The following is a 72,089-nucleotide window of genomic DNA, read 5'->3' as shown; positions in this document are numbered from 1 at the left end:
GGGGAAGTATTATTAAGGGGACTAGAGGCAGCAACTATACAACTCTTGCCAGTGTCTGATGTGATGGGGCGAAGGCAAGTGGTGGTATCCTTAGATGCTGAGATCCTTCCAAATTGTGGATATACCTATATCCATGAAGATGGACTATCGGAAGGTCAAATATTGGCTAAAGCTCATCATCATTATAGAATGGTACGCGATACGATACCTTTACAATCGAAAAGTGGTGAACAAGATGGTAGTGAGGCCAATCTTGAGCCGTTAGCGAAAAACATGAAAATGGCATCACAGCAACCTAAGTTCCCTTAAATGCGAGTGATGTCATGGAATGTTCAGGGGTTAGGGGGCCCCTTATATAGACGATACAAGTATCGTCTCCGTCAAGAAATTAACAAATGCATAGTGGGTGGATCCCTCGACTTTCTTTTAATACAAGAACATCATTTAAATACTTTTAGAATTTCTCGGTATGGTTCTATTTTATCTGGAAATTGGGACATGTTTTGGTCCCTCGCGATAGGCAACACGGAAGTCCGTGGTGGGGTTTGTATGGCTATTTCTCAGAGGTGGATTTCATCCATTATACAAAAACAAGTGATCATTCCTGGAAGGGCTCAATATGTTATTATGCAAGAGGGGGAGATTATATGGGGACTCTTGAATATATATGCTCCTAATACTGCTTCTGCTAGGCAACAATTTTGGAAAGAATTATTAGAGAATCTGCCTCCCCTTGATCATTGGTGTATCGCCGGTGACTTCAATATGCTTGAGGACCCCATTGATAGAATGGGAGGTAGCTCAACTACGATACATGGCCATGAATTAGCAATGTGGGAACAATTGGTGTTCTCCTTACAAATTTTAGATGCTTGGCATGCTCCTTCGATGGTTCATACAAATACCTCTCTTTTATTTTCAAGATCAGATAGACGTGTAAATGGTACTAACTTAGCTCGATTGGATAGATTCTATGTATCTGGCAAATTTATTTCAGCAACTGGTACAATACATATAATGCCAGGGACTACCTTCTCTGATCATGCTCCAGTGATTCTTTCAATATCAACCCAAAACCTTAAAGAATTCTCCAATATGAAGATTCCTGAAAATTTGCTGTTAGACAATAGCTTTTCCTTACAAGTGGCTCAATTATGGTCACAAAAGGATGTTGTACAGGAATCAATGGCGGGGCGGGTAGCTAATGGCTTACGATGTATTTCAGAATTTTTTAGGGGTAAATCTAAGGAGAGGTTCTCTATGATCCAAGAAAAGGAGAAACGGTCTCGTACTTCTCTTGTTTCTCTACAACGATTACAAGAACGTTATCCACACTGTACTTGGATTGCTGAGAAAATTGGGTCAGCAAAACAAGAACTTGCTATACTATTAGAAAAGCGTGCAGAATTTCAATACCATAATAGGGCATCTAGTTGGACCCAAATGGGTGATAAATGTACAGCTGAATTTTTTCATGCAATGAGACCCAATCATAATGCGGTTTCAATCAAACAACTACAAGATGAGAATGGGACCATCTCATCTGACCCTAAAGTGATGAGAGAAATAGCCACACGATACTATTCCAACCTACTATCAGCTATTTCATTCTCCGATGAGGATTTAATAAGTCGGTCTTGTGTATGGAATAAAATGAGTTCAAGAATAACACAGGATATGAATGCCAGTCTTCAAGACGTTCTTACTCATGAGGAATTGAGTGAAGCACTCCAAGCTTTGCCTAAGAATAGTTGTCCAGGTATGGATGGATTAACCCCATCATTTTTCATTAAATATTGGGACTTGTTTAAATCAGATTTATGTACAGCATTCCAACAAATTCTTCGAGAGGGCATTATGCCTTCACATTTTACAGAAGGAATAATTTACCTTATCCCTAAATCAGAAGGTCCTTCATTGGACATCAAGAAATGGCGCCCAATTACATTACTGAATACGGTGTATAAAATCCTAGCTAAAGCGCTTAGTATAAGACTTGGTACTATAATGCCTATAGTTATACATCCGTCGCAAACAGGATTTATTCAGGAAAGGAGCATATTGGATAATGTGTATACATTTTGGGAATCTGTTGCCTTGGCAGCCAAATCTAATCAAGAGTTGGCCATTGTTATGCTTGATTTTGAGAAAGCGTATGACCGTGTTGACTGGGAATTTTTACAAGGTGTACTGGCTCGTTTTGGTTTCTCGAAAGAATGGATAAAAGGTATTTCTTCATTATATAATTCGGCACAAAGCAGAGTCTTACTGGTTGGGAATTATGGACCTTTGTTTACTATTTCTCGATCAGTTCGACAGGGTTGTCCTTTAGCTCCTTTCTTGTTTCTGTTTTTTGCTGAGGCAATGATTTCCTTTTTGAATGCTGGTGATATTGGTATACGCGGAATACGCATCCCATTCTCACATATAGAAGTAAGGGACGCTGAATTTGCAGATGACACTGCCCTATATTTAAAAGGTGATTTGGAAAATCTGCAGAAAACAGAATTGGCCATATCCACATTTTGTAAGGCTTCGGGGGCACTGGTTAATTGGAACAAGTCCTTTGCATTTTGGGTGGGGGATGTAGAGCCTCCTCTATGGAGTCCACACCCGCAATTTCGATGGATACCATCAGGTTGTCCAATTCGATACTTAGGGTGTACGATAGGTATTGATCTTTCAATGGAAAATCAAGTGGCACCCCTCCTATTGTCACTGCGGAAAAAGTTGTTGTTATGGAGTTCAGCCAAGCTATCTTTTGCTGGTCGGATTGTAGTGGCTAATCAGGTTTTATTGGCTTCAACATGGTATGTTTTGTCATGTTGGATATTCTCCAAGTCATGTATTCTGAAAATACGTAGATTGGTTCGTAACTTCTTGTGGTCCGGTAAAACAGAAGGCAATGCTCGGTCCAAAGTGAAATGGGATGTTATTACCTTACCTCGCTCTAAAGGAGGATTAGGTATTATTGATCCAGTGGACCAATCCAGAGCATTGTTAAGTAAGTTGCTCGTTAGAGGATTTATGCCGGGGCAAGAGATATGGAAAGTATTATTGCTTGACCGTTGCTCAGATTGCTTTCCTCGCTTAGGTGCTCCCTGGTCGAAGGATGTGAATTGGATATTTAGGGAAAATTTCCGAGTACCTTCAGCCACTAGATGGGAAGACAAATTTATTAGGACATTATTTGCAGCATGGAAACAAGTACTACCTGGTTTGCTTCGCAATAAACCGAACCCCAAACATTATCTTGAGTATCTCAGACAAAAGATAGTTTGGAACCCGTTGTTTACAACATCAGATGGTTTTGTGTTGGGTTCTAGACAATGGTTATCGTGGGGAAAAATGACAGAAGGTCCCGCGAAAACAGTTCAGACTTGGAAAGAATTTTTATCGCGATCGTTGGAAGAACAAAAAGAAATCTTACGTAATATGCATGGCGGACATATAATGTACCAACAAATTCAAGAAGCTATGAGTAGACAACCCATACCACCCAATAACACTAACCATAGATGGATTGGGGTTTTTTCAAGATTGGAAGTACTCTTGGCTGTTAAGGGTTATTCAAATGATAAGACATACCGGTTGTTTGAGGTGGATGAAACAAATCAATTGTCTCAGTCCGGGGAAATGGTGATAGATTACCCCTATGCCATTGAGCACAAGATAAGGATAATTGGATATGCCGATCGTAAATGGTATATTGATCCAATGATAGAGGAAATAAGGACACATTGGAAGTTGTGGGTGTTAGCTAAAAGACCGGTATTCAGATTAGATTGGGACCCAATTGACTATCATTGGACAGATCCTTACACGGGTAACAAGTTCAATTTCTTCCAATATTCTGTACAGTTGGGAAGACATGTACTTTCAGATACACGTGATGTGGTACCAGCTGCATCTCAATATTGGAATCAACAAGGTATTACTCCCCAATTCCTTGCAAAATTCTGGGCTATCTTATGGGCAAGAAAACAGCAACACAAAATATTACATGTACAGTGGTTAGTTGTACACAAGGCGTTGCCGGTTGGCACATGGTTGCATAGGATGGGAGTGTCTTCATGTTGTACTCGATGTCATTTACAAACGGAAACTCAAAAACATTGTTTATGGGAATGCATTGATTCTCAACAGATATGGCAACGGCTCCTTAGAATTTTCGCTAATTATTTTCCCCCGTTGGTTCTCACTTGGGGCATGGTCGTTTGGACATCACTTGCCCGTGATGTGTTTCATTATGGCATCGAATCTATGGACCATGGGTTTTACACTAAAAATGGAAGTGTTCGTACATTATCAATGATGTCATTACAGTTTTCAGGAGTAAGGAAGGAAGTTCAGCCAATATGGGAGATATTGAGTAGTACCACTGTCTATCACATTTGGAAAGCTCGGTGTTCTCTCGTTTTCCATAATCTGAAAACACCACCTGCTGAAGTGATTTCTAATATTTGGTTAGAGATAGTTCATGCTTTGAAGGGTCAATGGGATGGTATAGTGGGAGATTCTGATGCTAAAATTGCTCAACGGCATGAGTTTCTTATTATCTGGACAGCTACTCCATTTGTGACATCCAGGTACACTACTCCTTATTGGCATTTTCAGCCACCGAAATGGTTGTTTCCCCCGCCGATTACATAGAGGTTTAAAATCTTGTAATTTGTTTATACTAATGACAGGATATCTTCTTTAAAAAATAAAAATAAAACAAAAAAAAAAATATATATATATATATATATATATATATATATATATTTTCAAATCTTTATTAATACCCTTATGTATATATATTCTGTATCTCACTGATTAATTAAAACCCCTTTTGATGAACTCACGTGCTATCATACAAGTTTTGACAGTGAAGTCCCCATGACGTAGACACCTATGATAACAAAATTGGATTTGGCTTTTCTAACATAGATATTTGGCTCATTGTTTAGACGATGATATCCAACTTTTATAAGAAAAGGGTGCATTTTGTGATACCATATGCGTGGAGATTGCGTAAAGTCGTAAATAGATTTACGACGTCAACAAACATGTGTCGAATGACTTGGATCTTCAAAAAAGTGTTGTTGTTGTAAATAAAGTTCTTCATCTAAATCTCCATGAAGGAAAGCCGTTTATACATCCAAGTGATGCAACTCTAGATCATGTTGAGTGGCAAGAGCAACGAGCATTCGAAAACCACATATTTTTAGCGTTGGACTAAATATATCTTGAAAATCAATACCTGGCACTTGAGAAAGACCTCGAGCACTAAACGAGCCCTAAAGCGAATTGGATTGCCATTACTATCTCGCTTGATGCGTAAGTCCCATTTAGAACCAATTATTTGACGATCTTTTGGAGGCTCAACGAGGGTCCACGTACCATTTTTAATTAAAGCCTTCATTTCTTCTTCCATAGCCTTTCTCCATTTGAAAGAATCTGATCCAAAAAGTGCATCTTTGACCGATAGATTTGTGTCATCACTAAGGGTTGGAATATCTTCTTCTTGTATATAAGTGTCATGGTCAAAGTCCACAAAATGTGCTTCCATTTGATCAAGTTGTTCATAAAGACTATTTAGAGATCAATACTTTGGTGGTGGAGAAGTTGGTGATGAAGCATGGGATGAAGAATTAGGAGAGGGAGTGGAGAAGATAACATTATTTGTATTGTTAGAGGGAGTTAAACAATGTGTATTTAAAGGAGTATGAGTAAGAGAATCATCTAGAGGTTGGAGTGAGGAAGAGTTAGTTGGTTGAGGAGGATTGACCTTTGCCTTGTGATTAGAGGGAAGAGCAACACAAATGGTGGGAGGATGAACCAATGTTGGCTCCGTCAATATGAGAGTTATTAATTTTAAAGATGGTTGAGGAAGATGGTTGTAAGTGAGTAGGGGTAGGTAATAAAGGAGGTAGATTAGAGAGAGGGGAAGAAAAAACCTTAGTTGCAAGCCCATTTTCTTGGAATATCACATTGTGACTAAAGAATATTCTTCTCTTTTGTGGCTCGTAGAGCTTGTACGCCTTGTATCCTTATGCTTCTCCATATCCGATGAAAATTGATTTTGTAGCTCTTGGATCTAGCTTGTTTCTTTGAAAAGTTGGCACAAAAGAATAAGCATCACAACCAAAAATACGAAGTTTACTTAGGTTAGGTTTATGACCATGCCATAATTCATATGGGGGTTTTGGAGCCCCAAAGATCTATGAAATCCTCGATTTTGAATGTAGCAAGCAGTGCCAACCGCTTCCTCCCAAAATTGAGGAGATAATTGAGAAAATTGTCACATACTCTGAGCCATATTGAGAAGTGTTCTATTCTTCCTTTCAGATACACCATTTTGTTGTAGTGTGTGTGGTGTTGATATTCTATGATGTATGCCTTCATTTTGATATTCTATGATGTATGCTTTGGGAAGGGTTGTTGGGGCATTTTCCCAAGTATACAACTTTCACACAAAGAGATGGGCTTAAAAGGTTCTTTTGGCAAACCATGGACTAGATTATTACATTGTAATGTTTTTAGAGTATTGAAATTAGAATTAGAATTTTTATTGAAATGCATATGGCCTAGACGAAAGTGCCAAAGAGATGAAGGAGAACGAAGATTAGTTAGAGATATGCAAGATTGATTTGGGGTAGCAATATGTGCTTCTAAAATGAGAGATGTAGGAATGCATTTTATGGGATATAAGCCTCCTTCTCGTTTACAATATGTTCTAATAAGGTCTCCATTTGTAGCTTTATGTTTAATAATTGCATGGTTAGAATGAAACTCAATGATAGTACCATTTGTGGTTGCTTGACTAACAAATAACAAGTGTTTGGTGATGCCTAGGACATAGAGAACTTCATTGATTGTGAATTGTCTTCCTCCTGTGACTTCAAAAGTAATATCACCCTTGCCAATAGCTTGTTTAGTTCCATTGTTTCCAAATCTTACAATGATAGGAGGTTCAACTTCCTTATAATTACATAATCAATCTTTTCTATTAGTTAAGTGGTTAGTAGCACCAGTGTCGAGATACCATATGTCTTTTACGTTACTTGGATTTGGAGTGGTAGCGGAAAGTGATTCAGCAATGAATGCTTGAAGAACATCGGCATACTTGTCACCAATTTTGATATCCATCTCCTACAGTTTTATCTCCTGCGGTTCTTCAACAAGATGGGCTTGTACACACCTCCACGGTTGATAATTCTTGACATTTGACTTTGCACGACAATATTTTGTTGCATGATTAGTACGTTTGCATATTTCACAATAGGTATTGTTGAACCGCATTCCTCCTCGTTTAGTGTTTTGATCTTTCTTCATCCATGGCTTTGAGCTTTCTCCTCTTTAGGTGAACCTTTTGTTTTTGTATGCTATCATTGCCATGCTTGAAGTTGAATTTGAAGACCTTTGTGAACGCATTGTTTCTTCCTGCCTAATATTTGCAAGAAGATTAATTAAAGTTGGACAATTTATAGAGTTTTGGGTGGTTCTGAAAGTGGACCACAAGTGAGGAAGAGCACCAAGAAGGAGAATCTTTTGTAATTTATCATGGATTTCTAATCCCAAAGTTAACACATCATCTAATTTCTTTTGCCATATTGAAAGAAATTCACCAACTGGTTGTTCGTCATTCATTTTGTAATTAACGAGCAATTGAAGTGTATGCGCTTGTTGGGCATCATTTTTTGGTTCGTAGATAGTTTGCAAATGCGTCAACATTTCTTGGGTCCTCTCCATTTTTTGCAATGTTTCTCCGGTGCCATCACTTACGTGCATTAGAATTTCCATTCTTGCGCAGAGGTTTTTCCCTCATATTCTTCAAGCTCTTCTCTTTTTTCAGGTTTTGTTGACGATCCTGAAATTATATCCCATAAGTTATTATATTTAAAGAGTAATTCTAATCTTGCCTTCCATATTCGATAATGTGTTTGATAATTTCTCGATCGTAAATTTTCACATGTTGAGTTGCGATGACGACATAGATTGTGCGATTATTGTAGAGGGTTGTCCTGATCAGCACACATCAAACACAAAATTGTCTTTCGTTATTTGATGATTTTGGACATTACGAATATGATTCCTTTTGTATGGGCATAAAGGTTAAATTATGATAAGGGCATGTGTTTTTGTGATTTTAGAAAGGCATAGGCTATTAGGCTATTAGGCTATTAGGCTATTAGGTTATAGGTCATTGGCTCTAATACCACGTAGGAAAAGACGAGAAAGAGAGATAGAAAGAAAAGGAGAAGAGAGAGAGAGAGAAGGGGGCCGAAAAACACAAAGTTGGGAGATGTTGGAGAAGGAAAAACACTATTTTTGATGTATCTTCTTGCTACGGTGTCCGTTTCCTTTGTTCTTTGGCTCGTTTTGAAGCTTGCGCGGAGGGATTTCTAAAGAGTATCTGCACATATCATGTGGGGGTCTTGGTAGAACGCTACGAGTAAAAATTCAATTCGGTTGCATGCATCTCATGATCGCTTGCTTTGACTCCTTCTCCAACACAATTACTTGTAAGTGAGCTCTTTCCTAATTCTTGTCATATGGATGATAGTGTTTTCATGAATATGGATAAGTTTCCAAATTCTGCAAAGGATGCATGCATGGTTGAGTCAGTTTTGAGCCCAAGAGGGGATGGTAAAAGAAAACGATGTATTGGAGGTAATAGTAATGACATGTCTTATGCTGATGCAATGCGACAAGATGATATTGAGAAAGATGATAGTCATTAGGAACATTTAAGATGCATGGTAAATATATTAATGGAAGATTGTATAAGGGAGAATTTGAAAGTTGCTGAGGAGTTTGTTGACGATGAAGTGGCTAAGGTAGAAATTGATAATAAGGAGTTTTTGGGCTCATTTGCTAATTTCTGTGATAAAGGGGTCATATTGTTTTTCACGGGGAAGATACCTTTCCTTTGGAGGGTCAAACAATGGTTACGTGGGATTTTACAAGCTGATTGTGTTCAGGATATTTATGCCGGTCCTCGTGGATTTTATGAGGTTGTTTTGGTATCACAAGAGTATAAAGAGAAATTACTACATAAATTGCCAGTTTTTTATGAAAAAAGTTTGGTTCATATTGTTCCGTGGAGGCCACTAGTAGAATACCAAGATATATTAAAGCAAGAGTGTCTCATATGGGTTGAGGTAGAGTGCACATATTCAGTGGTTTGGCCAATATTACGGTCCGCGATGGAAAAGTTGGGAAAGATCTTGGTGCCTCCTAGTGCTAATGCTCAAAATCGATATCGGATGTGTATTCTTTGGAATACTACTATAAAGAGGCCAAGTTGTTTACAGATTGCATGCTCTGGTATGCCACCTATGTATTTTCGGCTTAAATGGGGTACATTTGCAGGACATTGTTTCCATTGTGGTGTGTTGGGGCATTTTATGGCTGAGTGTCCTCAAAAAAGAAATAATGTAGTGGAGGTGGTACATGAAGAGCCTACAAATCATGATCAAATTCAAACTTTGACAATTTTAAAGCAAACAAAGGAACCACAAATTGTGAACGAGAAGGATGGAAAGACTCTAGAGGACGAAGGACAATGGTCAATAGTTTCTGGAAAGATGAAGAAGTCTAATAAGAATGTTGGACATAATGTATCTATGGAGAATGGCACACAGATTCAACAAACAAATCCCATGCAGAATAAACCATGGGCTCGTCAAGAGGACTATCCAAAGAAATTATCTTTTGATAATATTTAGGTAATTTGTATGTTCCTTGGAATAAACGGAAATCGGTGCCTCGTTCACATGAGGAGTCATTAGGGTCTGGAGTTTTTCATTCTCATAGTAATTCATATGCAATCTTAGGGGATTTATTTCAGGATATGGCAAAAACATTAGCAATGAAGGAGAAAGAGATTTCTCGAATAAAAGGAAAAAATAAAGTATGAAGATCACCACATGGAATGTGAGGGGTTTGTGTTCTAGATTTAGAATGCATGAGGTTTGGAGGATTGTGTTAAGTGAGCAATGGGATGTTTTATGTGTAGTAGAGCATAAAGATCATCGTAATGCTGGTTTAATTAGTTGTTCTAAGGGTTATACATTATGTTATGCTGGCAAGGTTCATGGGGATTATTCTGGGATTGTCATGTTTATAAGAGATAAATTTCACCCAAAAGTAATTGTTTCAGATGAATTTGGAAGATTTATTGTGGTAGAGATATGTTGTGAAGGGCAAGTTCTTTGGTTAGTTGGTGTGTATGCATCGAATGTTTCACAAGAACAAAAGTTGTTATGGAGATCTCTAACCTCGATGCTTAATAATGGTAGACCCAGTTTATTGATGGGACATTTTAATGTTTGTTGTGAGACAAATCAATCAACATCCATCCACTCTATTATGGATGAACTAGAGGCTCAAGAATGGGGAGATTTTGAGACTAAAATCATGTTAAGGGATGTATGGAAGTGGATTAAGGGAGATGAACCTGGTTATACCTTTCAATCGGCTCAATATAAGGATACTTGGAGTAGGTTGGATCAAATGTATGTAATGCATACCGAAGGATTTTTACCAGAGATTTTGGATATTTCAGTGTCTTATGGGTCAATTATATCATATCATTTCCCATTGATTTTTGAATTCACTCACCACTCAATTAGAGCTTTTCATGAGTTTTTAGGAAAACCATCGTTGATTTTTAATTCATCATTTTTGGATCATGAGGTCTTCCATGCCTATATGTGTCAATTGATTGATGCATTTGCCTATCATGTTCAATTTGATGGGTATGAAGCGTGGGAAGTATTTGTTGCAAATGTTCAGAGGTTAACTAGGTATTATGGAATTCACCATGCTTTTAAAAGGAGAAAGTAATTAAGTCTCCTAGTTAATTTGCTTGATAAATGCAACTCATTGTTAACTTATTGGCCAACAGATGTAGAGTGGTTGGGATATCAAGAGGTATTAATTTCTGCGATGCATAATCTAACCGAAAAAAATTATCAACATACTAGACTACATCATTTAGGACAAGAAGTGGATGATGCTAATTGTCAATCACATAAGTTTTTTCATGACCTTCATGAATCACATGCACGACTTAATGTGGTAAGGTTAGAGGAAAATGGTATCACGTGTTCCGATCCTCAAGAAATTGAGAAGAAATGCATAGACTATTATACACAATTGTTGGATGTACAAGTTTGTATTGATGATAATGTTAAAAAGGATAGAGATGTATTTTTTAATGGAGTGAAAAATCATGTATCGCATGATGTGGCACAATCATTAGATGCTAATATTTCAGAGGATGAGGTGGAACATGTCATGTCACATCTTGCTAATGATAAGAGTCCTGGGTGGGATGGATTAACAAATGAACTCTTTAAAAAATATGTGATTAAGTTAAAGGGGCCTTTTACGGTTTTATTTCAGAAGGTGTGGACATCAGGGGAAATGCCTCGTTCTTGGAACATTGGTTTGATAAAACCTTTGCCGAAGGTGCCTTCTCCATCTTCCTTTGCTCAATGGAGGCCTATTTCATTGATGGGGGGAATGTACAAGATTTTTGCAAAAGTGATAGCCAATAGGTTGCATAAGGTTTTACCTTCTATTATTCATAATGCTCAATATGGGTTTTTAGCAAAAAGAGACATTTTACATAATATTTTAAATGTTCAAATGGCAATTGACTATGCAAAGGATTCGAAGCAAGAATTGGTGTTGCTACAATTGGATATCGAGAAAGCCTATGATAATGTGGATTGGTCGTTTATAAATCAATTGATGTCTCGTATGGGTTTTGGTGATCGCATGTCTAAGTTGATATACACATTATGGGAGGGTTCAGTTTCACATGTGATGTTTAATGGAGGAGTAACACAACCGATTTCTATTCGGAGGTCTGTTAGACAAGGATGCCCGATAAGTCCTTTACTATTCACTATTGTGACACATCCTATTGTTATTAAGTTACACAATATGGCTATGGAGGAAGAATTTCTTGGACTAAGGTTGCCATCAGGGAAGCCATGTATTGTTCAAGCTCTAGCAAATGACCATATTATGTTTTTGGCACCTAATCGAGAAAATATTAGTAAGACAAGAGATGTGTGGGAATTGTTTTCAAATGCTTCAGGGTTGAGAATTAATATACATAAATCTATCCTCATTTCATGTACTGAACAAGATGTGTTGGGGTTGGGGTGGTCAGGAAGGATAGTACATCGTGGTATGATTTTTCGTCACCTTGGATATCCAATTGGGGTGGAAATTTCTCGTGTGAAACTTATTGAGTGGGTGTCCAAAAGGTTGGAGGATAAGTTTATGTATTGGAGGTCTCAAATTTGGCCTTTTCATGTACGACTTAAGGTGGTCCAATCGATTATGATCTCTATGGTATCTTATTATCTTCCTTTGCTCCCATGGTCAAAGAAAGCTCTTGAAATATTGACACGCTCGATGCGAATGTTGTTATGGAAAAGAAAAGGGAAAAGTGCCTTGTCGTGGTTGGCATGGGATCATGTTTGTACTCCGAAGCGTCTTGGTGGGGCATCAATATTAAATCTATATGAGCATATGGTGGCTCGTCGATTTACTTTCATTCGATTTATGTTTGAAGGTGTACAACCTTGAACAGAAATGGTGGCATACTTTATAGAGAAGAACATAATAAAGCTTGGAAACATGAAGGTTGAAAGCAAATTGGTGGAATGTAGTAATTCTGATAGGGATGTCAAATGTGCGGGGTCTATGATAGTTGATCATTTGTTGACATCATGGCAAAGTATTTTAGATTTTGTGGAATGGCATCCCCCACAAGAAAGGGGATGTGCCAATTCATTACAAATGGAGGTTTTGGCGACATCAAGGTTATTGAAGTGGGAAGGTAAGCAAATTTTTAACCTTCAATTTAATCGGATGGCTAGATTGGGTTTGGTAACAATTAAGGATGTTATGTTGGTGTCACAAAGAAGATTAATGGCTTTTCGAACAATCAGATCAACATTTCGTATTCCAAAAGGTTATACCTTTATTTGGGATAAGTTGCAGCAAATATTATCTTCGTATAAGCCAATTCCTTATTTAGATGGGCGATCTCAAGAGCTTGATTGGAGGTTTGTTGGAAATAAGAGATTGACTATGATCTCAACAAATGTTGCTTATCACACGTTCATTAACAAACATAAGTGGTTGGAAGAAAGGGTTATAAAGATATGGGGGTTTCATAAGCCCATTACTTGGTGGCTTCATGTGATCAAGGCAGTTTGGTGTTCTCGATTAATGCTACGAGCCAAGGTATTTGTTTGGAGAGTTATGATTGGAGCTTTACCATTGGGGGATGCATTAAAAAATAAAATTTAAAAACATTACTAAAGGATTGTGTTTCTTTTGTTCGGTAGAATTGGAACATAGTAGGCATCAATTTATTTCCTAGCCGATGGCAAGGATGGTTTGGAGGTGTATCAGTTTAGTGTGGATGTCTCTAACCGGAGTACGTCTATCTTCCTTCAATTGGGTTTTTGCACATATGGAGAACAATGAACCAATGCCTCATTCTGAAATTATTTTTGAGTTCTTGAGGTATTGGGGGCTATGGTTCAATTGGAATATGCGGAATGCCTTCATTTTTTATTCGCAAGTGGGAGTGAGAAAATATGTTCTAAAGTTAAAAGGACTTCTTTTGTGGCAATTGACAATGTTAGAAAAGTCACAAAATCTCAACCAGGAAGAGAGAGAACTCTCCAAGGTCACATATCATCATATTCGCCATTTGAATTGGTGTGTAGGGTGGCATTGAGTTTGGTGTCGTAGTTTTCTTTAGATCCCTAGATAGAAGGGTTCTATAGTTTGTTGTAAGTTAGTCATGGTGGTGTTTTTTCTTTAATAATGAAAGCCATTATTTACAGGAAAAAAAAAGGAGAGAGAGAGAGAGAGAGAGAAATTATATTATAATCAAAATACCCTAAACGGTACATCGTTGGCGGTGGCTTTATAAGACCACCACCGAGAAGGAAGTAAACAATTTCATATGAAGCTAATAACTAATATTATTAATTTACTATTTGGCTTATTGTTTTCTACATTCATAAGGTGCACCGAAAAGACACAACCACCTTCAATGAAATCATGTGATTGTACGTTAAGGATTACCTTACTCTCATTTCATTCAGAGGAAGACGAGTTTAAATCTTGAGGGGGCAAAAGGGGGCATATTGTTCTCTCTTTCAGTCATAAAGGGTAAAATTTCAAAGTTAATGCTACATTTTTAAATGTTCTCATACTATGAGGAAAGAAGAGGAGAAAAACAAACTAGAATTCCCAACATTTCGAAGAAGCAACACTTTTATTATTTGACTTTCAACCCGATCATTTTGTGCCTGAGTGAATGATATAGTGTTTCGTTAGAAATGACTTTTTGAGAATGGACAAATGACCTAGAGTCACAAACTCAAACAAATTTGACAAAATGATAGATGGTGATTATGATATCAAATGACATACAAAAACTGAAGAACAAAGTCATTGTTTGGATGATCCTAAATTGATATCGCTATAGTGGAATGTTTTAAGGGTTGTTTTGGACAACTATAGCTCGTAAGTATTAATCACCATGCTAGACCCTAAACTTGTTTTGTAATCTTAATCTTGTTTCATAAATATGGCGATTTGTTTTTTACTTCTATGTAATGTTCAATATGGTGTTTGATGTTGTAATATGTAATGTTCAATATGATATGTTATGTTTCTTAAGTTATAAATGCTATAAATATTTTACCGATTGTAAACTTTTCATACGATGTTCATGCAATACGATTTGGTATGTGATGATTTTTTTTTTTAAAATTCAAGAACTCATAGAAAAATGGTCTGTTGAAAATTTTAAATTCCGGTTAGGTTAATGAGGAGTAGCCAATAAGGAGTATCAATCACCATGCTAGACCCTAAACTTGTTTTGTAATCTTAATCTTGTTTCATAAATATGGTGATTTGTTTTTTACTTCTATGTAATGTTCAATATGGTGTTGGATGTTGTAATATGTAATGTTCAATATGATATGTTATGTTTCTTAAGTTATAAATGCTATAAATATTTTACCGATTGTAAACTTTTCATACGATGTTCATGCAATACGATTTGGTATGTGATGATTTTTTCTTTTTTAATTCAAGAACTCATAGAAAAATGGTCTGTTGAAAATTTTAAATTCCGGTTAGGTTAATGAGGAGTAGCCAATAAGGGTTAAAAACTTTGCCCAACACTAATCATCCAACCACAATTACAAATTGATCATGCCTAGTGGTTAGGGCCATTGACTTAATACATTACGTACAAAGTTCAAAATCCTTGCTAGGGCCTTTAAATTTTAAGTGAGTATATTTTGCATTTAATGTGAATGAGGCACCTCTCTCCTTATAAGAGGGAAGAGATCTTCATTTTAGGGGTTCTTTGTTTTGGGCATTTTTGAGTCAACTTAAGGAGAAGGAAGAGCTCTTCCTTCCAATATTCGTCTTTTGGGGATTTTGCGTTAGGTATATCGTTTTTTTTTTTACTTCTTCGCCACCTCTTCTTTTACTTCGGAGGTCTTCAGGGTCTTCATGAACACCAAGCTCGTTAAGCACGGACAGCTTTGTGAAGGGATTCCACTAGCTCACTTAACAACCAATTGACGGGAGCACTAAGTGGCTCGAGAACACTAGGTCAACATCAAGGCATTGTAACCATCGATAGTAGGTATGATCTCAACGGTCCACTACACTCACCTTCATCAAAATCTCTAAGTCACCCCATCATTCTCCCATTTCTTATTTTTGTTTGTTTTAACCTTGTAAAAGCTATCACATTCTTGGCATTTTATTTGGAGACATCACTTTGTTGTAACAATGTGACACTCTCCACAATAGTCTATTTTGAACCATAATCATGTATTACACGCCCTTTGCATGTGGGTAGTGGGCAATGAGAACCAATAATCATCGACCGACAAACTAGAAAGACTACTATAGCTATTGATACCACTTCTTAGGAGGGTTAAGTGGTTGTTGATGGACGAGTCTAGCCACTCTCTCTGCATCTTTATGTGTTGGAATCCCAACTTGTGTTCCAGTCCCCACTTAGATTTGAGTCCTCAATTCCATTCATAGTACGTAAAATTCGTGTTCGTCTGCCATATCATTCGTTTTCATACGTTGGAAAACGAACACGAATGATATGCAAATATTCGTGTGTGTGTTTTTTTTCATTTTTTTCATTTTTTTTTTCATTTTTTTTCATTTTTTTTTCAATTTTTTTCAATTTTTCCCTCTTTTCTCCCTTTTCCTCTGCACTAACGTTACGCTCTCTTCTCCTCTACAACCTAGCCTCAAACGATTTGCGATTCTGCAGAGTGCATTCAACCTTCAGGTATATTTAGTGTAGAAATATGGTTTTAATTTCAATGATGAAATTTCTATGCTGAAAAATTAGAAATTTCTGTGCTAAAAAATCAGAAATTTCATCACAGAAATTTCTATGATGAAATTTCATCAACGAAATTTCAGTGATGATTGAAATTTCAGAAATTTTGATTGAAATTTCATCACAGAAATTTTGATTGAGAAGGTAATATGTTTTCAATTTTTTTTCATTTTTTTTTCAATTTTTTTCAATTTTTCCCTCTTTTCTCCCTTTTCCTCTGCACTAACGTTACGCTCTCTTCTCCTCTACAACCTAGCCTCAAACGATTTGCGATTCTGCAGAGTGCATTCAACCTTCAGGTATATTTAGTGTAGAAATATGGTTTTAATTTCAGTGATGAAATTTCTGTGCTGAAAAATCAGAAATTTCTGTGCTAAAAAATCAGAAATTTCATCACAGAAATTTCTATGATGAAATTTCATCAACGAAATTTCAGTGATGATTGAAATTTCTGAAATTTCAATCAAATTTTCTGAAATTTCAATCATCACTGAAATTTCAGAAATTTTGATTGAAATTTCATCGTGAAATTTCTGAAATTTCTGTGATGAAATTCCATCATGAAATTTCTGAAATTTCTGTGATGAAATTTTATCTTTCAGACATGATAAAATTTCATCACAAAAATTTCAGAAATTTCATGATAAAATTTCATCACAGAAATTTCAGAAATTTCAATCAAAATTTCTGAAATTTCAGTAATTGAAATTTCAGAAATTTTGATTGAGAAGGTAATATGTTTTTTTCTTGCAATTTTTTAAATTTTTTTCCCGTGAGAAAATGTTTACCTTATAGTAAACCATTTATCCAAAAGTATGGTATTTATCATTCTTCGAGAGTGTTTATCATTCTCGAATGATTGAATCATTCGAGAGCACGAATGCACGAATGGTACGCATGGTTCATACTATGATTCCATTCATGTCCCAATCTTCGCGTCCTCCCCGGTCCAAGACCCTCCCTCACATGCATGATTGCGTGACGTGATAGTCAATCAAAACAAAAAATCAAACATTCATTGAATGAAGTCTTCCAAAGGTAGCATTTACAAAGTTCTTCAACAAAAACTAAACAAATCCAAGTATACATATATGATATAACAATGATACAAATGAGAAACAAAGTTTGGAAGGACTGGAATGGATAAGACTAGAATTCAAAAACCTCCAAACAAAATGCAAATGTGACAGTCATTATTATTACAGGTTTAATAATGAATTACATTCAATGGAAGTTCATGCTAAGACCCACCACAGCCATGGCTGCCACCAGAGCCACCTCTACCACCACCTCCAAAACCTGATCTCTCATCATCAGCACACATGGCAGTAATTAGGGAGAGGATCCCCCATCACAACCAAGAAAAACATTACAACTGCTTCATGATCTGCCTCTTTGCAACCACTCACAAAACCTTGAGCCATCTGTCTCTTGAGTGGAAACTGTGGAAATAAAAAGACTACCAATACCTCAATTTAAAATGAACAGCACATTGAGGAATTTTCACTTAAAAAAGAAAAGACAGTCAACATGAAGAAAAATAACATTTTCTGTCAACATTTCCAGGTGACAGATAATTACACACAATATTTTAGCATATCTGCCCAAATTCTAACTTAGACTTTGAAAAAATTTAGAGTATCCCAAACCAAAATTCAGCATTCACCTGTAAACATCAATGGTAGTAATCTTTCAATAGCCAACAGCTGATATTGCGAGTTACATAGCACCCTAAACAGTCTAGCAAAACCATGAAGAAAACAAAGACAAAAAAACTCACATGTATTTGGAGAATGAGGAAAACAAACTCAGGTGGGGTATTTCAGAGCATTTGGATAAGCATGTCTTATCAAATTATGAATTTTGAAGTGATGAGGATGACCCTACATAACACATCTAAAGAAAAAACAAGGACGATAATGTCATATACACCAAGAACTTGTTTTTCTTCCCACTAAACCAATAACTCTTCCAAAGCATTTTAGTCTGCAAAAAGTAACCAAAAAGAAAAGCCTCAAATGGCAAATGAAAATCTCTTATCCACAGCAAAATTCCATTTTCTTTCTTCACATAGAAAATCAAGCACCAACAAGTTCTGTCTCGGCTTTCGGTTGTTCTGCATCCTCACTAATGGGTCTCTCTACCTTCGTGCCCACATCTTCACTGTAATCTCCATGAACCTAAAATAAATAATAGTACATAAACCCATTTAATCATATTAATTTGCAGCAATCTATATCAAAGTTACATACACCTTTGCAAAATCCATGATTTAACCAAAATATCCATCCCAATAATATCAGATAAACAATTCTATTTAGTCAGAAATTTTCCAATCCCCAACTTCATAAAACATTGTTGTAAGGCCATGAATTATAAGGTAGTGACGAATTATAAATTCCATTTCAATTGAATTAGAAAAACATGGAATTTACTTAGAAATACATTTTGCCGTTATGTATTTCTATATAGGGTTATGAATCATAATATCCATCCATTTCAATTTTCATCGCATGAACCTATTTGATCATAAACTTTGTGATATCCGCAAGTCATAGACATGTCTTTCTGAAGTGATCATGGCACATCACAAATCAGAGTTTTAATTTGAGATGATTAAAGAGCATTACCTCCATAAGCTTTCCCAGATCAAACTTAGGAGCCTTTAAAATTTTCACTTTCCTGACAAAAGTGTTCTGCAATGGATAAATCCCAGATGTGGCTTTCTCAATCTCCTTCCCAATCACTTCAGGAATAAACTTAGCAACCAATTCCTTCAAATCACAAGACTGTGCTTCACGGACCATGATTTCTGTCATCTTCTTACGAATCTACAAAACACAAAAGGGAAAACAAATATGATAATGCCATATTACAATGTCTCTAGCATTGTTGGTATCAACCAAGTAGGATTCAGGGAAATCTTTCTACCTGTCTAATTTGACTCGACTGTGCATAACATGTTTTCTTGATCTGATTGGGCCTCTTCTTGGTGAAAGCAATGCAAAACATTCTCAAGGTATAGTTGTCGGTAGTCTTGACATCAACATGAGCTTCAATAAGAGATTGCCACTTCCTAACAAGGGATCGAAGCTTGTCTGTAGTGAAATCCATACCCTAGAACAAGAAAACGCAGCTAAGTTCACTTCAAGCAAGAAAAAACATGATATACAAAGAGAAATAAAATGGCTTTGCAGAAAATGTTCTCACCCAGAAGTTTGTAAGTACATTCTTCCCTTGAACATCTTCGGCTCGCAGTTTGATTTTACGAGCCGCTTGATCTTCATCTTGCTGAAGATCAGCCAGAGAGCATTCAAAAACTCTACCTTTGAGGCCATCGGCTGCAATCTACAAAATAGCAGGCAACACCTCGGTTCTTATTTCTCATAGTTTGTTTATATTCACCAGATAATGAAAGCTAAAACAACTCGAGTAAATACCGAATTATAGTGGACTTTCATTAACTAATCTCAATTCTAATGATATAGCCACCCAACTCAAGAGAGACGATCAAAATTACTGTAGATGCACCTCCACTGAACCAAATGATATATGCATAGAAGCTTAGAATTGCAGTACACGTATTAAGCGTGATAATCAAAATTACCAAAGAGATAAATTACAACGCATACATGCTTGATGTGGATGAATTCATATCAACAGGAAATCTGAATTTCAACAGCTTGACTTTAAAATTGATTACAGAAAAAAAATGGTAGAGACCACATTGTAGGGAACTTCTTTGTCATGCTAAAAAATAAGATTTCCATATTCCAGATGGATTACAGACAACAAGGACGAACTACATGATACTTCGTTTAAGCATTCTGAATTACTCGACACTCCATGCAGGTAAAAATTTGAGCTGAATCATAGCTGATCATGTCAAGACATCTAGTGGACACTTACCTAGTGTCTGGATTGGAAACTAATTCTCATTCTGATTACAGGCACAGATCCATATTCCTTGTAAGCTTTTTTACATAGCTGAGTTTCAAATTTAAAAAGTGATAGAGATTCCAGATATACAAGAGTATGGAAATGCAAAATATGAACTCGGAAACAAAACTAAAATGAAGCTTCCTATAAACATTCTGGATTGCTAGTTACAGGCATGGCTCCACTCCATGCTAGCATATTCAATGTAGTCTCCATTTGAGGACATTCAATTATTGATTGCACCTCCACATCAGATCAAATGAAGACATCAATACAATCCAAAAAACTGAAATTGCATTTTAGGACAAAACTTAACATTTATGTTTCAGGTAAAGAGCATTGAAAGAGTATCAAAACACAGAATTCGCTTAAACTCCTTCTGTGGATGTCCGATTGCATGTCTCTAATCTATGCAATCACATAATCAACATAAAACAGGCACTCAAAACTCATGATATGAATCGATACAAAGTATCAATCTAACCTTTGTTCCCTGAGTTCTGGTTACAAGCGTCTTGCCAATAGACCTCTGATTGAAGGTAGAGGGAGCCTTGATATCATACCAATCCTTTTTGGAGAAAGGATCAACTCTATATAGAAATTTCACACAAAAAAATCAGACAAAAGAAGATGCCGTTTGTACAACCAAAAGAAACGCATCAGGAGAGCGTTGGATCCATCCGGAATACAAATGGCATTCAGGATATTAATTCTCACATTTTCTTTTTTCCTCCCTTCTTTCCTTTCGAGATACGCTTGTTTTTCCTGAAAAACCGAAAGAGAACGAGAGAAACTGTGAGAAAACTGACGAGTATTTCCAAGAGGAAAAGAAAAAGAAATTGAAGAGAAAGAAAAGAGGACCCCTGAGAGAGGGGGAGAGAGACGGAAGAAATGAATGGGTATAGTTGCCTGGAAAAGGTAAAAACCCTAAACCCTAAACAGAAAGAAAAGCAAAAGAGAATCAGGTGAGACAGGAGCGAGAAATCGGGAAGAAAGAGAAGTCGAAAAGGGGGGGGGGGGGAATAGGAGAAATGCGTGCTGTCGAGGAGAGATGGAAATAGCAATGGGAAAAAAAAAAAGTGGAAGGGGAATGGGGAAAGAAAGAAGGAAGGAAGGAAGGAAGGAGAGCTTACCCGACGGCCATGGCGAGGAGCTGCGCAGGCAACCAACAACACAGACACGCAGACAGACAGACACAGAGAGAGAGAGAGAGAGAGAGAGAGAGAGAGAAACCCTAAACCGAGAGGATGGATCTCCCCCACATAGCAGACAATGAATGGGTTGTCCGCTTTCACACCTTGTGTCCGTCGCAGACACCAGACACACACACACACACTCCACCAGACATTGACACCCAGATACAGACACCACCAGACATTGACACCAAATACAGACACCAGACGTTGACACCAAATACAGACACCAGACATAGACACCAAATACAGACACCAGATATAGACACCAGACATTGACACCAGATACAAACACCATATACACACACCAGACATAGATACCAAATATAGACACCAGATATAGACACCAGATACAGACACCATATACACACACCAGACATAGACACCAAATACAGACACCAGACATAGACACCAAATACACACACCAGATATAGACACCAGATACAGACCGGAGAACGGAGACGGATGACACCAGAGAATGGAGACAGATGGATGCGCCCTCCAATAATGGTCTTCTCCGTCTCCGCCTTCTGCTTATCCCATCCCCTGCTTCTGTTCGTCACCCCATCCGAATACGAGATGCGAATACCAGCTCCCACGAGATTGTATCCCCCCTCTCACCTCTTGTATATAGCCATCTGAAGTTGGATATATAGCCCTCTCAATTGTGGGGGTTTTGAACCATTTCTATTGTGCTCGAGTCTTCCTGGATTCCCTTGTGCCCTCACTTTGCCGCTGACTGCATGTTTGTCTCGATGAATAAGGATATTATTCTTAGCAAAGTTTTTTAAGTAGAAAAAAACAAACAACAAAAGTGTTTATTGCGAGTTGATTTGTAGGCTTTGTATGGATAGGCAAACAGGGGGGTTTGTTTGACACGAATGGTGCCCACGACGTGATGGCGATGTCTAGTGTAGATGTGTTGGCAATATATGTCTTGTGTTTAGATCAAATGCATTTTTTTAATCCATGGTGCTATGAATTGTAGGGGTTTATCCCTATGAGACACTTTAAGAATGCGTAAAATTGTTGGTGGAATGTGTGTATATGTTGAGTTATGTCATTTTCACTTTATTACTTGGCCAATATAGATTTTGGACATGTTTTTTTATTGTATGGGCATCTATAAATAAGGGTTTCAAAACACCCTCTTGTTCTCTAATGATTCTTCTCACAAGTCATCTTTTGTTTACCTTTTGTCACGCTTTCGAATAGATTTTGAGTTATTGACTTATCAACAATCATGCCATGTTTTATGTATGTGGAATGCCTTCGTATTCAAGGGGATTGGAAGGGAAGCTAGTTTGGCAAATTCTCATTGTTGGTTACCTTGGGGACAATAATGCCTAAAGAGCCCCAAATATATGAGATGAGATGGCATCATATGCGCATTTTGTGTTGGCTCTCCTTCACATGGTTTCTCAAATTCTACGATATCACGACTGAGATCCCAAACTCCTATATGTTGGAATTATATGTAGTTGCCTTTCTCTATTCGTAATTCATGGGACTCTAATGGATTGTTGTGTCACAAACATATTGTACTATTGACAATATGTCATAGGAATAGTAGATAGGAATCAACTATGAACCACATGCATGCACTCTCATAATAGAGCCATCTTAACAAGTGTATTTGTTGTTGTAATGGCCACACAACAAACACTATCTCACAATATCTAGACACAACAAGCCATCATTTCATGTGTTGTGTAGTTACTAGTGTCATAACAAAATGTCCATCACACAACATACAAAATCTCACTAAATCAGCACGACGTTGTATGTGTGTGATTATCTTCGTTGTGCAATCCACGCTTCATTGGACTTTGAATTTTGTCCTCTTTTGCAAAGACATATGGGCATATCGACAATGTCTTTTATGAGACAATGTTTTTTCTTTTCCAAGTATGAGTTTGCGAGAATTTGAAGTTGCAAAAGTAGTTATCGAGAAGAGAAGTGCTCACTTGTCAGAAGGTTTGCACAACAATGGATACGAGAAGTCAAAGCACATGGATATGTCAATGGTTGTGGATAATGAATTAAGAAAGTTATTAGAATTGTTGAGATATCAAGCTCAACTAGATTTAGTTAGCTAGTCAGTCAACACACGTAACTTAGCAGTTACCTAGATAGAATCTAGTTAGTGTGTTGACCTTCTTAAATAGGATTTTGTACTCAAGTGGGATACATTGTAGATCCTCCACTTCCATGTTCATTTAATATAGGACTTACACGTTTGTACCTATATTCTACTCACACGTAGTGTTGGGCAAAGTCCCAGGAACAATGTTAGTGTTCCGGTTACATCGGGACTTTTGCCGACCAAGGTGGGAGAGAGCCGGAACTGATTCCGCCTAGAATTTCCCAAAAATTGGAACCTAGCCAGTTCATTTTTTTATAACCGGCTATTTATGCATTTTGTTTAAAAAAATAATGTTAAAAAAACGAGTTTCCCTCTTTCCCCCTCTTTCACTGTGTTTTTCCATGTTTCCCTACTCTCGAATCCCTATTTCCCCCCTCTTTTCCCTGTTCCCCTACTCTCGAATCCCTCTTTTTCCCAAGTTTTCCCTCTCTTTTCCCGTGTCTGTATTACCTCTTCGCAAATAGTGTACTCATCGAAGGAGTAGTGAAATCTGAGAAATTCGGTCCTGACAAGAAGAAAGCAAGTCATTTTCTTCAATCAATTTTGTTTTCCTTTAAACCTTCCCTTATTTTTGTTATGTAACTGGAAATATTTTTTGTTTTTATCTTCATTATGGATCAATTTTTTGGGTTTTTTCTTATCATCATAATGAATTTTTTGGTAAATGTACTCAAGGTTTTAGAGTTTTTATTGTCGATGCTACAACTTGCTAACAAAGACAGGAAATTGGAAGCAATAATTAATGGGATGGGATTTCTATCAAGGAACAAGGGAGGGGGTCGACATGTTGAATCACATGTGTTAGGATTATTTAAAAGCATGAACCACATGATTACGTACTGCTTCACACCATTTCTAACTGTTGTTGGAGAAGATGAATTAATCTCTTCTTGTTTAGCAGGAGCTGAAATTAGTTGGTCAGATGATGGAGATGGAATACTTATTCTATCATGTCATGTAGATATATGTACCGTGCTCCAATTGGTTATTGCCCACAGGCAATTGATCTTTTGTGCAGTTAATATGGACACTGGTTTAATATGTTGTCTCTGTGTCAACAACATACCAATGATGTGGGACATAAGGCCATCTGTTTGTACTCATGTTGTGGAGATTATGAGATTTTTGATAGTCTTCAGATCTATGCAAATGCAGAAGGAACCCTCGACTCATTAAACCATAAGAGGTATGTTTTCGTGTTTGCCTTAATATGGCTAATTCATTTGTGTATTAAACTCCAACTATGGGTGCTTTGTTTCTTTCATCTCATGCACCTTTGTGGGTTAATAATAATGAGGGAAGAGATTGTTTATAAGATAGATGAATATGTGGATGTTCATAAAAGGTAATGCCTAGAAAGTGAAAATTTAATTTTGCATATTCAAAATCATTCGTTTAAAGAACGCCTTAATTTAAAAAACAAGTTCTTTTGGGGAAGATAAATTGAATTTAATGATTTTTTATCTATTGATTTGAATGAGAGCAGAACTAGAGACATTGTTTCTTTTGTATCACCAATGAGATCTACATTAGTTGCTCGGCTCTTGAGTTTGACTAGAGTGAGTATCATATCATTCTCCTATCTAGCTTTCTTTTGTTTATTTCACTTGTAGATGGTGTATATGTAGAGATATGAACACTTAAGTTTAGTTCATTCCATTTCATGAAAGTCACTAATCGATTCCACATATTGAAAATGTTTCATTTTGGGTCCTTGTAGGCCATATTTTGTCCTCTAAGAGTAATAATAAAATATGTTTTTTGTGTCCATTGCATGTGTCACTATTCTTTTATTGGCAATGTTGATGGTGGCTCAAAGCTATATAAAAGTATGGTTTGTTCCTTTTTTCCATTGCAGAGCTCAATGAATTCACAAAGCCAAAAAATGTTGATAGACAACCCAGATAAGGACGGGAAAAAATTGATAGGCCTAAACAACCATATTATTGGAATAATAGCTTTTCAATCATTTTGATTTTGAGTATGTATATAACCAAAGTACCAAATGCCATGATTTTTTGCATGGATAGGAGAGGCTAATTTCCTAGAAATGTAACTATACATTGTTGTTTGTAAACAATTTAGATATAGACAAGTTATGAATAATATTGAAGCCTTAAACATTCATGTGTTGCCAAGGACGTCTAAGTCTTTGGCCAACACAATGGTAAATAGGTCATCAAGAAAAGATAACATGATAAAAGGTTGTGGATTTGATTAATATCTTACATCAATTAGTTTTAGTGCCCAAATTTTTTTTTAACATGTTCCAGTTGACATTATCACTTGTAGGAAAGTGGCAGGTTAAAATTTTTAATTTCCGATTAGGATCATAAGAAGCAGGAAAAATTCCGGTAGGGAATAGAAACTTTGCCCAACAATGCTCACACATGTGCACCTTTGCACATGAGATGTATATATATGTACCTCATTGTAGGTGTTTTTGTATTTGATGATACTTTTAATATTGTTAATCGTCCCCCATCTTGTCTCATTGTTCATAGTGTTTTCCTCTCTCTCTTCCTCTCACACACATGTCACTTAATCTTCCGCTTAACTTAATCACATAATTAGGTACTAATTAACCCTTGCTTAATTACCTAATTCTTAACAAGAATGTTCGATAACTGCTACACAACATGAGTGCTTCATGTGAAATTAAGAAGTAAAGATTTCATTTCATTTTTTTTGTAGAGGGAAAAGAAAGATATATTGACCATCTTTTAAGAGGCCAAAATGACCTCGTAAGACCAAATGACTCATTACATCTCTCATCTATAAGAACAACAAACCAAAATAAAATGATGCCAAGTAGGAAAAGTAAATAAGATAAAAAGCGACAAAAGAATCTCATTATCATCACACGTAAGAGTCTCAAGTTAGATAGACATATTGTAAATTTTGTCTTCGTAAAATCTTTGGGATATGTCAATTTAGAATGAACAATCTCAAAGTTGAAATAGGAGCTTCCAAGGAATGGTCGTTGTTTGTTTTTTTCCAGAAAGAAAGAAATTATTAGCGCATGTGGGGTTAAAATTGCGGACGAATGTAAAATCGGTCGTAAAAGTTCAAAAAATGTTGAGAGGGGAATTTATGTCCATATATATGTCTTTTCCTAAAGTGAATAGGTACACAGAGGCAAGAAGGTTGCAATTATTGCATCTACGAGGCTTGGAGCGAATCCTCATTTTCTCCCTAGGTGTTGATGTCTCGATCGGATCATATTGTATCGCATATATTGTACACATGTATGGGTGGACAACATGAAGTGGGGGGGGGGGGGGAGGAAACCTCAGTTTCTCCTCGGATGTCATTGTGTCGATCGAATTAGATCGTATTGTATCGCATTGCATCGGATCGTAGTGTATCACATTGTATCGGGTTGTAGTGTATCACATTGTATCGGGTCGTAGTGTATCACATTGTATCGGGTCGTTGTGTATCACATTGTATCGGATCGGATAAGGCAGAGAGGGAGAGGCAAAGTGAGAGGGGGGGGGGGTGTGATGCGGAGGCGGCCACGCTTTCCTCTCTTTTCTTTTCTTTTGTTTCCTTTCCGCCCAACACACAAACACAACACAAAAAACTCAATTGAAGTATCATAATGAAGTAATGAATGAATGAATGAAATTCAAACACACACTACTCTCTCTATCTGTCTTCATTCTTCTTGAGATACATATGTTGTATTTATTAACATTGATGACAAATTCAATGATAGAGAAGGAGGAGGAGGAGAAGAAGAAGAAGAAGAAGAAGAAGAATTAAATGTGTGTGCGTGTCTTGTGTGTGTGTCAGATCAGAGAAACGAGAAAAGAGAAAAGGGAAAAACACCTCTTCTGACGGTTCAGCGGTTCAGCGGTTCAGCGGCTCAGCTTCCTTCTTCTTCTTCTTCTTCTTCTTCTTCTTCTTCTTCTCCCCTGCTCTCCCCTGCTCTGCACTCCTCTCTCTCTCTCTCTCTCTCTCTCTCTCTCTCTCTCTCCACATGCGTGTCAAAACGTGAAGCACAAGGAGCCTGCAAGGACGCCATCACGTGACCCCCACCCCCCCCATCTCTTTCTTATACATATCCACTCTCTCTCTCTCTCTCTCTCTCACACACACACACACACACACACACACACACACACACACACACACCATATCATATCAGGTTTCTTCTACACACACCCAATTCATTACTCTCTCACCCAGAGATAAGAGATAGAGAAAGACATCGCTTGATCATGAAGCCTGATGCCCATGCCTCTTCTGCCTACTCCCCTCTCATCGAGTCCCAGGAAGCAGCCGCAGCAAGAGAGAGATTCTCTTCTTCCTCTCTCACCTTCAAATGGAGCGCCGTCATCGTCGCGTAAGCCTAAGCCTAACCCTAACCCTAAGCCTAACCCCCTCTTTCCTTTCCTCCCTACATTGCACAACTATGTTCTTGTTTATATGTACCCCCTTTTTGTTTCTTGTCGAGTCTCTTTTGTTGATGGGAACTCATTTCTCGTTGTTATGTGTTCCCTTCCTGCTGCTTGTTTTGACATATACTCTTTGTGTATGTAATAGGTCTTATTTCCCTGCTTACGATATGCTCTGTACATGGAACTTTCAAATTGTGTTTTTGTGTTTCACCCCTGTTCTTGTTGATGTTTCAACATACGAAATTCCTTTCGTTTCTTGATGTTTGAAATATTGGCTTCTGCACTTGCTTACCTTTGTTTCTTTGTTGATGGTGTTTTTCAATATGAAAAGTTCAACTTTGCCATCGTTCTATCTTGGTTTCTGTGGGCCCATTCTTTGTGTATGGAAATTCGGCTTCACCACTGTTCTCTATCTTTGTTCCTATGTGATGCTTTCTTTGCATATGGAATTCTACATCTCTGTTTCTTTGCCAATGCTTTGTATATGAAGGTAATTCTGACTTACTCCCCTATTTTTTTTCTTTCTTCATCTAGGTTCTTCTTCCCCGCTCTTGGAGGATTTCTCTATGGATACGATATCGGGGCCACGTCATCTGCCAACATATCTCTTCAGGTTTTTCTTTCATCTTTCTCTTGTATTTTTTGTAATGCGGTAAAATTATATTAAGCACTATGCTGTACAAAGGTCACAATATAACCGAAGGAGCAACAAGATGGTTGCATGGCAAGGAGCCTAATAATCAATTCACCTGATAATAATAGGCTGTGTGGTGCGGTACATTGAAACAGAAATCCCATATGATGTTAAAAAGAAGTTCCTTCCTAATGGGTTTCCAGAAAATGGTGTAGAAACAACCAGTGAAGGAGACCACTCCAATGGCCAATATGGTCATGTACTCAAGTATGGAAATCACGGTTAAATGCATTCGATGTCAGTTCACCAAAAAACTGTATGCTGCGGATGCATGATTCCCTGGGAAACAGACTGGATGGGTTGTCCATACATCGCAGTACACTTCAGGCACAAAGAACTTTCTACACTGAGCGAGATGCCATTAGAGCTCAACTGTGCAGGGAAAGAACATCAACAATAGAACCAGTCTAAGTTTTGCCATCTTATGCAATTTGAGATGGGCCAATATTTCAGCTCAAAGGAAATTGTCTTGCAAGGGATCACTTGTTTTCCCAGAGGACGTTTCAAGCGCAAGTTTCCAGGAACAAATGAAAAGACTCAAATCATGTGGACTATTAGTATTGATCAGCTAACCAGGATTGATAATGTGCCACCATGATATGCGGGAATCCGCGTTTTACCATGCATAGTACCCATGTCTTCCAAGAAGAACCATGAAATGGAAACCCAAGGCTGTCGTCTCTACATCTAAAAACTAGTATTGATGGAGTGTATTGTGTGCATCTTCCATTCCAGTCAAGCAACTAATTAGACAATACATGTGATTAGAGATATCCGCAATGTAACCATGTGATATTAGGGGATATCCCCGGTGCAATGCAATATTTCCATGAGTTACCATGTGGCCCTGCCATCCTAAAGTGAGCAGGTTGCATTTTGTGCAGCTAACGAGTGTTTTGATTTGGTGGTATTAATATGTAACCCTGAAGCCAATGTGAACATGCACTGCTTAACGAATATTCTATTGGTTAGCCTCCAAAGACATAAATGTATCATCTGCCTAGATTTAGGCAGCTAGTTTCTGTTGAGAAAAGCGAGACAATCCTATCACATCTCTATTTGCAGCCAAATGGGGTAACATTGTCAAACTAGGGTATGTTGACAGAGCAAAGAACTTTTATAGTAATCCCTGTGTGACAGACCTTGAAAGGAAGAATGGCTTTGCAACCCCTCTCCGTCAAGCATTACTCTGGAAGGTCCCCCAGTGGGAGGACCAAAACCAATATTTTATACATGTCATTTTTTAGTTATGAATAGGCTCACCATCAACTTGAACCTGTCGTTTACATCATTTGAAAAAATGTGGACTGCCTTTCTAATTCATCTTCTAACTGATTATGTTGTACAGCATACATACATATGTACAGACACACACGCACACACATAAAATTCTTGCAATTCAACATCTAATAGTGGTACAGTGGGCTTTTTCTTGATGGTACAGTCTTCTTCACTGAGTGGAACAAGTTGGTATGAATTATCATCAGTACAGATTGGGCTTGTGGTAATATTTTCCTCGATGTCATTTAAAGTTACTGCGCTGCATGGAATAGATGTAGACTTTTATAGCTGTAACCTCAACGTTTGTTTTTTGAAACACAGGAGAGTGGCTCATTATATGGTGCCCTTGTGGGGTCTGCCATGGCTTTCGCTGTAGCTGACTTTCTGGGTGTGTGTATACACATTTTCTATGCCACGGAAGTTCACGGTTAATCTTTATTGATCTCACATATCTAATTGATTTATTGGCTGAATATGAAGGTCGTCGCAGAGAGTTGATAGTAGCAGCCACCTTCTACATTGTTGGAGCAGTGATACAGACCGCAGCACCCAGTTTCATAATCCTGGTTGTGGGAAGATTAGTCTATGGATTAGGAATTGGCATGGTAGGGATCATAAAAACTGGAGTAATATGACATGTAGGTTGATTAGAAAAGTAACAAATGAAAATATTCATGAAGTGAAGTGAATACTTGATGACATGATGGACATATTACACACAAGGCATAATGATATTCACATTGATATTTAATAACTTCAATGATATTAGACATCAGAAAAAACCAGTTATAAACCTATAGTATTGATTCTTGCGGGATTATATGTATATTGGCATGTAGCTATTTCTTGATGTGTGCAGCAACGATCTAGGTTTTAATCCCACATATGATGTGAGTTGTAAAATTGCTTTTTCTTTCATGTTCATGAGTTCAAACTCTTGATGTGTTCTCATCGCTTCGTGCATATTCGACTTTGAATAATGCAAAAAATGGAGAAGCCATATGTCACATTTCCTTGTGAACAGGGAATGACATAAACATTGACTAGGCCTTGCATGGGATTTACCAAAGTTGAAATAGCTTTCAGTAATGATCAAGCATACAATAATAAATCATGCACAAGCCTAATCGTGCTATTTTAGGCCTCACCACTGAGGATCAAAGGCTAGTCTACCCAGGACGCTGACCAATTTTCTTTAGGCTTGTTTAATACATGGCATGGATTTAATGCTCTTAAATATGCAGTCCATATTTTTATGCACTCAACATCTCTTTCAGATTCATATCAAATTCTACATTCATTTAAATCATATATTTTAGTGTTTCTGTTAGGCCATGCATGGAGCTCCAATGTACATTGCCGAAACTTGCCCTGGGGAGATTCGTGGCATGCTGATTTCTATGAAAGAAGCTTTTATAGTTCTGGGCATGTTGGTAAGGTTTTCCTGAGAACGTCTATGCTAAGTTGTCTATGTGAGAGTGATTCTCATGCCAGTGAATGCTTTCCACAGCTAGGCTATCTTGTTGGGTATTTGGCAATTGGTGCCATTGGAGGGTGGAGGATAATGTATGCCATTGCTGGTCCTATTGCCTTGATTTTGGCATTTGGTATGTGGTGGATGCCACCGTCACCACGTTGGATATTGCTTTGTGCTTGCAAAGGAAATTCAGTCATGGATAAGTCACAAGAGAGAGCGGCTGCAGCCATCCGTAGATTGAGAGGATCTGGTGTTGATGAAGAGGTGATTGCACATCAAATGCAAGAAACCTTGCAGTCATTGCAGCTTGTTCATGATGAAGCAAGCCTAGCTGAGCTTTTCACGGGTACAAGTTTGAAAGCTTTGATCATTGGCTGTGGCCTTGTACTCTTCCAACAGGTAAAACTTCTCGCTCATACACTGTCATATAATTCTTGGTGGGGCTGCAATAAATTATCTAATGTTGTGAATTTATGGTTCAGATTACCGGTCAACCCAGTGTTCTTTACTATGCTGCATCAATCTTCCAGGTGTTCCACTTTCTTATTTAGATTGATTACATTCTTATTTTAGCAAAGGAAAATACATGAATGTAAAATAAACCTTTCTTTCTATTGTATAGAGTGCAGGTTTTGCTGCTGCTTCTGATGCCACAGGGGTTTCTGTTATCTTGGGCCTTTTCAAGGTATCACTAACTCATTGGGCTATGCTGAATCACATATTCCAATAAGTGCTTATCCTCCCGATCGTTATCTAGTGTTAAAACCAAGTGCAAAACTCACTGATTTGCACATATTACTGTTAAACAAAAACAATTTACTTTCTTTTCAAACATCAGAGAACATCACTGAAACTTGCCTTTTGAATGTTCAGAGGGTCGTAATATACCCAATCAAACCAGCGATTTAAGCTTTAATTTCATCCCCAGAAAAATCTTACATAAATGAAGAACTGTCCGCTTAAGATTTTGGACTTCCTAAGTATAAGTCGATGTCAAGTAAGCTGGGTCATGCCTGAACATGGAAAGTTTCCCAAGGTTGGCACTCCTTTTGGTATTTATTCTATTGATAATTAATAGAAGAGGATACAATAAAATAGAGCCCAAACCCTAAAAATCGCAGCCAACTGTTTATGCTATTTCAGAAAATAAAACCTGCATGTAGAGCTTCTAACCCACCGTGAATAATACAAAAAGAGACAACAAACGGAAATAAATATACAGCCAATCTGGTTGCTAAAGAATATAGTTCTCTAAGCACTTGAGATTCTGAAATTTCCGTCTTCGAAAAATCTCCAACATAGGCTGCTCCAAGATGGAGATCTTGAAAGGAAGGGAAGCACCTTTGCTGCTTATTTTTCAATGACAAGTATAACAGGGCAGTGGTCAGTTATGTTATATATAGATTTCAGCACTCTAAAGTGAGTTTCCATCAGCTTGAAACCAAGTTTCAAGATCTGTATAGAAAAGAGATTTATTTGAGGCAAAGAAAGTTTTCCTGTGCTGCCAAGTGTCACATCTTCAAAAACAGCCTTGTCTCACTAACTCATCCACTCAATCATAATTTTTATATAAATCTGTATGGGGCCTAACCAAAAGTGATTGCATAAGGTACAAAATGGCGATTCGATGCTAATTGAACCAGATCACATGCTGATACGAGGGATTGCCAGCGTTGGCTCATCCAGTCTAGGGATTGTTGGTGCTTAGCTATTTCACATCCGCTGTGCTAGGCCTCAAAGGTTCTTGGGGAGATAATAAAAGAAGTAGTTATTATAGTGTCATAAAAGAAAAATTACGACCTTTTAGTTATATTTTCTACATTAGTTAATCTTAACTTCTGTACATGCTTGTGTCATGGATTTATTTACACATGTGCTATATTTACTTAGGCATGAATAATTTCCTGGGTCTCGTCCTCAGGCTTCAGATTCAGTTTGTATAGGAGTACATTTTTTAACTTTCTTTTACTGTTCAGGAGACGGTTTTACTGCCAATTGTCTAAGAGGCGAAATTTTTCCTTCAGAGGAAATGCTCTTTGGGGGCATGGCAATTCTTGTGTATTGGATCTCGTAAAGATTTAAAATGTCTTCTTGTCTGGAAACCTTCTTAACCTGAATGCTTCCCCTCTAACTGAAATAGTTCTGTTGTGTCTATGAAATTGATTATTTATGCATTTATTGAGCAGTTTTTATTCCAAGTGCAAAAATGAAAGACTTCCATGAAATCTACAAGCCAGTTTGTCCTTTGAAATATCTCTTTGATTGTTCAACACATAGCTCCTTTTACCAGGACGAATTTAATAAAAGTTGAAATGAGAGATAAGTTTCGAACGAATCTACCAAGTTTTGAATTTATTATTCTTTTCATTTCTATTTTCACTTTACAGGTTTTGATGACACTATTTGCAGTTTGGAAAGTGGATAAATTGGGTCGAAGGCCTTTGCTTTTTGTTGGTGTAGGGGGCCTTGTAAGATAAATGCTTTTTTGTTTCTTCAGTGTAATGCTCAATGTTAAGATTGGTAACATATTGAAAAATGGGTCTTATGAAATCTTTTGTCTCCAGGTTTTTTCTCTGTTGCTGTTGACAGTGTACTATGCTTTTGCACAAGGAGCTTCAGCATTGGCAGTTGTGGCCCTGCTTCTTTATGTTGGCTCTTATCAGGTAGGAGTTACAACTCTAACGCGGGGAAGAAAATAAGGTTATACTACTATGCCTATAAGATCATAATGGCCTATGAGACTTAAAAAGATTCCAGCTGTATCTGTTAGCTTGTCAATGCAAATAAGGAAAGGGTTTAGGGTTTTTATACTGTAGCTTCCTCAAACTAAATGACAAGCACGGCCATTGCTTATATGGGAAAGAAATCAAAACACTTAAATGTGATATAGGGGAGGGATCAAACATTCTGTCAATGTTGGTTCGTATTGAAGGACTCTATAAAAAACTTTGCTAACTGCGAAAATGAGATACAATCAACTGTCCACCCAAAAAGCTAGAAAATCCCACGTACTGAAAGAGGTCACAAAATGAATCATAAATTACCAACAATGAAGTTTTGTGCCTGATAATTGGAACTGAAATTGCTGCTCTTTGAAAACATCTATCATGGTGATCAAATATGGAAAGGTCGCTGGGACTGTTGATAACATGTGATGAAGGACTTCGATTTTTTGAAGTTTTGCATGTTGGAGTTGTGGTTGAGATTGGCATCTGGAATGTCCATGACGAAGAGCTCTGCTCGAGTTATCCTGGCTCTTCTGATTTGTAACTGTACTTCCTCTGGTAGTTGTATAGATGAGGCAAGAGCTATTCATGGATGGTGATGCCAGGGTAAATTCACAGATTTGATATATTATGAGTTATGTCTTGAAAAAATGCCTCTACGACTATAGGAGCTGAGCTGCTCCCCACTCACCTCTATCTTATATTATATGACACTGATGTTTTGCTCCTTATCATGGGAGAAATCATTGTAATGAATGGCCTTTTGATGTTTTTCCAATCTCCCACATTGCTGAGACTTCCATATGACTGCTTCATACAAGGGAGTGAGTGTGACCAGCATATTGAACAATCATAACCTGGTGCACGATTCCCAGAACTGTACTCTATTGATTATTAATGGAACAGAGCACATATATAATGGCATTGTGAATTGAAGTGCAGTTGTATTGTCTTTGCAGGTTTCATTTGGACCTATATCATGGCTTATGGTGTCTGAGATTTTTCCATTGAGAACTCGTGGACGTGCTTTAAGTATTGCTGTCTTGTTGAACTTCGCTGCAAATGCTGTGGTGACTTTTGCATTTTCTCCTCTTCAGGTATGTGTTTTATAACTCTTGAAAAGAAAATATTCATTATCACTCTTGTATTCTGTGAGGTTACTTCACAATTGACAATGATTAGGTTCAGTTTAGGAGTCTCAAACTCTATAATTGCTCAAAAAATTTGAAACCTAAACCAAACCAGACCGAACTAGGAAACTGTTTAAATTGATCAAATCAAACTGTACAAGAGATTTGCAAACTGTTAAGTGGTCATGTCTCAGTTTTGCAGTTCGGCGCAAACCAATATCTTGTGTTAACTTTTGCGCAAATCTTTAATGACGTGTTTCAAACCAAAAGTCTCCTACTTATAAACGAAGGAAAGAAGAAAATACTGATCTCAAAGGTTATAACTTATTATGTTGATAGGTTATAGCCTTTAGCTTAAGTTTATTCATATTCAAGTATTTCAAAAATGTTGTAACCCAAAACCATTAAAAGCTTTGAACTTGTGGTTTGACGCCATTTAAACTGGGAATTGTTAAGCTGATAAAACTGAACCAAACCGAACCCGTGAAACCCCAAGCCAAACCAAACTCAAACTGAACCATTTGCAAATTTCTAAACTTAAAATATAGCTTATGATATGGGTTCTTGTGGTTCGGTTCAGCTCTAAATTTGTTGCTGATTGCTAAGGTTATTGGTGATATCCTTTGGGGTTACTGCATATTATTCTATAGGCATCCATGTATGATTTCATCTTCTTTTAAATTTCTCCTAGTTTATTTAAAGTAGTTATGTTTGGCTGCAGGAAACGATTGGAACTGCTGGAACGTTCTTACTTTTTGCAATCATTGGCTTGTTTGCATTACTATTCATAGCCCTAAAAGTTCCAGAAACAAAAGGGTTGAGCTTGGAAGAGATAGAGGCAAAGCTCTCTTTGTAAAAATCAGTCTTTGGCTTTATGGATGATTTATCCTTGTTGCATGGTTCACAATCAACTTTGCAGCAGCAAGTCAAATGTAGATGCAAGAAACGAAATGTCTCGCTAATAACTTCCATTCGTCTTTCTATTTGATCATTATTGATGGAAGAAAATGCTTCACCAACAAAATCCCACCTGGTAAGGGGGTGAGGTGTTACAGTGTGTAAAGGTCATTGCATATACTGATTATAGACATTTTTGAATTGTTGGGGGTTGTTTTCTTCTGAATTCAGTGTGATATAATTGGAAGGATTAACTACCCACTTCTTATTTTGCACATTTGGCTAATTCATGTATTATTCTCATGTTAAGGTGAAGTTTTGATTCCAGGATTTCACTTCACTCTTGAAACTGAGATGTAATTTAAAGTAATCTTGATGTATGATTCAGGAAACAATTTATCCAAACATCATAATAACCTAGATAGACAATAGTTGAAATGTTTCTTATAATTGTTAGTATGATCCTTGAGGGATCTTTTACATAAGGTGAAGATTGATTCTAGGAGTTTCACGTCATATACTTGAACACGATAATATAAATAAAATAATCTTGATGTATGATTCAAGAGACAATCTATCCAAACATCATGATTCATAAGCTAGGTAGAAAATATTTGAAATGTTTCTTGTAATTGTTAATTTGATCCTTGAGGAATCTTTTACATGGGTGGAATAAGGTTTTGACTTAACTGGTTTGGCATTCTCCAAGCCAAACTGTTGAAGGTGTAATCTGTTTGGGGAAGTTCAAACTCAAACCAAATTGAACCTTAAATTGGTTACTAACATTTTTTGTTTATAATTATTTTTTTGAGTTTTTAGGATAGTAGGGATGGGAGTCGGAACCTCTCTCTCTCTCTAAACTTACAATATATCTAGCTTGAGAATCTCACATGTGCCGAAAACCAAATTCCCTCGTCTCTTTTTATCTTATTCACTTTTATATTTATTGAGTAATATTTATTTTTATTTTTATTTGTTATTCTCAAAGACGAGACAACACTTTATATGTAATCTCTTGTTTGGTCTTATAGGCCATTTTGGCCTCTTAAAAGACATTTATCTCTCTCTCTCTCCCCTATCAATTGAAAGTATATGAATGGCTTAATTGGTTTGAGCCGGTTAAGCATGGCTCAAGCCGGACCAACTTGAGCTCAAATTGGTTAAGTAAGCTCAGGCTTGAACCAAACCACCGAATTGTTAAATTGTTAACAATAGTTTAATGTTTGGTTTACGTTTGAGTAGAACTGTTGTCGACTCCTAGGTGTAAGCAAGTTTGCCTTTGTGGATAAGTCAATGGGGACGTTGACATAGTAAAAATGAAGATTCTCAACAAGGGAGAACATCTTTGTACTATTGAATCCAAAGATGATCAAACCCTCACTTTAATTATACTAACCATTCAGTTAGTTATATTCTAGAAAAAAGCATTTGGCAATTGTGTTATGAGGGAGTAGAATTTGAAGAGCACAAAATTTGTCATTGTTTTTAATGAAATAAGGGGGAGATACCATCCCCTTGTTAAGCAAGGTTTGTTGCACCAATGGAATAGGGCTAGCGTTGCTTAGCACGTTTCTTGCTAGAATTCAAGAGACGCATGAAAGAGTTATTGAAGGTCAATAGTGCACCACACAAGACATCAACAAAGGACCACCATTACTTTCTTTAGCCCCATCACTACTCATACTACTAGTCAATCAAGGGCTACTCAAATAGGCTCTAGATAGTGACGTAACAAATGGGTCACAGTAGATTGGGTAATGCAATTTGGGTAATGGCAAATTGCATGCACATAGGCCATTATCTCTTGCCATTATATGTGCTTCCTCACTTCAAAGACTTCATCTTTTTTTTTAACCCGTAGCTATTCAATCGACAGAAAAGACGTTGCACAAACATACTTTTGATCTAAATGAGAGTTGTTGCAAGCTATGGGGATAAACTCTACCCCCACTAGATTAACCCAAGTTTGAAAGAAGGATAGCCTAAAGATCCTGAGACTAATGTAATAAATGGGTTACAATAGATTGTCAATGGCAATTTGTCATGCACATAGGCCATTATCTTCGCCATTGTAGGTGCTTCCTCGCTTCAAAGACTTCTCCATTCTAGACTTTCGAATATTACATGCATTGAGGACAAGATTCTTTAGTCTCATATACATACATCCATACATCCATACATATATATTTACTTAGTAACATTTATTCTAGTTTGTTGTCCTCAAAGACCAAACAATAGTTAAGATGCAATCTCCTATTTCATCTTATAGGCTATTTTAGGGTCTTAAAAGATGTTAAAAGAATAGGTCATAATGCCTACTTTGTTACACTTAAATAAGTGATAGTCAGCTATTGTGTAAGAGAATTTCTCTTGCACAAATGCCAACACTATCGATACCACAAATATTGTTGAACGACCTTTACTATGATAAGGCCATTTAGCCATCTCAACATACAATAATCCATTAATATTCAAGCTTTCCTAGAAGTTCAAAAGGAGTTCCAATTGTCTTGAAGGAACATGATTGAATTCACCACTTTAATCTGATCAGAAAACTAGGTTTTCTTGATGAGCAACTATGCATAATAAAACATAATTTGTTTGCTAAATTTTTTCTGACTACAAGTTGTAAAGCTCGAACCTTGCTTGATTAACAGGTATGACAAATACAGCAAAAATTGCTTGTTTGCATGTTTTAAAAACATTCTAGAGTGTACTTGTACAACAATGAATTGAGTAACCTGCATTTACTTCATTTACTTTTGATAGATTTGATGGGATCAATACATATTAATGAACCTTCATGCTTTAGAAGATCAGAGTTCATTAGTAGGAGACAGATTGATTCTATCACCAGTCAGTGATGGATAACATTTCAATTAGGCTTTTTCAAGGGTCTTGGGTCAGACTCAAAGCACTTGTAAAATTACATTTCCATATTGCAATATCATTACTACACATCATTACATCTTGTGAATCTCATACCCAGCATTGTTTTTTAAACTCATACAACTTGTAAAAGAAATGAAAAACACGAAAAAATGCATCAATATGGGTAAGAATATTCACACATACAAATTTTATGTTCCACCCATGACATCCCTTGATGTAGATCATCGACAATAATGACATAATTTAACTTTAACTTCATATTCTATGAACAAAACAAACAGTATATTTCCAAAACACGAACACATTAATTCACTATTACTAACTGAAATATTTGTAGCAAAGTGGAAATGAGTCATTTGTAGCAAAATGGAAAGTCAGTTTGACTTATGTTTTTTCATCATGAAGGAAGAAAAAGAGGGTATCATTGGAAGACTTGTTGCAACAGTCTCATGGACAACATTCTCAGCACCATCAGATCTTCTCTTTCGATCAATAGAATTCAGTTGTCTGGTAAGAGGTGTTTCATAAGACCCTTTCGCTGTATCCACTAGTAACCTTTTGCAGTCTGCGGTATTAATGTTCGGTTCAACAAATGTGGCGGTATGCTTGGGATTAGGCAAGCCTGGTTTGCTAGTGATTTCTTGTCGTCTAGATTGTTCATTCATGACAAATGCACTTCGTTGCGGCACCCGTGCATCTAGATCGGATGAGGAGCATGAGGAGAGCCATCGAAGAGTGCTTGCAATTTGGGAATTGTAGAAGGATCTGCCTGTCTTGCCATATTTTTGGAAGCAATCCATCTCCAATTCTTCAACAATTACTTGTGAATTTGAACTGCCAGGATTTAAGTATTAGTAAGCAGTGAAGCAGTCTGATTTTTTTCTAATCCAAACTTCAACAGAACAATGAACGTAAAATTTCATCCAAACAGTAAACTAACTACTAATTTTAAGCCCTCATGAGATCCAGACAACCCGCTTTATTTAAAATCTTTATGAGATACTATCCAAATTAATTTGAGCTTTGATCTAGTGGGGATCTTCCCACACATGATCATGATGCATATGTTCACTTACCAAAAGCAATTTTTCCTTGGTTTTCTTCTCTGTTTGCAGGTTTCCTGTTTTTCTGATCTGACGTGCACCTTTGCTCTTTAGCTTTTTCACTCATGCTACAAGTCAAAGGCTACAAAAGTGTGGTGTTGACAACCAGACTCAGAAGGGGTTACGATGGATCAGGAAATAGCAATTTCTCATGCATACAGGCCACATCTATTTAGACCACAATCTCATCACATTGTCATTAACAAATAATCACCTGACAATGGAGGTGCTTTCCTTCCTTTGAAGACCTCTCATGTTAGGACGGATCAGGAAATAGCAATTTCTCATGCATACAGCCACATCTGTTTAGACCACAATCTCATCACCTTGTCATTAACAAATAATCACCTGACAATGGAGGTGCTTTCTTTTTTTTGAAGACCTCTCATGTTAGATTGGCCCATGTAATCCCGATAACAAGATTCTTTAGTCTCTTGTATCTTATTTACTTTTATGTTGACTTAGAACATTTATTTTATTTTGATTTGTAGTTCTCAAAGACGAGACACCACTTCTCTTGTTTGGTCTTATAGGCCAGTTTGGCCTCTTAAAAGACATTAATATTTCTTTCTTTCTTTCTTTCTTTCTTGCTTTAGCTTCTCTATCTTGGACTCATGTTGGATATCTTTTGAAACTTCTTCCCTCACTTTAGCTTCTCCATCTTGGACCCATGTTGGATATCTTTTGAAAGCGGAAGTTTTAGTCCATCAAAGCCTAGAATGTTTAAGTCTTACCTAGTGAGATTCTGCCATACCTAATGCAGCTGTACTAGTTCAGATATATTTATTTTGGTTTGTTTTTCTTAGAGATGAGACAAAATTTTCTGATGCAGTCTCTTGTTTGGTCTCATATGCAATTTTGGCCTTCTAAAAGAAGTTAATTACCTTCCTTTCTTTCTTTATTCCTCTTACACACACACACACACACACACACAGACAGAAGCGTGCACGTACCAGCTTCCTTGATTACGCTCAAATGCGAGCAAAACTGCCTTTTTCAACTTTTCCTTTGCTGTTTCTCTCATTGCAACATCAACTAACTTCTTTCCATTATCTTTGTTCTTCTGCAAAAATTACTATTAGTTAATTTTCAAAAAGTAAAACAATAGGCAAGGTCAACCCAACTTCGTGAATGAATAAAACATGACAAGACACCATCCAAATTCACCTTCTGTGCTTGTTTAGAATCGTATTCTCTTTCAGCTTCTAAAAGTTTATTGAGCTTTGATTCAAGCATCCCTTTTTGCTTCCTTGCTACTTCACCAGCAATTGCATTTGCTTCATCTAAATCAGGCATATATGTAAATTATAAAGTTACTTTGAAAGACTAACAGCTAGGATTTACAATGAAAGGATAGAAATATCAGCAGTTCCAAGAACTTTCATACATTACCCCTCATTCAATCAAGATATCTTGAAAACAAGATAGTTTTCTGTTAGTAAACATCAGCATCAAGTAAGTGTTGGAAATTTCCATGCAGATTGCACTTGAGATTGAGTTTAGGTAATGAAATTCTTTATTTTTGACAATATGGATCTAGAAGAACTTGAATCTATTGGGCAAATTTGATTGTAGGAATTTCTCAGAAATTGGCACCAAAATTGACTTTACCAGTAGTTGTCTGTCTAGCAATAAGGGTACTAAGCAGTCGGAAAAGAGGAGTTCCGTACTTGCCAGATCCACCTAGTAAAAATTTATAGAAACTTTCCTTTTTACTTGCACCTGAATAATAACTTGAATCTGCAAAGCAGATGCTCCCCCAGAAATATAAGTATGGAAACACACCTCAATCTCCTTTAGGGACTTCATCAGACCAATGTACTATCTCATGTGGCCACTAATATAATAGAGACACCTCAATCTCCTTTAGAGGCCAACAACTGCAAAAAAGAGCTCAGATCCATGAGGTCATGCAGCACATCATATTGATGTAGATCCCCCACTTCTACACAGAAATGGAATTCATTACTAGCAGTAACATTGAATTAGCTTTGGGATCTGATATGATCCCCGAAGGCAAGTTCATCCGCAAAGAACAATCACAACTTTCTTTAGCCCCATCACTCCCACTAATGCTACCTTATTCACATATCAAGATTTGGTACTTCAAAGTATCAATATCCCTTCTTAGGAAGGAGATACACATCAAGATAACTTTTGTAGTTAGGTCCTTTGGGTCAATATTGGCCTCTCTATGGACGTACAAGTCAATCAAATGCTATTCAAATGGGCTCCCGACCAGGACATAAAAAAGGGGTACACATTATATAGGGCAATAGCAATTTGTAGTGCACGTAGGTCCCGACCCCACGGATCACGACCTCCCACCATTGCAGATGCTTCCCTTGCTTCAGAGATCTCTCCATTCTGGATCAACCTATGCTAGAGATCTTTTGAAGAAAAAAGTTATAATATATCTAACTTGAGAATCTTACAAGTGCTGGAAACTAGATTCTTTAGTACCTTTTTATCTTATTTACTTAGTAATTTATTTTATTTTGATTTGTTGTTCTCAAAGACGAGATAACACTTAAGATGTAATCTCTTGTTTGGGCTTATACGCCAGATCTTAAAAGGTGTTAATATATCTTAGACACATTGGAGGATGGATTCATCATCGGGCCACCTTATACGGACATACATCTATTCGATGCGTGTGCAATGTGATAGGGCAGCTAGGAACTTCATCACATCAATTAGTGGTTGAGGTAGGCAGATATACACAAATACCTCTAGATGAAAGAATTTGCCAATTGTGTCATCAAGGAGTGGAATCCAAAGAACACTATGTTTGTCGTTGTAGTGTCTTTTATGAAATCAGAGGGAGATACACAAGGTGATGGAATATGTAGAACTTTTCTTGCTAGAACAATCACACAAATTTCTTTAGCCCCATCGCTCCTACTAAGGGATACACAAATTCGCTCCCGACCAAGACATAACAAAGGGGTACACAATTGAATGACAGTTTACACACACACACACACACACACAGGGGTACACATTAGAATGACTCGTTTTCTAGTTTAGTTAGAGAAACCTAAAGAGCCTTTAATCCCAACAACCTCCCACTTAAAGGAGCTAGGTTACTCTATTATAAAACTCCCACTCGTTCAAGACAGTGTCGGTGAAGTGTCTTTGATAAACACTTTGTTAAACAATCTGCCGGATTCTCAGTGGTATCAATTTTACCAATTAGATTTGACCATCCTCTATCACCTCTCTAATGAAGTGATAGAGAATATCAATATGTTTGGTCCTTGCGTGGTAAACAGGGTTCTTTGCCAAACTGGAATTTGCTTTGGGAGTCCAAGCACACTACACAAGAGAGTTAACCAAATGGCCTCCTCTGAAGCCTATGTAGCTGAGATATACTCAGCTTCTGTAGTAGAGCGTGCAACGATTCGTTGCAGCCTTCAACACCATGAAATGGCTCCCCCTGCAAGAGTATAGATGTAGCGATAAGTAGTTTTTCTTGTGTCTACATCTCCAGCCATATCAGAATCACAATAGCCATGAAGATTCAAGTCCCCTTTTCCATAACAAATGCTTTCCCCCTTAGTGCCTTTGAGATATCTAAGAATAGATTTGACAGCAGCCCAATGGCTTTGGTTGACTCATAAATCTGCTTACTATTACTACAGCATATGCAATATCAGGTCGTGTTGATACCATCGCATACATCAGAATGGGATACCTTGCATTTTTTCTGTTTCCTCTTTGTCTTTGGGATAATGTGCTTTTGAAAGCTTTTCATGTGATTGAAGAGGCACTGAAGAGCTTTGCATCAGTCACCTGAAATCTTTCCAATACCTTCTCAATGTACTTCTCTTGAGACACATATAGTAACTTCTTTTGCCTGTCCCTGTTCCGTTTGATTCATATCCCAAGAATGTGCTCAGCGTTTCTGAGATCTTTCATAGAAAATGCGGATTTCAGTTCTTGCATTTTAATTCATGTTTTCCTGCAATGTGCATGTCATCAACATACAAAACCAAAATAATAGGACTGCCATTGGTTTTCTTTTTCATATGAAGACAAGGATCTGCCGTAATTCGATTGAAGCCATTTGAGAGCATGAAAGAATCAAATTTCTTATACCAAAGACGTGGGGCTTGTTTCAGCCCATAGAGGCTGCGAAGTTTACAAACTAAATGCTGTTTTCCTGTAATCAAGAACCCTTCAGGCTGCAACATATAAATTTCCTCATCTAGATTACCATGAAAGAAAGCTGTCTTTACATCCATTTGATATAGCTCCAAATCCAGGTTGACTGAAATAGCAAAAAGTATTCTAAGTGTAGTCATTTTGACTACTGGAGCAAAAACCTCCTAAAAATCAATCCCTTGTATTTGTTTGTACTCTTTGCCTATTAAACAAGCCTTATACTTGGGTTTACCTTCTAGAGTCTTTACCTTGTAGAACCACTTGTTGGGTATAGCCTTTTTACCTTTGGGTAGTTCCACAAGCTCCCACTTGTTAGAATGCTCACATGACCTAGGCTCTTTAAGACTGAGAGGCTCTAGTTCATCTGTTATGAGAATTTGATTTGGGTTGGACACGTCAACCGTGTTGATCTCCTAACCTAGTGATCTAAATTATCTGGAATTGGTTCTAGATCTAATGGAATATCTTCTTTCTGTAGTTCAGCAGTTATTTCTTCATTTGTAGGTGTCTGTATTTGATCTTCATCTTCAGGGTTTAAAATTTAACTGTTTTGCTGTCCATCTTCTGGCAATAGAACTGGTTTGCAGATCTCTACTACTTGTTCATCTTCATCCTGAGATGTTATTCTTGAGCCAATTGTTGGATGTTGCTGAAATTTCACTCTTTTTGTTGATTCTAATGGAGTACAATTGCTTTTGAGCAACTTTGCTTCATTGAATACAACACCACGACTTCTGATTAGCTTTCGGGAAAGACGCCTTTGATGGATTTTGCATCCAGCTTGTTTCTTAGCTCTTGCCTAACTTGCACGAAAGCTTCCTAGTAGAAAATGGGCAGATGATCATACGAGGCTGATTTGCTGGACCAAATCTCCTCCGGTATGCCACCTTTGAGTGAACTGTGCACTGCAGTTTCTAAAGCCTATCCCCAAAATGCATTAGGGAGATTGGCTGTGGACAGCATACACCGAACCCTTTCACATAGCGTCCTATTGTATTGTTAAACTCTCCATTAGATGCTGGATTGTACGGAGCTGTAAGCTCTCTCTTGATTGCATTTTCTGCACAAAAGTTTGTAGATCAGTTGCTAATATATTCTCCTTGATTGTCTGTCCTCAAAATTTCAGTTTCAAGCCTGTTTGAGTAGTGATAAAGGCATGAAAGTTTCTGAAAACATCAAACACATCAGTCTTTTATCCTTTAGCACATATGCCCAACATTTTCTAGAGTAATCATCAACGAAAGTTACGAAATGTAAGAAGCCTCCTAAGGATTTAGTAGGCCTAGTACATAAATTAGAGTGTATGAGCTCAAGTGGTGTTGTTTTCCATAAAGGCAATCATTGCATATGATTTGCTAATCACAGAACCTGATGAGCAAGAAATTGCAGATTTCAAAGCTGATCTTAGTAAGACATTTGAACTTACAGATCTTCGTCATCTCCATTACTACCTCAGCATTCAATTTATTATTGTTGAGGGGGGCATTTTTCTCAGTCAACGAAAGTACATCGTGAAGCTCCTACAACGATTCAGGTTTGAAGACTGCAAGCCAATCTCCACTCCTTTAGAAGCAGGATTCAAATTCTCATACCAAGACAAAGGAGAACCAACTGATGCACTCTTATACCAACAAGCTGTAGGTTGTTTGATATTTTTGTGCAACACGCAACCTGACATTCAATATACTGTTTCGCAATTAAGCAAGTTTATGCACAACCCTGGAATAAAGCATTGGCAAGCAGCCAAGCAAGTTTTCCATTACCTCAAAGGCACTATGGATTTCAGCCTCTTCTATGGAGAAGGAAATTAATCTACTTTAACAGCCTTCATTGATAGTGATTGGGCTGGCTGCTACGACACTCGTATCTCACATAGTGGCAATTGTCTCATGATCAGCAATTCCTGCGTTTCCTGGCTCAGCAAGAAGCAGCCAACAGTGGCAACATCAAGTTGTGAAGCTGAATATAGAGCAACATTCAGCGCCACAGTAGAGTGTGTTTGGCTCAGGAGATTATTGCCTGATTTGTCACTTGCACAGCCATCTCCTACTCGTATATTTACAGATAGTCAAAGTGCTTTGACTATTGCAAGAAATCTCGTTTTCCATGCACGAACAAAACACATTGAGGTGCACTATCATTATGTGAGGGAGCAGTTACATGCTAAAGAGATAAACTTGTTCTATGTACCAACTCATGAAAATGTTGCAGACATTTTCACCAAGGTTCTATGAGGAGAAAAGTTTGAATATTTTTGCAAGGAATTGGGCATTCTTCCAACACCTAGATAGTGATCACATTCAAGTCCACACCATTCACTTCAGGGGGATTTGTTACACTTAATGTGTATCCTATGAAAGCTTTGGTGTGAACATTGTTATAATAGTGTGAACCTGTTAAGTAATTGTTGGGTGTGAACATACTTAGAATAGTATGAACCTAGTTAAGTAGTTGTTAGGTGTGAATATAGTAATAATAGTGTGAACCCAATAAAGTGACTGTTGGGTTTCTACCTACTTGTAGAAACTGGTTATATAAACCATTCTACATCTTTGTAATCAATGCTCGTTTTTCCCTAATCTACTGATATTTCCTTAAGTGTTCTAAGTGATCTTGTTGTGTGAGAGTTAGTCTAGATCCCTGCATTTTCTACAATTTTGATTTGTTCTCAAAAATGAGACAACATTTATGTTGGGGATAAAGGCCCCAAGGACTCTCCTTTGTATATATTTTGACCCTTCCATGTGAAAGCTCCCTTTGAGAGCTTTCTAGACACATATTTAATATATTTTTGGCCCTAATTTGGGGGGTTATAGGCATTTATATTATCTTTATAACTTTTGGTCATTGGCCATGTGTGAACATGCCTAGATGACCTAAAAGTTACTTATCAATAAGAAGTTGAATTAGAAAGAAAGAAGAACACAAGTGACAAGAAGAAAAGGGACAACAAGAATGAAGCACATAACAGCCTTATGGGACAAGGAAAAGTTTCATCATTGAGGAGCCATCAAATGCAGAAGATATTCTTTGTGCTACCATGGCAACAAATCATGATGAAGTTACTGGTGCTTCTGTTTTTATTCATACACAGGATATGCAAATTACAAAGAGTGATATAATTGATGCCTTGCTAACGCTGAATGATGCTTTGTCACAAACCTGGATTGTGGATTCAGGTGCAGCATTCTAGGTTACTCCTATTAAGGAGTGTTTTACTACCCTTCACGCAGGCTGCTGTGGACATGTATATCTTGGAAGTAATCATGCTTGTTCTATTGAAGGTATTGGCACAATGCATCACATTGTGGATGGTACTAATGAGCTGGTTTTGCATGATGTAAGGTATGTACCAAGTATCAAGAAAAGCTTACTTTCTGTTGGACAAATGGATATGCATGGATATAGTACCCTCTTTGAGAAAGGGTTATGGAAGCTTATCAACGGCTCTAGGCTAATTGTTAAAGGTACAATGTAATTTGGACTAGTTTGATGCTAAAGCCTCAAAACTTGATTTTTGTAATGAATGCCAATATGGTAAGCAAGTAAAGGATACCTACTACTCTGGTGTCTCTCGAAAGCCTAATCTTCTTGATCTAGTTCATTCTTATGTTTGCAGTATGCCCCCCAAATCTATGGGGGATGCTCTTTATTTTATTTATTTCGTTGATGACTACTCTAGAAAGATTTGGGTATATACAGTCACCTATTCATGCTGAAAGCAGGGCTGGAAATGATGTACAGCTGCCCATTAACAATGAAGATGTCAATGTACATCTTAATGCAGATCCATTGCCGGATAATGTGGATCATTGGGTAAGAAGATCTACACGTCCTGGGAGGCAAGTGAATAGATATGACACTCTATACATTACATTATGTTATCAGATGAGGGCGAGCCTCTCACTTATAAAGAGGCAAAACTATGTGAGCACAAGAAAGAGTGGGAGTTAGCCATGATGGAGAGATAAAAGCCCTGCATGCAAATGATACTTGGGATTTGGTTAAGCTCCCCAAAGGAAGGAAGGCCATTCCGAACAAGTGGGTATACAAAATCAAAACTGTGGATGGCAAACCCAAGTATAAGGCAAGGCTAGTTGCTAAGGTATATGTCCAAAAGGAAGGCATTGATTTCCAAGTCGTTTTCTCTCCAGTGGTTAAGATGACCACACTACGTGTCTTGTTTGCTCTCACAGCCGCCTTGGATTTGGAATTATTCCAAATGGATGTTAAACAACCTTTTTGCATGGTGATTTAGATGAGCTCTACATGAAACAGCCAGAAGGATATGCCATTCCTGGAAAAGAGCATCTGGTATGCAAGCTGAAAAGGAGCTTATATGGGCTGAAACACGCCGCCAGGAAATGGTATAAATAATTTTGATGCATTTATGCTCAAACATGGGTTCAAAAGAAGCCATGTAGACCACTGTTTGTACACTAAAAAGGATGAAGATGGCAGCCCAACTATTCTCGTACTGAATGTAGATGATATGCTGCTGGCAGGGAAGAAAAAAAGCACTCTAATGCTGTAAAACAGCAGCTGAACTCTCAATGAAAGACTTTGGGGAAGCTGAGGATATCCCTATGCGAATAAAAAGGGATAGGCGGCAGTATACTTTGCATTTATCCCAAGAAAAGTACATTGAGAAAGTGCTGGACAGATTTAATGTGGATGATGCAAAGCCTCTTCGAGTGCCATTGCAGCCACATGTTAGGCTTTCCAAGGATGATTATCCCAAAGATGATGATGCAACCAATTACATAAAGAATCACATGAATGTTTTTAGCCCCGTCAAAATCAATTCAGGAACTACAAAAGTGGAAGGGGTTACGATAGATGAAGCATTAGCAATGTATCATGCATGTAGTCCATGACCATCTGGATTGTAGTCTCATCAGTTTTAACTGGCAAATAAAGGCCCTTATCACCCGGCACAGAAGGTGCTTCCATCACTTGAGAGATTTCTCCATCTTGGAGCAGCCAATGTTGGAGATTTTTTGAAGACGAGCTTCAATCAAATCTAGTTTAGAATTTTACGTTCCTAGATATGTAGATTCTTGGATAACACGTGTTTAGTTGTATTTACGTTGGTTGGTTGTTCTCAACGCCGAGAAAACATCATAGGATGTAATCACTTGTTTTGTCTTATAGGCTATTTTGGGCTTATAAAAGTAGTTAATATAGCTTTCTTCCTCTAGTGGATTAGTACTAAGTGATTTCACTAAGTCTAGTACTAATCACTCGGATGATTTTTTAATCTCCTTGATGAATATGAGTGTGGATCTCTCTAATTATCCCTCTTTAACCACTTAAGATACTTCAGTGGATATTTAGGCTAATCATCATGTTGTTAACATAATCATAGTGAGATTAAGAGCATATGATGACCGCTTCAACCTGCGTCACTAGCAATAGGGTAGATGATGGTCTAACAGCACACACAACCTCCGTATAACTCTGTCCGACAGTAAGATGTGTGCTCAGTGTTAGCATGTTGACCCAACCCAAACATTAATGAAAAGGAGGGAAAACATTTTGGAGCTCTATTGTCTTAATCATATTTGATGAATGTTATCTCTTCACCTTAGTTATTGATATAGTGCTTATTGATTTATCTCCCTTTACTAATATGTGTTGACCGACATTGTGTATATTGTGTTTTAATCATGTCCATTGATATATCCTAATTACAGTAAGCGTGTCAGTATACTACAAAGTCCACTGAAGATGAGCACCTCACCCTACCTTATTACACTTGGCTGAGGTAACTAAGAACTCTCAATTCTCATGGATAGAAGAGGGAGCATAGCAGGGAATGCAAGTGTGCAATAGAGGGGAAGCAGACCTGATGCATATGTATGAAGAGAAGGCACCTTTTCACAATAGATTTAGAAGTCACAATGACAGACAAATGATAGAATGGACGCAAGATAGCCAATAAATTGTTTTTACACTTCATATCAGTTATCTTTCAACAAAGGTCAACATTAGTGGGTGCGATATCAGAAATCTTTCAACAAAGCATATAATGAAAGAAAAGAAAGCATATTGATTCTATAAACATATCCTTTAGAGGATAGTTACCATCAGAATCTGAAATATCCTCTTCTTGTTGTGCATCATTATCTGAATAGTTCCAGAACTCACTTTCAAAATTTCTACATCCCTTGTCGTTACTGCTGCAACATCACAAAACTATCACAATTTCTTCATATTGCACAAATAAGAAACAAACTTATTATTTCTGCATGTTATGTGAAGGAAAAAAACAATGCAAAATCATCATTATTCCTTAGGCCTATATAAAAGACATGCAAAAAAAAACTGTTCATCGTTTTTTCATACAATGGAACATGAATGTAGTAAACTAAAAAACACTGAAGGCAACTGTGCAAGGACAAGAAAATATTACAGAGCTGTATGCAAAAGTGAAGTACTTTTTCATAAACACATAGTTCTTAGAACAATGTGTGCTTGTAACATCTGAAAGCTGCTGTATCTTGTCAGCAACCTTTGATGGATATTGGCAACAATCACATGTCTTTGAACAGAATGCAGTAGAAACCTTTATAAATTACAGAAATCATGTTAAAAAAACAAAAACAAAAACAAAAACAAATCTCTGATACATTGCAAACAAGTAAAGTAATACCTGTTCCCCAAAGTGTCCAAGAAGTTTCTGCCTTCGACACACCAATTTATCACAATACGAAACCATCTGAAAATCATGTCAGCCACAACATGAATTCAAATCTCCTACGTATACTTCCATTCAAATAAAAACAGACTATTTGACATACTATTTGGAAACATTTGTTTTTTATTTTAATATAATTTTCAGGATAACAGGAGACATTGAATCATCAATTTATTGACAACTTAATTACTTACAATTACAAAACAATCATTTGTTATGAATAACTCCTAGAATATCTCCATAGTGGTTGCTTGGCTTTAGCCCGAATGTTTAATTATATCCGACTTGGATACCATTATGGTCTGGGAAGACAGCCCCTTATATTAACAGAAGACTGTTGCAAGCAGTTCTAGAAAGAGATTTGATTGCAGGGAGAGTTCTTTTTCATTGCATTGCCCCATGTTACCTCGCCTTATATCAGTACTCAAATTCAGGACTTAACCAAAGTCCGCTAGGTATATGCATGAAAGTACACCCATTAACATTTAATACCTCCTCAAAATCCTCAAGGCCCTTTTTTAATATAAGATCTGCATCTTTCCCCTTCATTTTGTTTCCCTTTTGTCCATTTCGCAAGATGAACTCCTGCCAGAAACATGGAGAACCTTAGTGGGAGCAGAAGACATATCTTTAGTAATGATGAAGTCTCTACCTATATATTATCTGATGTAAAACTACCATGCTTCTACGATCCTCGAGGCCGTAGTATAAAATACTTCGTGAGCTTTTGTTATCACGACCTGCCCGTCCAGATTCCTGATAAAAGCTTTCTATGGACTTTGGGATGTTGAAATGGCAAATAAGCCTCACATCTCCTCTATCAATACCCTTCAAAGAAAGAATATTATTCAAATTCAAGTTAATACTATGATAGAACACACATTAACAATAAAAATACTGAGGATAGATAAACATCACATACCATTCTAGCATCCAAGAAAGTCAAACAGCATCAGCAACATGTTATGAATGAAAATTTAACACAGAATCAGGAGAAAATTTAGGAATGCAAATGCATAAAACCAAATTAAATCAATACAGGTAACAAGTCGCAGATAATTGGGCAAAATACCTATAGAAGAGATGAACGAAGGAAGACAGATTTACAAATGAAAGTTGAATGGAAATTTTCAGATGTTAGTAAATGTGATGATGTCAAAACCCTACAATAACTTAAGACGCAAAGACTAAAGTTAATCTACTTGAGAGAGCTGTGGATTTTGAGAGCACTTGTTTTACACCTGAGAAGTTTTCTGAACTATGAAGCAAGTTCATATTTCTTCCCAGATGCAAATAGTCCTATTTATATGGAGGTGTGCATTATGCACAGCTGATCATTTCTATATTCTCTATAATGTACAAATACAGAAAGGACAACGAGCAAACAGCCAGGAGTATTCTCAGAAGTAGGTCTCCTAAACTTGTCTATTTTCACATTATAATCAATTAAAAACTTCAAAATTTTCATTTCCTCACATAAATAGCATGTCTCATAGACTAACCCAAATGCAACTGTCCCAACGATAACAGGAACCTTTCCAGATGACCAATCATCCAATGCTCGACTGCGAACTTTATCTCCTAAACCAGCGTGATAAACTGGAAGCATGTTTTGATTTATGATTTAGAACCGTTCATTACAAAAGGGAAACCCCAGAACTATCCCTGAGTTTTTCTTTATTTTCCCAAAGTGCCCTTGGTCAACCCCAGAAAGAGGATAGGGGGATGATTTGAGAAAATGGGGGTGAATTGACAATGTAAGAGCCCTTATAGCACTGATGATTTGTCTTATGAGGATTGAACAAGGGTACTTCGGGAAATAAAGAAAGCCTATGGGATTTTCAGAGATTTTTCCTGAAAAGAAACTGACTGAAGACTTACCTCGACATGAAATACTGTCTGCCTGCAATTGGGCTGCCACCTCATCACATGTGTTTCGAGCATGGCAATATATAATTGCACATGAACCCCAATCAGATTTCATTAGCTTCTGCAAGTCTTCATATGTATTCTTCAAAATATCCTTGTAACGAACTGCATGCAACATATCAGTAATAAAATGCATCATGAGGATGTGTCATTTGGGATAGGGATTCTATATTTGGTTTGATTCTAATTTTTTATGTCTAATAATGCACTTTGCAACCTCTAAAATTGAACATCTAGCAGAAGTGTCCACAATTCTAGAAATAGCATCTGCTTGCTCAAGGTAGGGGTTCACAACTTTGGATCACATATTGACCCTCCGGGTCCTTATTGAGGAGGGCAGAGCCCATAATAATAGGATTTATTGCTGCTTTGTGGATTTCCGAAAAGCCTTTGACACTGTGGCATGTGCTCGGCTTATAAAGCGGCTAGACGCCCTTGGTGTTCCTACAGATATGTAATGGGGAATCTATGCACTCTATGAATCCATGTCAAGAAAAGTGCGGTCTTCCAAGGGTCTTTGGTCTCTATTATAGATGAGGTATCACATTACATAGAGGGATTCGGGGGTTCAAGAGCATGCCTAGCAGGTATAGCTATACAAATATCACTATATGCTGATGATATTGTGCTGATTTCTGACTCTCCGGAGGGATTACAAAGACATCTAAATGCCTTAAAACTATTTTGTACGGACAAAGGTTTGTCAATCAACATGGATAAAACTAAAGTGATGGTGTTTAACACCACTCAAGCATGGGTAACAAGATCAGAACCAGAATTCTTCTTGGGAGAGGAAAAGGTGGAATACACACGCTCCTACACATAACTAGGAGTAACATTTACAGGGCCAAGGTTCTCCTTACGGGAGGCTGCTTGTGCCTAACTTTCTCATGGATAGGCAGCCCTTGGTGCTCTTGAGAGACAATGTGCACATTTGCAATTCCAAGAGCCACGAACTAAGCTATGGTTATTCGATACACTTGTCATGCCAACTCTTCTCTATGGAGTAGAAACATGGGGACCGAGTCTTAACAAGGCAAATCATTGGAAAGATTTAGAGAGACCTTTAGTGTCAATGATTGCCCGCATGATAAGGAGCAAAGCATTGGTACCCCACGATATAATCTGGGCAGAGATGGGAGCAGCACCTATAATCACCAAGGCATTGTTCCGATCAGTGACATTTATCCAACGTCTTTGGGAGCTCCCTAAATGAAGGTACCCAAGGTTGGCACTTATGTCATCAAGACAACTGGCTGAAAATGGAGACATTCATTGTTGGTATGCTGAAATGCAGCAATGGTTCGAGTCACATGGCATGAGTATAGATGCACTACCCTTGTTCCAATATAGCTTGGACTGTCCCCATCTAAATATGACCAAAGTGGAAAAGAATAGAGTGATTCGAACTGATATTATTAACTTGGAAAACAAGATAACATGGATCAGCCCCAAAATATCACTTGGTACAAAGATGGCCCACTATAAGACACACTTCTTACACACATCGGAGGATGGATTCATTATCAGGTCACCTTATATGGACATACATCTATCCTATGTGCTACACAATGTGATAGGGCAACTAGGAACTTCATCACATCAGTTACAGATTGAGGTAGGCAAATATACATGAATACCTCTAGAAGAAAGAATTTGCCAATTGTGTCATCAAGGAGTGGAATCCGAAGAACACTATGTTTGTCACTGTCATGTTTTTTATGAAATCAGGGGGAGATACCATTGCCTCTTTAAACAAGGCTTTGACTTGCTACGCAAGGTAACAGAATATGAGGACCAACGGTGCCTAGGACTTTTCTTGCTAGAGCTGAAGAGACATTGGGAAAAGTTGTTGAAGAATATTGCCACACAAGCTCATCCACAAAGAACAATCACAACTTTCTTTAGCCCCATCACTCCTACTAATGCTACAAGTCAATCAAGGGATACACAAATGGCCCCCTGACCAGGACATTACAAAGGGGTTACAATTGATAGGGGAATTGCAATTTGTTGTGCACGTAGACCCCAGCCCCATGGACCACGACCTCAACACCCTTGTCATCGACAAATAAAAGCCATTATCTCTCACCATCGCAGGTGCTTCCCTCGCTTCAGAGACCTTTCCATTCTGGATCAACCTATGTTAGAGATCTTTCGAAGACAAAAGTTACAATACATTTAACTTGAGAATCTCACATGTGCCGAAAACTAGTTTCCCTCGTCTCTTTTTATCTTATTTACTTTTATATTTATGGAGTAATATTTATTTTATTTTGATTTGTTGTTCTCAAAGACGAGACAGCACTTAAGATGTAATCTCTTGTTTGGTCTTATAGGCCATTCTGGCCTCTTAAAAGACACTAATATTTCTTTCTTTCTTTGAAAAGGGCTTTTGTGTTACTGCACAAAGTAATAGAATACGAACATCAAAAACGTGTTGGGACCTGTTTTTGCAAGAAATCAAGGCATGAGAAAGAAAGAAAGATATATTAACGTATTTTATGAGGCCAAAATGGCCTGTAATACCAAACAAGATATTACATCTTAACATATTTTCTCGTCTTTGAGAAAAATAAACATAATTCACTATAAGGTACAAAAGGATTTTGTTATCTAAGATTCTAATCTTAGATAGACTAGAACTTATTGTCTTGAAAAATCTCCAACATGGGTCACTCGAAAATGGTGAGATCTCCATTACAAAGCACGAGAAAGAAATAAAGAAACATTAACATCTTTTAAGAGGCCAAAAATAGCCTATAAGACCAAACAAGAGATTACCTCTTAAAATGTGGCCTTCTGTTTCAGAACAACAAACTAAAATAAATGTGGATAAAATGTTGTCTTGCCTCTTAAAATTAAAAGTGCCTGAAGAATCCCGATGTGAAGACATTCACATTGCACAACCCATGGGAATGATGTATGTTCACATAAGAGAGCCTCTTGATAAATCTTACTTTTTATCGGTTCTGTCCTCGTCAGGAAGGACTTGGAGGATCAATATGTGATCTTGTGAATCTCTTTTGGAGGCCTGCCTGTCCAGCTGAATGGCAACCATTCTTCTCTCCATACACACACTTCTGACTCTAGGTTCAAAGCGTATACTTAAGCCAAGTAATGGCCAATCAAGATTATATATAATTTCTAATAGGCATGAGAATAATCACAAATTCACGTCAGCAAGGGATTCATATATTTCTTTACCCTGGCTGCTACACCATTGTAAGAAGGAAAGAGCCTTATGACCCAAATGAAAGTCCTTTTTTATGCACAAAGACCATATCCACATCCACCTGGAATGTGACCTCTACCAGACCACAAAATCATAGTCATTATCCTCTGACATTGAAGATTCTTTCCTCACTTTGGAGGCACCCCCACATTGGATCAACCTATGTTGGAGAATCTTCAGAAGACAGAAGTCTTATCTCATTTGTTATTCTCATGTTACAAATAAATTTAGTGGCCGCATCCAGTCAAACCATTGAGAAGGCATAGTTTTTCCAAAATATTTTTTATATTGTCCAATTTCCTTTGGTAATGAGTAAACATAAAGTCACTTTCTCAGCAAGAGAATAGCTGTATGAAGAAATGTCAAAAAGGTTACATCACATACCTTCGTAGTATATATTTGGTCGGTTGAAAGATGATATGAGAATAGTTGGCTGGTACAAAACTAACGATTTTACAATATCTTCTTGAACCCTATAAAGTACAATCAGAATGAATATATAAGGATTTAGGAAATCACTGTTATTAAAACAGATTTCAGGTTGCTTCAGGGTTTAGGTTTTAATAGATTCCTTACAAGATTTCCACCTACAAAATATTGTCTCACGTCTAAAGCATTATCTTGTACTTTTTGACCTGGTAAGAGAAGGCCCACCTATAAGACCCTCATTTTACAGAAGTCATAGGATGGATTTATCATCAAGCCTTCTCTATGGATACACATCTATCTCACGTGCCACTCCATAGTGTAGAGGGCTTAGAATCTCTACACATCAGTTAAAATTTGAGATAGGCAGATAGCAAGCAAATATTTGGAATAACTGATCTACAAATTGTGTCATTGGAGGATGGAATCTGAGGAACACTTATGTTTGCCATTGCATTGTTTTTCTATGAAATAACAGGGAGATAACATCACCTCTTCAAACAAGGCTTTGGCCCACAATGCAAGGTAATACAATAAGAAGACCAACCGTGCCTAGGGACTTTCTTGCTATAACTCAAGAAAGAAAGAAAAAAGGATTCCAATACAACCATATGATATCATGAATAGAATTTCTTTAGCTTCATCAATCATGCTACAAAACTTACTAAGTGTTCTTTGCCCAAGAACTAAAACAGCGAATGGCACACAGCTATCAATAATTGACCACATTGTGTCAACATTTCACAACCAGTTCAGTTCATTGTGTATAAACTTACTTCTTTGCAGCTGTGGCTGTCAATGCAAGAATTGGGACATTTGGCAGGAAATCCCTAAGCTTTGCAAGTTGGCGATAGCTTCGCCTGATAGAATGGAGAGGAAAATATTTTAAAATTTAAGTTGGAACATTAAATGATGTAATCACAATTATATTCTGTATGGATACAATTATAGAAAGTGTAATACACCTGAAGTCATGACCCCATGAAGATATGCAATGTGCCTGTATCAATATGAAAAAAACTGTTCAATGTATATAAGGTTTTTCTAGAAATTCAACTTCAAGGTTGTTAACCTGAATAGTACCTCATCAACAGCAATTAAACTCAAGAGACCTCTATCATAAAGCCTCCTTAGTTTCCCCATAAAAGAACTTGTTGCAATCAGCTCTGGAGTCACATATAGCAGTTTTAACAATGGCTTCCCAGACTCCATATCTTCATATATCTGATATAAAATGCGTAGTTAGCCACTTCCTTATGTAGAAAAGCTTGGCGAAGGCAAATCTTCACCTTAGCCTTAATAGACGCATGCTGTGTTGAAGACAGGAATTCTGCAGAAATATTCCGGCACTTTAATGCTGCCACTTGGTTTTCCTGTTGATGGGAATTTTTTATTTTTGTTACTTGTACCTAATTAAAACTATTGAATACTGAAAGGGAAATACATAAAGCACCATACCATTAGAGCTTTTGTCCACAATAATCATCATGGCAGAGAACATGCAAATTGAAATACAAACAGAAGATAGTGATACATAAGCTGGAATCAAAACAGATTTAAATGAAATACACCAAAGCATTATTGTTAAGATTACCTATTAAAGGAGAAACAACTAGCGCAATTCCTGTCTTTGCTAGAGCAGGTATTTGATAGCATAATGATTTCCCCCCACCAGTTGGCATCAAACAAAAGCAATCTTTTCCTGCAAAAAGTCTGTCAAAACATGAAATGTGACATGCTGAAATATCCTGAAAATAGAATTTGAAATGTGGCGTGCTGATCACACCAGACAAAACAGTTTCAATGGCCTCCAGCTGTCTGCCTCTGAATTCTGCATATCCAAAGTTCTGTTGCAGTGTCTTTAATAGTTTCTGCCTCTGATCGAGAACATGATGTGTTCTGCTTGAATCATTTTTTGATTTCTGAACCTGTAGAACTGACTTCATCTCCTTACACCTAAAGAAGAAGTCCCAAATAACAGAGAAACCATATGAACACAAAGAATCCTAGATATGAGAAAATGTAGAATGTGAGTTAGGCAAACCATATAAATGTGTTGCATAAAGATTTGCAACATTAGGAAGCATGTTGTAAACATTGGAAACCACAATGTAGCATGGCTCAAGATCTCATCTGGTTCGAGTAGATCAATTAAAGTTTTGATGTTGGAGGAGAAATTAGCTGTCAGAATTGGAGGATGCCTAAAAGTGACCAACAAAGGCCAATCCTCTAAATTTGGCAAATTGACAATCTGTTAGAGCCTCAAAATCTCAGTACCTCCATTTCATTAATAAGCAGATAAACGGACCTTCAAGGGCACAATATGTTATCTCAATGCTGGATGTAGCTTGGCAACATGGTCGAGATGAAAGTTAAAACAAGTTCAGGCCAAATTCAGTGAATAAACTCGACTTGTGGAGTGTCAATCTATCAAGAAATATCTTAACCCACTCAGTGATAACCTTAGGAGATTTTATATAGGTTGTAAGACTATTGGAGGGTGGCAGATTCAGACACACTTTCTCTAAATATATTTTATCTACTCCACCTTCTTCCGTCCCAAATTTTATTTCTCTAGAATTTTCTCTCAAAGAGTGGAATCCGAAGAACACTATGTCACTTTAGTGTCTTTTATGAAATAAGAGGTAGATACCATTGCCTCTTTAGAGAAGGCTTTGGCCCACTACGCAAGGTAATGGAATATGAGGACCAACGGTGCTTGGAACTTTTCTTGCTAGAACTCGAGAGAAACAGGGAAAAGTTATTGAAGGACAATAGTACAGCCACACAAGCTCATCCACAAAAAATAATCACAACTTTCTTTAGCCCCATCACTCCTACTAATGCTACAAGTTAATTAAGGGCTACACAAATGGGCTCCCGACCAGGACATAACCAAGGGGTTACAATAGATCGGGCAATAGCAATTTTTCAAGCACCTAGGCCCCAGCCCCATGGATCACAATCCCAACACCCTTGTCATTGACTGATAAAGGCCATTATCTCCCACCTTTGCAGGTGCTTCCCTCACTTTAGAGACCTCTCCACTTTGGATTGACCTATGCTAGAGATCTTTCAAAGACAAAAATTACAATATATCTGATTTGAGAAATTTACATATGCCGATAACACAATTCTTTAGTCTCTTTTTATCTTATTTACTTTTTTATTTATTTACCTACTAACATTTTTTTATTTTGATTTCTTGTTCTAAAAGATGAGACAACATGTACAATGTAATCACTTGTTTGGTCTTATAGGCCATTTTGGCCTCTTAAAGACGCTAATATATATTTCTTTCTCCAGCATTTGTTATAAACTAAGATCTTATTCCCTATTTCGTTAAAGCTTGATTGCAATTGTTCAGTGGTCAATTGACTACCAAACAACCACTTTGCATAAATTCCTATTCTAGTCTATTCTAATGAACGACTTCTTTATTTCCTACTTGGCCCTATTCAAGGAATAAATGGTCCTTCAAGGAACAATATGTTATGCCAATGCTGGATCTACCTTAGTGACGTGGTCGCGATGGGTCTCACCCTAGTTTAGGCCAAAATTAATGACTAAACCCAAAATGTGGAGAGCCAACTAATTAAAAAATATCTTAACCCACTCAATTATACCCTTTATTGATTTCAGGTAGGTTCTAACCATATTGGAGGGTGGCAGCAACATTTTTAGATGTGATCTCCTGTTTGGTCTTACAAGCTCCCTTAAAAGATGTTAGCATTCCTTTCACTCATTTATTAACTTGGAAAACAAGATAAGATGCATCAGCCCCAAAACACCACTTAGTAGGAAGATTGGTCGCTATAATACACACTTTTTAAAGACATCGGAGGATGGATTCATCATCAGGCCTTTATTGAGGACCAACCGTTGTGGGCCTTTATCTATCGATGGCAGGAGTGGTGAGATTGTGTTCGAAAAGGTCCAGGCCTATGTGCACACAAAAGGTTCCTTTGCAATTCCTAGTCAGGAGGCCACTTGTGTAGCCCATGATTGATTTGAAGCATGAGAAGGAGTGATGAGGCTAAATAATGTCGTGAATGTTCTTTGTTGATGAACTTGTTTAGTTGTATTGTTGTCCTTCAGCCACCTCTTCTTGTGACTCTCGAGTTCTAGCAAGAAAAATCCTAAGCACCATTGATCATCATATTCCACTACCATCCATAGTGGGCCAAACCCTTGGTTAATGAGGCAATATTATCTCCCTTTTATGTCATAAAAATTGTAAAGTGGCAAAATGTTCTTCAGATTCCATTCCCTGAATGTGATTTTTTAAGTGAAAAACTGATGGAAAAATATAGCTTTTGGCAATTAACTTTGAAAAAATCATTAACATTTAGCAATAAGTTTCTCCTTATATTATGTGCACAAAAATCCTCAAAATTGAAGTTCCGCGAATTTTATATGAAGCCAACTTATTCAACAGTTGTAGACAAGAAACTAAGCTAGTTTGCAAATACTTCTAATTTTTAAGTCTTTTTCCAGCAATACGTCAAAAATCCAAGTTTAGGATAGAAAAATGAACACTAAAAACTAATAGAATATACAAAGCATTTAGGGCATGGATGTGAGAAAAGCTGTTAATAGCAGCAGCGGAAGACTTAAAACAAAATAGGCACAGCCAAGCTGTGAGAAGGCTGTTAGACAGCAGCAGAAAAAATGGTTGCAAAGAGTAGAGACACAGCCAAGGAATAGAGCTTGTTTTAAGTAGCAAAAAAGAAAATGAAAAACTTATACAAAAGAGGCTGGTATAGCCTATTTATACAAAATTGGGGAATGTGGGTGAAATGGCTGTTTGGTAGTTAAGTGACTCTTGTACTACCAAACAGGTACAAAAAACTAGGAATATCTTGGAAAAGGTAGAAGAGAGAAAAGGCATTTAAAGCATTGCAAATTCTAGAGAGAGAAGGCATTTAAAGAGTTGCAGATTCTAGAGAGAGAAGAATCTAAGAAAAGAGAGAATGTAGTACAAAGATAATAAATATGAAAGAGAGTGCAAGGCTGGAGCTGCCACCCTCCAACACCTCCTCTCAGCTCCAGAACGGCAGTCCAACATTGAGTCGATCAAGGAGCTGATCAATGGCTTGCCTTGGAAGTGGCTTAGTAAATAAATCAGCCACATTTTCTTGAGTAGGGCAATATGCCAAGTTGATGACTTGTGATTTCACTAAGTCACGAACAAAATGGTAGTGCACTTCGACGCGTTTTGTTCTACCATGAAATGCTGAGCTATGTGCCAAGGCACGTGCACTTTGGCTGTCGGTGAAAACTGCAATAGGAGAGGCTTGCAAAACACCAATGTGAGAAAACAATTGCATCAACCATAGCAACTCACAGCAAGTATCCAAGTAGGCGCGATATTCAGCTTCTGTCGATGAAGTAGAAACTGAGTTTTGCTTCTTCGATTTCCAAGAAATCAAGCCTGAACCTAACATAAAACAATAGCCAGATGTGGACCTTCTAGAATCAATATCACCTGCCCAATCAGCATCTGAGTAGCCAACAAGCTCAATGCCGCCTCTAAAAGATAGACCATAGTCGAGTGTGTTGGCCAAATACCGAAGAACTCGAATAGCTGCTTGCCAATGACTTTGTCTTGGAGCAGTTGAGAATTGGCTGAGAATACTCACGCTATAGGACAAATCAGGCCTGGTATAAGTTAAGTGAAGAAGGGACCCGATTAATCTCCTATATTTCGTGATATCCTCAAATATGGGAGAATCGTCTTCACGAGATAGCTTTGAGTTTGGATCCATTGGACAGGAGAGTGGCTTGCAATTTGTCATGCTATAGGTCTCAAGGAGCTGCTTGAGATACCTATGTTGGCTGAGAAAGATACCACCATGTGATTGATAGACCTCCATACCTATGAAATAATGGAGAAGTCCTAGATCAGTCATTTCAAAGGTTGTTTTGAGGTCAGCGCGGACCTCCTCGATTTTAGATGCAAGGGACCCTGTAATTAGAAGGTCATCAACATATAATATGATCAAGCAAAGCAAATTATCTTGGGAAAAAACATAGAAATTGCTGTCAGCATTACAGTTTTGAAACCCAAGAGAAAGAAAGAAGCTATCAATTTTGTCATGCCAAGCTTTGGGAGCTTGCTTTAAGCCATACAAGGCTTTGTGTAACTTGTAGACCATGTTTTTCTGCTCTAAAATCTCGAAACCTGGAGGCTGTTCAACATAAACCTCCTCTTTCAAGTCACCGTTAAGGAAGGCTGACTTGACATCCATTTGAAAAATGGCCCATTTGTTGTGAGCAGCAAGTGCAAGCGCACATCGGATAGATGTGTACCTTGCTGTTGGAGCAAAAGTTTCCTCATAATCCACTCCTTCAACTTGTGAGTAGCCTTTTGCCACTAAACGTGCCTTGTGCTTATCCAAAGTACCATCAGCATGGTATTTGGTCTTGAAAATCCATTTCAATCCAATGACTTGTCGATGTGGAGGTCGTGGGACCAGCTCCCATGTATGATTCCGCTCAATGGAATCAAGTTCAACTTCCATTGCAGCTTTCCACTTTGGAAGAACAAGGGCCTCTTTTGTTGTTGTGGGTTCTTTTGATTGCACAACAGTGCACAATAAGGCAAAGTTGCATGAGTGAAGAGGCCGTTGTGACTTACGTGTTCGAGAACCAGATGTATACTCATGAAGTTCAGCATCGGAGACATGAGAATCACGAATGGTGGCTTGAAGCCACTTGGGAAGTGGTGGAAGCTGGTTTGTAGAGGGAGTGGAAACAAGTGGAGTTGAGGGAGAGGTTTGAATTGTTGGCGAAGTTAGAGATTGAGTAGGAGGAGATGGGGGGGTTGAAGATGAGACATCTTCGTCTAAAATAGGAGATTCCGGAGGAGCTTGGATTTCAACCATGAACTCAGGTAAAATCCTAGAGTCATCCGGCTGAGACTCCACAAAATGAACATCCCTAGATATGACTAGGGACTTTGACTCTAAATCCCATAACCTGTATGCTTTAGATTGTGTGCTATAACCAAGAAATTTGCATTTCTTGGTTTTGGACTCAAATTTCGTCCTTTTATGATCTGAAATGTGAACATAAGCATCACAACCAAAGACTTTAAAATGAGATACTGAGGGCTTTACACCTGTAAATGCTTCTTCAGGCGTCATTCTAGCAACGGCTTTTGTTGGGCAGCAGTTGATGATGTAGACTGCTATGTTGACAGCTTCACCCCAAAACGAGAGAGGAAGATCACATTGAGATAGCATCGTACGAGCCATCTCTTGGACTGTTCGGTTCTTCCTTTCCACGACTCCATTTTGTTGAGGAGTATTGGGTGTAGAAAATTGGCGAGCAATGCCTCGTTGAGAGCAGAAATGGTGGAAAGCTTTGGAGATAAACTCTCCACCATTGTCCGACCTGATCTTTCGAACTTTCTTCGATGTCTCGTTCTCCACGAGAGCTACCCATTCTTGAAATTTTGCGAAGGCTTGGGATTTTTCTACAAGAAAATAAACCCAAACCTTGCGGGAGAAGTCATCAATTATAAGCATGAAGTAGCGTGCACCACCAAGAGTAGTGGTTTTCATGGGACCACAAAGATCCATGTGCACTAACTCCAAGATAGATGTTGCTCGGTGAGTGGCTTCATGAGGGAAAGGGTCTCGATGTTGCTTGCCATGAAGACAAGCAACACATGGGGTATTGGGAGATTTGAAAATAGGAAGACCCTCAACTAGTTGGGAGGAGGAGAGCTTTTGAAGAGAATCATAGTTGAGATGACCAAACCTAGCATGCCACAACGTGGGATCTTCTTGTGCCACCAAGGCATGAGAGCCTTGAAGAAGATGAAGAAGATGAGATTTGGAGTTTTCCAAGGGGCTATGGGAGCTTTTTAGGCGATATAAACCCCCTTCTTGTGTGCCACTAGCTACAATTTGTAGGCTGTTGGTGTCAATCACTTCCAAAACTGAGCTATCAAAGTAGACTCCATAACCTTGCTTGGTGATTTTGTAAACCGAAAGTAGGTTGGTAGAGATGCGAGGCACATGTAGCACATCTTGAAGAACGACAGGTTCTTCACTTGAAGAATTGTCAAGAACCACATTACCCACACATGAAGCCTCAATGCTTGAGGCATCTCCTATAGAGATTTGGGAAGAGCTAGGCTTCACATCATGCAAAATGGATTTGTCATAGGTCATGTGTGAAGTGGCACCACTATCTACTAACCACTCATCGATGGTTGAAGTAGTTGGTCCAGCCAAATGTGAAGTATGTTCCTCAATGCCAAGGAAAACTGTTTCTTTGGCTGAGTGGGCCGAGTTGGATTTCGGTGTAGGTTGATTTCTGGTAGAAGAAGAGTTCTTAGCATTGTCCCTTTGCTTTTTCCGACAATCTGGCTGAATGTGACCTTTGTAGCCACAATAATGACAAGTGAGCTCCTTGTAAGCTGGGTTGTTTGGCGGTCTTGGATTGGGTTTGTTGTAGGAGTTACCATTTTGCTTCCACTTGCCTTTACTTGTCGCATGTAGAAGCGTCTCATTGGAAGTTTGAGCACTTTTCTTCCTTGTTGCCCTATCTTGTAGCATACCAAGAAATGTATTCATGTCAGGTGTGTTGGGAAGAAGAGAAATGGTGTCACAAAAGGCTGAGAATGACTCAGGCAACTTTATCATTAGACGATGCACAAACTCAACTTCAGTGGACTTGCTTCCCAAAGAAACTAGTTCCTTTTGGAGAGTGACAAATTCCGTTATTTGATCCATGATGTTGGGAGTGTCATGAATCTTGAGATTTGCTAGTTGGCTTTCAATAGCTATCATTTGAGCATGATTAGCTCGATGATACCTCCTTTTGATGGCTGTCCATAGTTCATTGGCTGTCTCGTCATCTTTATCTTGAAATTGACGAGCGATGCTCGGTTTAATATTAAACATGAGGAAAGCATGAGCACGAGAATCCTTATCTAGCCAAGCTTCAATCTTAGCATTAGATGAGCCAGCAACTGATTTGGTTGAAGAGGATGAAGTTACTGGTGGTTTCTTGTCACTACCATTGACTACATTCCATAAACGATGGTATTGTAGCAAGGTCTTTATTTGTAGCTCCCAATCCAAGTAATTGTTCCCATCCAGGATGGATTCTTTGGGGAGTTGGGGAATGGTTGATGAAACAATGGTGGCATGTGAGGCCATGGTTATCCTCCTCTTGAGCTACAGCTGGACAATTTACAGCAGTTGTAAGTAGATACTCAGGGTCTTTCTACTTCTCCCTAGATGCTAGGTGAGGCTCAGATAAGGGGAAAAGAAAACAGAAGAGCCTCCTCTATAGGGTTGGGAGGGAGGGATAAAAGAAGATACAGCCAAGGAATAGAGCTTGTTTTAAGTAGCAAAAAAGAAAATGAAAAACTTATACAAAAGAGGCTGGTATAGCCTATTTATACAAAATTGGGGAATGTGGGTGAAATGGCTGTTTGGTAGTTAAGTGACTCTTGTACTACCAAACAGGTACAAAAAACTAGGAATATCTTGGAAAAGGTAGAAGAGAGAAAAGGCATTTAAAGCATTGCAAATTCTAGAGAGAGAAGGCATTTAAAGAGTTGCAGATTCTAGAGAGAGAAGAATCTAAGAAAAGAGAGAATGTAGTACAAAGATAATAAATATGAAAGAGAGTGCAGGGCTGGAGCTGCCACCCTCCAACAATGGAAAGGTATCTATTTTATCAGGTAAAAGGAAAATACTTCTATTTTTTAAGAGTCTTTTTTCAGCATTACCTGGAAACTCTAAGTTTAGGATAGAACGATGAACATTAAAAACTAATACAATATACAAAGCATCTAGGGCATTGAAATGTATCTATTTTATCAGGTAAAAGGACCCTATTCTATGACCAAGGTCTTCTCAAAAACATCAATAACATGGCCAATTAATCTTCTTGATTATTAGTCGCTGAAACCCGGGAGAAAACCACAAGTCTTCACATAATGGATTGAAGTATGCCACCCTCCATCAGGTTGTTGGTAAAAACAATACTCATTTATGTCTACAATGATGATTTGTGAATCAATAATGAAGCCATAACTTGCATAAGTTCTGACTTATATTGCTTCCAATACGCACACACCTACAAAGAGGATTCATATGAATGTGTAAGGAATCCATAACTTGTTTATGTTCTATGTTGTCTTGGTTCCCACACAAGACCCCTACAAATACGATTCAGTTTAAGGTCCACATTGTCTTGCTTCCTATCTAAGACCTCACGAAGACAGGTCATGAATTGATAATATCTCCAGCTTGTCTTGCTTATTGTAACTCTGATTTATCTAGTAACAAATTTCCTATATAGACGCCCATATAAAGAGGGTTCATTAATGCAGAATGAGGCCATGACTGAAAGCCTAATGCTTCTTGTTCTTTCTTACAAGCACACCCATACAAAGATGAATGCATAAACTTCTTTCGGTTTGATATGTCCCTTTTTCCTATATATACCTCAACAAAGACAGAGGGTCCATAAATTGTTTCAATCCATAACTCTAATCTTAAAACCTAAACACTATAAACCCTACAAAGGAGATCTTAAACTTTGTTTTAAATTCCTTTCTTTGTTTTTCTTTCGATATTTACTCTCCCTCCCTCACAAAGGGCTATATGCTTACGAATGAATAATGAAAAGGTTTCTCTATATGATACAAAAATAAGAGAAGGGAGGGGCTTACCCGGGTTAAACCTTGATATCTTCGTCACGTCGATGTAAAGACGAGAAGCAGGGACAGAGGGACAGCTTTCTTTCATCAGAATCAGAAGAAGTAGTAGTAGAAGAAGAAGCTCAGAGAAGCCATAGCTATATCATATTATCATATACATATGTGTCCCAGCATTAGGCAAGTATTTCCAAAAGTAGCCCCCCTCCCCCCCTAAAAAAGGAAAAAAACTTTCATGAGAAATTAGTGACAATTGGGTTATCAAATAGAGTAGAGTGATGCATGTTTTGGCTCCTGTTATCAAATAGAGTGATGTTCTAGTTCTCGTTCTTTCAGTTGTTTGTACTGTTGGTGGGGCGGTTCTAGAGCCAACGAGTGCACACACAGACATCACCACTTGAGTGTCTCCTAGCACACCAATCGCGTAGTAGTTCCTACGAAGGTTCAAGCGGAGATTTCTTTTGAATGCAAATAGATATAAGACAAAATGGCAAGCTTTAAGATAGGAAGCGCGCGCTTCTAATGTATCAGACCAACTCAAAAGGGAAGATCGAGAAATAGAGAATGTGTGTGTGTGTGTGTGTGTGTGTGTGAGAGAGAGAGAGAGAGAGAGAGATTCTGACAGGGATGTCAAATGTACAGGGTCTATGATAGTTAATCATTTGTTGACATCTTGGCAAAGTATGTTGGATTTTGTGGAATGGCATCCCCCACAAGAAAAGGGATGAGCCAATTCATTACAAATGGAGGTTTTAGCAACATCAAGGTTGTTGAGGTGGGAAGGTAAACAAATTCTTAACCTTCAATTTAATCGGATGGCTAGATTGGGTTTGGTAAGAGTTAAGGATGCTATGTTGGTTTCACAAAGAAGATTAATGGCTTTTCGAACAATAAGATCAACATTTCGTATTCCAAAAGGTTATAACTTTATTTGGGATAAGTTGCAACAAATACTATCTTCGCATGAGCCAAATCCTGATTTAGATGGGCGATCTCAAGAGCTTGATTAGAGGTTTGTTGGAAATAAGAGATTGACTATGATCTCAACGAATGTTGCTTATCACAAGTTGATTGACAAACATAAGTGGTTGGAAGAAAGGGTTATAAAGATATGGGGTTTTCATAAGCCCATTACTTGGTGGTTTCATGTGATCAAGGCATGTTGGTGTTCTCGATTGATGCTACGAGCCAAGATATTTATTTGGAGAGTTATGGTTGGAGCTTTACCATTAGGGGATGCATTAAAAAGAAGGAACATTACTAAAGGATTGTGTTTCTTTTGTTTGGTGGAATTGGAACATAGTAGGCATCGATTTATTTCATGCCCGATGGCAAGGATGGTTTGGAGGTGTTTCAGTTTAGTGTGGATGTCTCTAACAGGAGTAAGTCTATCTTCCTTCAGTTGGGTTTTTGCACATATGGAGAACAATGAACCGATGCCTCATTTTCAAATTATTTTTGAGTTCTTGAGGTATTGGGGGCTATGGTTCAATTGGAATATGCGGAATGCCTTCATTTTTTATTCACAAGTTGGGGTGAGAAAATGTGTTCTTAAGTTAAAAGGACTAATTTTGTGGCAATTGACAGTGCTAGAGAAGTCACAAAATCTCAACCAAGAAGAGAGAGAACTCTGCAAGGTCACATATCATCATATTCGCCATTTGAATTGGTGTGTAGGGTGGCATTGAGTTTGGTGTCGTAGTTTTCTTTAGATCCCTAGATAGAAGGGGTTCTATAGTTTGTTGTAAGTTAGTCATGGTGGTGTTTTTTCTTTCGTAATGAAAGCCATTATTTACGAAAAAAAAGAGATTTATTTATTTATTTTATTATCATTTTTGGAGATCAAATACGACCAATGAGACCAAAAACATCACAATTTTCACTTGCATGGGAGAAAAAGGGTTTTCTTTGAAATAATTAGGGGAAGGTGTTGAGCTTTTGAAGCTTTGGAGGCTCCTTTTTCCCTTGATTTGAGGAAAAGGGGTTTTCCTTGAACCAAAGGGAGCACCCTTTTCCTTAATTCAATGTTCCACCTCATTCCTCTAATTTTAGATCTAAGTTAAAGCCAACCTCATTTTTGCAATCTCCTTAGTTGATGTATTCTCTAGTATTTGGATGGCCTAAAACATGAAAACAGTAAAATCTCTAATGTCTCATCAATTTCACATACAAGTAACATGTGTTTTATAGAACAAATCCAGAAACAAACCTCTACAAGTAGTCTAAGTGTCATAGTCAATCTAGGATTGCCAACAACATCAACACTTCTGTTTATGGAGTTTCAACAATCAGATGGGAATATAGCTTTATGGTTGTCAATGTGTGTCTCTATAGTATGCTCGTGTCTATTTGCACCTAAGTCACAAATAGGCTTGGCGAGGAAATCGCGGCCACGAACGGTGCATGTCGCCCAGTTGAGGGCATGTGCGATTTGGATAAAAAAAACACGTGAATAAAAAGGTTGTAGTAGTCGCCCAACTCTGACACATTTAGTCACCCAACTACTTGTAAGACGCCCAACTATCGAAGGTCAGTCGCCCAACTATTACCAACTTGGTTGCCCAACCAAATGTAGTCACGCAAAATTGTAAGTCTTAAAAAAATTTGACATCATTCACCAAAATCTTCCAATCACTCTGAACTTGAAACTTACAACTTAAAATAACAAATCAAATTGCCACAAACTAAAACATTAAAACTTCCAAAATCGACGAATGACACCAGACTTAAAACATAGACCTTAAAAATAAAAAATCAACTTAATACTTACTACTTAATACTTCAGAAAATACACAAACTTAAAGCTTAAAGCTTCCAATAACAAATCAACTTAAAACTTAAAACTTCAAAATTTTCACAAACTTAAAAGCTTAACAATTTCCCCAATACAAAATGTTTCATTCATCAAAATTTGACAAAACCAAAGTTCCCATGAATCAAAGACCAATCGACCTCTGACATAACACTCCCAAAATTTAACCTATTTGCCATGTTATGGACCTTCTTTGGTATCATAAAGAACCTATAGTTAGCAAGTTCTAATGGGCTAGCCTTGGACTTATGATATGCTTCGTTGCGCATGCTCATCCATGCCACATGCATTGCACACCCAACATCAAATAGGTCATCTTTGCAACAACTAATGATGTTTGGGTGTGTCAGCAAATGGTGCACATCTGGTCTACTACCTAGTACATGACCACTATGAGGTCCATATATTTAAATGGTCATGGTTGTGCGGAAATGGTGCTCGGCCACAACTAAGTCTTACTCATTAAATGGAAGAAAATTGGAAATAGAAATACAATAGACACAATATGTTAACGTGAAAAACCCTAATAAGGAAAAACCACGGGAGCCCACAAACTCCAACTATCTCTATGAGAGAAGAGGATGCAATGCGACACTCAGAGGCAACAACCTCAAGCTCTATGTCTTCGCCAACTGGCGGTTACAACAGAAAAGCTTTTTGTATCTTCCGCTCTATCTCTTTCTCTCTTTATATCCATACAACAATATCTCTACACACACATAAAGTGATTGCCCTAAGTCATATTTATACTTATATGACTTTAGGACTATTTACAAATATGGCCATGATACCCACACCAGAAACATATTTACAGATATGTCCCTAGATCCAGATACCTTCCAAATTTGTCCGGTCCTGTTCCTTCCTGTCCGGTTCTGTTCCTTCCTTCGACTCGTCCGATCCATCTCATATGGAGGGACCGAATTCCCAACAAGCTCCCCCTTCACTCAAGCATGGGATATCTTGTCAATCCGATTCGTCTCCTGCACACATCTAGCTTGTCGACTGACAACACCTTGGTCAACATGTTTGACCTGTTCTCCTCTGTATGGATCTTCGTCAACAAGAACTCTTTATCTTCTACATTCTCCCAAAGCCAATGATATCTCCTCTGGATGTGCTTGGTTCGAGAGTGGTAGGCCGCGTTCTTCGCGAGGTGGATGGCACTTTGACTGTCACAGTAGAGCTGGAATTCCTCCTGTCGGATCCCTAGCACTCCAATGAAGTCCTTCATCCAGATTACCTCTTTATCGACGTCTACAATTGCCATGTACTCCGCTTCAGTTGTTGATAGGGCAACGGACTTTTGCAGCCTCGACTGCCACGATACGGCTCCCTCGACATATGTCATAACATATCCAGACGTTGACCGGCTGGTATCCGCATCAACCTGAGCCGAATCGGAGCCACATACTCAAGGTTCCTTTCAAGTACCAGAGTATCCACTTTACCGCGGTCCAATGTTCTCTTCTCGGATTGCACATGAACCTACTAACCACTCCGACTGCATATCCGATATCCGGTCGGGTACACACCATTGCATACATTAAGCTTCCGACAACAGAGGCATATGGTATCTTCATCATTTTTGACTTCTCTGCCTTTGTCTTCGGACTTTGTTTTCCGGACAGCTTGCAATTTGCCGAAAGTGTCAACCCGATCGAATTGGCATTCGTCATGTGACAACCACAACTACTTCTTCGATCAGTCCCGCACGATGTACATCCCTAGTACATGTCTTGCCGGACCCAAATCTTTCATTGAGAAGGTCTGGTTCAAGGGCTTCTTTAGATTCTTGATTTTGGTTTAGTTCGGTCCGACAATCAACA

The 72,089-nt window shown here is 37.8% G+C and overlaps 4 protein-coding genes across 5 annotated transcripts; 1 reads left to right on the top strand and 3 right to left on the bottom strand.

Annotated features, from left to right (window-relative positions):
- Nucleotides 1–18,347: 18,347 nt before the first annotated feature.
- On the bottom strand, nt 18,348–21,577 carry LOC147857638 (small ribosomal subunit protein eS1y-like). The gene is made up of 7 exons (XM_087327234.1): nt 21,493–21,577; nt 21,077–21,124; nt 20,844–20,949; nt 19,631–19,768; nt 19,352–19,537; nt 19,051–19,251; nt 18,348–18,600 (listed from the first exon to the last, which is right to left on the bottom strand). Exons 1-7 carry the CDS (start codon nt 21,501–21,503, stop codon nt 18,499–18,501), a joined length of 792 nt encoding a protein of 263 aa, XP_087183360.1. The 5' UTR covers nt 21,504–21,577; the 3' UTR covers nt 18,348–18,498.
- A 6,307-nt stretch (nt 21,578–27,884) lies between these two features.
- On the top strand, nt 27,885–36,647 carry LOC147857637 (D-xylose-proton symporter-like 3, chloroplastic). The gene is made up of 13 exons (XM_087327233.1): nt 27,885–28,049; nt 28,639–28,717; nt 30,243–30,302; nt 30,401–30,467; nt 30,560–30,684; nt 31,411–31,512; nt 31,590–31,955; nt 32,039–32,086; nt 32,179–32,241; nt 33,944–34,024; nt 34,121–34,219; nt 35,242–35,379; nt 36,134–36,647. Exons 1-13 carry the CDS (start codon nt 27,925–27,927, stop codon nt 36,266–36,268), a joined length of 1,488 nt encoding a protein of 495 aa, XP_087183359.1. The 5' UTR covers nt 27,885–27,924; the 3' UTR covers nt 36,269–36,647.
- Nucleotides 36,648–39,547: 2,900 nt separating this feature from the next.
- LOC147857636 (ATP-dependent DNA helicase Q-like 3) lies at nt 39,548–58,239 on the bottom strand. Its single transcript, XM_087326728.1, has 16 exons — nt 58,220–58,239; nt 58,051–58,134; nt 57,845–57,985; nt 57,727–57,761; nt 57,538–57,621; nt 56,720–56,808; nt 53,053–53,205; nt 52,670–52,770; nt 51,850–51,999; nt 51,664–51,756; nt 51,127–51,192; nt 50,912–51,039; nt 50,559–50,653; nt 41,472–41,587; nt 41,258–41,367; nt 39,548–40,035 (listed from the first exon to the last, which is right to left on the bottom strand). Exons 1-16 carry the CDS (start codon nt 58,220–58,222, stop codon nt 39,576–39,578), a joined length of 1,908 nt encoding a protein of 635 aa, XP_087182854.1. The 5' UTR covers nt 58,223–58,239; the 3' UTR covers nt 39,548–39,575.
- A 63-nt stretch (nt 58,240–58,302) lies between these two features.
- On the bottom strand, nt 58,303–67,564 carry LOC147857635 (ATP-dependent DNA helicase Q-like 3). Of its 2 annotated transcripts, none has more exons than XM_087326729.1 (3): nt 67,464–67,564; nt 58,548–58,717; nt 58,303–58,463 (listed from the first exon to the last, which is right to left on the bottom strand). In XM_087326729.1, exons 2-3 carry the CDS (start codon nt 58,705–58,707, stop codon nt 58,318–58,320), a joined length of 306 nt encoding a protein of 101 aa, XP_087182855.1. In that variant the 5' UTR covers nt 58,708–58,717; nt 67,464–67,564; the 3' UTR covers nt 58,303–58,317. The 2 variants fall into 2 exon arrangements, with proteins under 2 accessions (XP_087182855.1, XP_087182856.1); XM_087326730.1 differs by having other exon boundaries at nt 58,319–58,474.
- Between the last annotated feature and the right edge of the window lie 4,525 nt (nt 67,565–72,089).

The sequence above is a fragment of the Azolla caroliniana genome, unplaced genomic scaffold (genome assembly GCF_043228905.1).
Source record: "Azolla caroliniana isolate FFs.n. ecotype wild unplaced genomic scaffold, voAzoCaro1.0.p SCAF_11, whole genome shotgun sequence".
NCBI lineage: Eukaryota > Viridiplantae > Streptophyta > Polypodiopsida > Salviniales > Salviniaceae > Azolla > Azolla caroliniana.
The sequence above is the reverse complement of the archived record's forward strand: the minus strand, read 5'-3'. Positions and strand labels throughout refer to the sequence as shown.

Bases quoted from the DNA above. Each gene is read 5' to 3' on its own strand.
- LOC147857637 (XM_087327233.1), top strand. From the start codon at position 27,925: ATGAAGCCTGATGCCCATGCCTCTTCTGCCTACTCCCCTCTCATCGAG. The intron at 30,468-30,559 runs GTGTGTGTATAC...CTGAATATGAAG, and splicing joins CGCTGTAGCTGACTTTCTGG to GTCGTCGCAGAGAGTTGATA. The intron at 34,220-35,241 runs GTAGGAGTTACA...TTGTCTTTGCAG, and splicing joins TTTATGTTGGCTCTTATCAG to GTTTCATTTGGACCTATATC.
- LOC147857635 (XM_087326729.1), bottom strand. From the start codon at position 58,707: ATGAAGTCAGTTCTACAGGTTCAGAAATCAAAAAATGATTCAAGCAGA. The intron at 58,464-58,547 runs GTGTGATCAGCA...GACTTTTTGCAG, and splicing joins CATTGAAACTGTTTTGTCTG to GAAAAGATTGCTTTTGTTTG.
- LOC147857636 (XM_087326728.1), bottom strand. The intron at 57,622-57,726 runs GTGTATTACACT...CCATTCTATCAG, and splicing joins TCATGGGGTCATGACTTCAG to GCGAAGCTATCGCCAACTTG. The intron at 41,368-41,471 runs GTGAATTTGGAT...TAATTTTTGCAG, and splicing joins ATTCTAAACAAGCACAGAAG to AAGAACAAAGATAATGGAAA.
- LOC147857638 (XM_087327234.1), bottom strand. The intron at 20,950-21,076 runs GTGAGAATTAAT...ATTTCTATATAG, and splicing joins AAGGGAGGAAAAAAGAAAAT to AGTTGATCCTTTCTCCAAAA. The intron at 19,769-20,843 runs GTTAGATTGATA...GCTATTTTGTAG, and splicing joins CCAGAACTCAGGGAACAAAG to ATTGCAGCCGATGGCCTCAA.